Here is a 72,089-nt window from a genome sequence, read left to right on the forward strand (position 1 = left end):
TTGTTTTTTGACAGGTTCTTTCCAGTAGTTCGGGCAGTCGAATTAAGAAGAGATATTGTCGGGATACGACAAAAGGAGACCGAATCACTCTATGACTATTGGGAACGATACAAGAAGTTGCGTACAATTTGTCCACAATATGACCTAACTAAATAATCACCTATGGAAATAAAGATGATTGACACCGCCAGTGGAGGAACACTTGTTAACATGACTCCTCAAAGAGTAAGGGAATTGATTTCAACCATGGTTACGAATTCCCAACAATTTCGACCAACTACAGAACCTACGAGACGGGTTCATAGGCTAAGTACTCCATCCTTAGAAGTTAAAATTGACAAGCTCACTAATGTAGTTCAAAATTTACTTGTAGGAAAAATGAACCAGCTTTGATTTGTGCCATGCCTGATCATCCAACAGACTTGTGTCAAATTTTACATGAGGATACAACAACACAAGTAGATGTCGATGGGAACTTTCCAAGGCCACCTCAAGGGCGTTATGATTGACATTCAAATACTTACAATACAGGGTGGAGGGATCACCCTAATTTGAGCTATGGATCGAATCATCAGTACAACCAATCGTATCAGCCAAGACAACCTCTAGCTCAACAGTATCAACCCCCAAATTCGCCTATTGAAACCATAGTGGAAAGGTTAGTTGTTAGTACAGAAAAGTTCCAACAGAAGATAGAAACACACTTACAAAAACTAGATAAGCAAATGAGTAATCTTCCGTTTTACGGTAAGCCGATTGGAATCCCAAAGGAAGTTTCCATCTCTAATATAATCGAATCCATGACAAAATGCAAGTGGTATAACCTTAAAAGGTGGAACAATTTTAGAGCTACACCTGGCATGATTCGGGACACGACAGTGAATGGGAAGTACAAAAACCATTCGTAGTACCACTGCTATTCCTTGGAAGGCTCGCCTAATGTAAAAATGAGCAAGAAGAGAAAGAAATCCTAGAGACGTTTTGAAAGGTAGAAATTAACATCCCCTTACTTGATGCGATCAAACAGGTTTCATGTTGTGCTAAATTTTTAAAAGAATTATGCACTAACAAGAAAAATCTCCTGGGTAACAAGAGGGTAAATGTAGGAGAAAGCATCTTTGCAATTTTACAAAAGAAAATCTCGCCTAAGTGTAAGAAGCAAGGTATGTTTTCTATATTATGCAAAATAGGTAATGTTGGTATTAAAAAGGCCATGTGTGATTTAGGTGCATCTATTAATGTTATGCCTCTATCTATTTATAAATCGCTAAACATGGATCCTTTGAAAGAAACAAAAGTAATCATTCAATTAGCAGATAGGTCAGTTGTGTATCCAAAAAGGGTGTTGGAAGATGTCATTGTCAAGATAAATGAACTAATTTTTCCTACAAATTTTTATATCATCGACATGGAGGATGACAACTCAAAAAATTCCTCTGATATTTTACTCAGGAGATCATTTTTAAGTATCGTGCATACGAAAATTGATATTCGAAGTGGAACACTCACTATGGAATTCGACAATGAAGTGGTCAAGTTTAATGTTTATAAGATGATGTGTCATTAAAGGTGTCTATAGGCCGGGCGGCCTGGCCCGGACCGATGGCCCGCCCAAAATATGAGAGGGTTCGAGTAAAAATATAGGCTCGAAATATGGGTTTGGACAAAAAAATAAGGTCAGTTTAGAAAACGGGTCGGCCACGAGTACCACTTTTTTGGCCCGGGTCCGGCCCAAATTTAATAAATAAATATTTTTTATTTTTTATTTTTAAAATATTTTTAAAATACTTTTTTATTTTTTTATTTTAAAAATAATTTTTTGGTGTTTATTAAAAAATCGGTCGGGCCAGGCCGGGCCGGGCTTAGGCTTAAGATTTTATTCTCGGGTCAGGCTTGGACAAAATTCTAGGCCCATATTTTGGGCCGGGCAGGGCCCGGGCCTAGGAGTCGGGCCAAATTTTTTTCTGGGCCCGGCCCGAACCCGGCCCCGACCCATGGACACCTCTATGTGTCACCCTAGTATAATGACAAACGTCTCTAATATCGATATTATCGAACCATTGACAATGTTACATTTTGAATATAATGAGGATGATGAATTACAAACTGTACGTTGTAGGAGTTTAGATCTCGACGCTATGGAAAAACTAGAGGAATCGATGATGGTGGAAGAACCAATTCATGAAGTTGTTATTTTCATAGAGGCACTATAGTTTTCAAAAGTCTAGGTAAAAATTTTGAATTGTTTCCTTCACAAGCTAAAATTTTACCTTCCGTTTTGCAAGCCTCGGAATTAGAGCTCAAACCATTACCGAAAAATTTACAGTATGCTTTTTTTGGGCAATGGAAACATTGTACCAATAATAGGTTCAAGTAAACTTTCAAAGCTGGAAGAAGAGAAATTGGTTCGGATCTTGATAGACTACAAAGGGGGAAACGGATTGATGATTACCGATATCAAAGGTTTAAGCCCCTCAACCTATATGCATAAGATTCCGATTGAAGAGAATGTAAACTTGACAAGAGAAAATCAAATAAGCCTCAATCCATCAATGATGGAGCTTATGAAGAAGGAAACTCTAAATTATGAAAAATGTCATTTTATGGTTGATAAGAGATTAATTTTAGGACATATTGTCCCCGCTGAAGGGATTGCGGTTGATAAGGACAAAAATGACGTTTTTAACTCACTTTTATACCCCAAAATAGTGAGGGAAATTTATTCTTTTCTTAGCCATGCAAGTTTTTACAGACGTTTTATTAAGTATTTTTCGAGGATTTCACGACCACTCTGTAACCTATTGTAAAAAGGCAAAGAGTTTAAATTCAACCAAGCATGCAAGGACACATTCGATACTCTCAAGCATAAGCTTATTTCAGTTCCCATAATGCACCCACCAAATTAGGATTATCCCTTCGAGATTATGTATGATGCAAGTGATCATAGTGTAGGAGTCGTCCTTCGGCAAATAATCGAAAAAGAACCCTAGGTTATCTCTTACGCCTCTAAAACATCAGATGTCGCCCAAAGCAACTATTTGACCACTGAAAAAGAATTATTAGCTTCTTCTTTTTTTTGCTTTGGAAAAAATTAGATCATATTTTTTAAGCACTAAAATCATTTTTCTTTCTAACCATGCAAGCTTTAAAATACTTGATCAGGAAGAAGGAGGCAAAACTGAGGCTGATTAGATGGATTCTGCTTTTACAAGAGTTTGACCTCGAGATAAAAGACAAGAAAAAGTGTAAAAACTTAGTAGAGGACCACTTGAGTTGATTGTCGCTCTTAAAAGCCTGTGAAGGATAATTTTCCAGACAAGAATTTATTTACGACACAAGCAGTTTACCCATGGTACGCATATATGGTAAATTATCTCACTACAGTTATTATCTCTTTCAACTTATCACACTTTAAAAAGGAAAAAAATTAAAAGAGATTCACGGTACTATATTTGGGATGATCCCTACCTATGAAAACACTGTTTCGATCAGGTAATCTGACGTTGTGTCACAGAAGTCGAGTTACAATTTATTCTAACCTTTCGTTATTCTTATGCTTGTGGAGAGCATTTCGATCCTAAAAGTACTACACATAAGGTAACTGAATGTGGATTATTTTGACCACACATTTTTCGTGATACTTACTTATTTTGTAAGACTTGTGAAAGATGTCAAAAGGTAGGTAATTTAAGCCGAATGAATGAAATGCCCCTCACACTTATACATGTGTGAGAAATTTTTTATGTGCGGGGCATCAATTTCATGGGTCTATTCATTTCATCATTTGGTAATATTTATATTGTACTTGCTATTGATTATGTATCTAAGTAGGTAGAAGTTAAAGCACCTGTCGTGATGATGCTAAAACTATAGTGGAATTTCTAAAAAAACTCTATCTTTTCCAGGTTTGGCACATTAAGAACGTTGATCAACTATCGAGGAACACATTTTTGTAACAAAATAATGGATGCACTGTTGAAAATTATGGTGTAAAACAAAGAGTGGCCATGACTTATCACCTATAAACAAATGGTCAAGCAGATGCCTTGAACCATGAAATTAAGTCAATTTTGGAAAAGACCGTGAAACTGGATAGGAATGGGTAACACTCTTAATTCATTTCCATTTTCGGAATAGAATTACAAGATGTTATAATACAACAGAACTTAACATTAAACCTAAACGAATAATTCCACTTAAATTAATTATTAATAATTAAGTTCTATTCATAACAAACATACTTATTTTGGGCTATAATCAAACCTTCGGGGCCCTAAGAATACATTAGAAACAATCAGGGATCAAATTGAGACAAATCAAAAATTATAGGAAAAACATAAAAAATTTGAGAATGATGAGTCATATGACCGTGTGTCCAGGCCATGTGACATAGCCCAAACTGTGTGGGTATTCAAAGTTGAGACAAACGACTGTGTCTCAGCTCGTGTCTCTAACAGTGTAACTCACTGACTTGAGTCACACGGCCGTATGATAGACCGTGTGCCTTTCAAAATAATCTCACACGACCGTGGGTCAGCTCGTGTGGAAACAACATCTATATTATTTTACAACACGTTTAGGGCACATGCCTGTGTGTGACACACAGCCATGTGACAAAACGTGTCTCGGGCCATGTGTACCTACATGTACTTTAAAACTCAAATTTATCAAATCATGCTTACTTGGACACCAATCAACTCAATAACCAACCATTTAACATATTCAAAACACAATTAAACATGCTCAAAACATGCCAAAACAACCAACTTAAGTGCCTAATCAGTGTACCCTCATTAGTACTACAATTTATGTTTTAAATTGTACTAACAAAGCATCAATCATTCAAAATTCTCATTCATACCTAATTGCCATACTTAAATTAACATTTAGCTATATAAACTACCAAGTTTTTAAACTAAAGCACATATCAAGACATTTAGTTAAACTAACATAACAAAATATAGCCACAAACTCAACCATTTGTACAAATAACTAGCACCACAACTCTAAACTATACCATTCAACAATTATACATCAAGTTATTCATTAAACACACTTGTTCCAACATTACAATATATACTCTAAAAAAAACTAATCTCACTCAAGAACATGTCTATCATCATTCACAAACTCATATATTAACCTATATATATACATGCCACTACCCAAATAAATAAAATGCAAAAACTACGAACTTAGATGGATAGTGTATGCTTGATGATTGATCATTCCAAAAAGTCAGCAACAATTGTATACAAAACTACCCAAGAAAAGAAAATCGTAAGCTTACTTAGCTTAGTAAGAACATAGTATAACTTTACTCTAAATTTAATTGAACTCAATTTTTCATAATGAGTAAATACTCGATTTTCAGAAGCATAAATGGTGAACTTTTGAGACATTAAAACACATTTAGGGGTACCGTAGTACAAACAAGGGCACGTATGCATGTTCAAGAGTACCGAAGTACAATCAAGGGCACGTATGTGCGTTCAGGAGTACTGAAGTACAATTAAGGGCATGTATGTGCATTCATGGGTACCGAAGTACAAACAGGGGCATGTATGTGTGTTCAGGGGTATCGAAGTACAATCAGTGGCACGTATGTGCATTCAGGGGTACCAAAATACAATCAGAGGCATGTATGTGCATTCAGGGGTACCGAAGTACAATCAGGGGCATGCATGTATATTCAGGTTCATACCATTCATTTCAAGTTTAAGAAACTCTACTCATAATCAATTCTCAATTTCATGTGCATATTAAGAGATCAAGTTAACAAGATAACAATATTTTTAATTTAAACCCATTAAATAGAAAATAACTATGAAATAACTTACGATTCACTTCCGGTTAAGACGTAGGGACTACTCCGTAATTTTTTATTTTCTTCGGTTAATGAACTTTCCACTAGTTTCTTAATCTATATCATAAATCAATTACACTCATGAATTTTTACAATCACATAAAATTCAATTCAACATGTAAAAACCTTAACTTTTCTTTAATTACACATTTTCCCACACTTTTTCATTTATTACAATTTGGTTCTTATAGATACAATTTCCAAAATAACAAAGTTTTACAATTTCTCCAAGCTAACCAAATTTTGTTCTATTCTAGGACAATCCATACTTATTCATTAATTAAATAATTTCCATGAATTTTTTTTAGTATTTAATCAATTTACTCCATTTATTAAAACTATCAAAAATTAACTAATAACCTAACCAAAGTCAAGAACTAACACTTTAATTCTATCATTTAACATTCAAATTAACAAAAATTCATTAACGGCAACATCTCAAATCTTTAACAAATCCTAAAATAAAGGTTTGGGCTAGCTAAACCTAGTTGCAATAATCACAAAAACACAAAAATTACAAGAAATATAATCAAAATAAGCTTACATGCAATGATCATAAGCTAACTGAACTTTAAACTCCCAAAGCTAAATTTTCTTTCTTCTATTTCGGTGAGAAAGCATGAGAAAATGATACCATTTCTTTTGTCTTTTATTTTTCTTTAATTTAATTATATAATTACTATATTGCCTTTATTTACAATCTTAAAATTTTACAATAAAAATGAACTTAATGGACAATTTGCTACATAAGTCCCCACTATTTCATTAATTACACAATTAAATCAATTTAATTCATTAACTACCAAATTTTACACCTTTCACGATTTAATCCTTTTTATTCAATTAGTTAATAAAACCTTAAAATTAATTACTTCACCAAAATTTAATACTATACTTGTATAATTCTATAAACCTTATTAAAAATAAAAATATGACTCTACGTATCAAAACTATGGTCCCGAAACCACCATTTCCATCACCACTGAAAAGCAGGATATTACAGAAGGATTGTAGCCTACGACTAAATGATACATTGTGGGCATATCACACTGCTTACAAAGGACCCATAGGCATATCACCTTCCGACTCATATTCGGTAAGCCATGTCATCTTACAGTGGAGTTGGAACACATGACATATTAGGCTGTTAAATAATGCAACATGGAGTTGGATGCTGCAGGTGAATATAAAAAATTACTCATTCAAGAGCTCGAAGAAATCTGACTTGATGCATATGAAAATTCCCAAGTTTATAAAGACAAAACCAAGGCGTTTCATGACCAGAAGATATCTCGTAAATAATTTTTAGTTAGATAGAAGGTGTTGCTTTACGATCCCACACTAAGCTTTTTGCAGGTAAACTTCGAACCAAATGGCTAGGTCCTTTCATTATTACTCAATTGTTTCCTTATGGGGTAGTGGAAATTATGAGCTAGGAGTTCGGAAAATGCTTCAAGGTCAATGGGAAAAGGTTGAAACATTTTTATGAGAACTTCCAAGTGTACGTAGTAAAAGAGTTAATTCTCGATGAATCAAACAAATAAATTTTCAAGTCATCGAGCTAACGATGTTAAACAAAAGCGTTTTTTAGGAAGGCAACCCATATTTATTTTAATTTTTTAAATTTTGAATTCAGTTTAATTTAGGTTGGAAATAAAAATCAATAAGATTGTTATTTAATCCATTTTAACGTGTTGTTTCCCAGGAACATAGGTGGAAGCTACAATTTTTCGTCCAAAAATCAGATTTCTACTATGGCGTAGGCACGCCATGCTTAGTGCTACCATTCTTTGCCACATATCTTACCCAAAATCCAAGACCAACCTAAAATGAAAAAAAAAATCCAAACCCAAAACCAAAAAAAAAAAAAAACCCAACCAGCTAAATCTAGCCCAAAGAGAAAAAGAAACCAAACCAAAATAAAAACCCAAACCAGTTTTAAAAAGAAGAAGAAGCTCACGAACCCCCCTTTTCTTCTTCCCCATTTTTCTTCTTCTCCATTCTTATCTAATAAAATCCTAAATTCTATTAAAACTTTTTTTCATGCCATCGCCACCAAATGCCGTTGTTCACCTTACCTTCTCCTCCCTAACTGTCGTCGCACCTTCTCCCATAAGAACCGCCACTTTTTCAAACCTAAACACCACCATCCCTCATCTTCAAAACACCCAACCACCACACCTATTACCATAAACGACGCTGCCCTTCAATCCGCACCACCACACTTTAAATGCCGCTACATCGTTCCAAAACCCAAATGCTGTAAAAAACCGCAGCTCCCTAAAATCCTAAATCGTTGTCATGAACCACCATAACAAAAATTACCGTTTGTTTCTCAACCCAAATACCGACCATGGTTTGTACTAAAAATCAAGTGGCTGATGGTTTCTCAGTTTCTCGTAATCAAGGTTATAACTAATTTTTAGTGCCACCCATTATCGACATTGATGATAAAGATTTAGAATCGTCTCCACCACCACCGATACAAGCTGTTGAACCAAGTTGACACCATTGTTGAATGAGATCAACACTGGATGAGGTAGAAAATCCACAAATTAGTTCAGACGCTTTCGACGGAGTAAGGACGTCCAGACGGAACCAACACCTCCAATTATCATGGCGTAGAACCTTCGAATCAACACGAGCAACCTCCTATGCACCGAACGAGGGCAACCACCATACGTGCTCGACAAAAACCATCACACCTGACAAGTGAAGAGCCAGTATCAACTCTAGACAACAGTACTAAAGCTGCTAGTATGCCGAGTCCACCAAATAGGCCAGCTGAAAATAAGCACGACCAACGAGGGTGTACCTACACAATGCTGCCAAAGGCAAGACTTGGGGATTTCTAAATTTTACATCCCCAGAACACTAGATGAGATACGACAAAATTTGACAACGTCCAATCTCGATCTTTAAGAGTATCTCTCTTTTTACTTTCGATATAATTGATTTACAAGATGATGTATTTAATTATTTCAATACTATTGGTTGGACATCTTATGTGAATATTAAATGTGTTGCATTCTATGAATTCGTATATAAATTTTATGTAACATTTAGTTTTGATATAAATTCCATGATGATTGTTAAAACTCAGAACATTGTCTGCTTCTGATTGCTTGGTAATACATTTAGAACTTTAGTTTCAGATTTCAACATAGCCATGGGTTTTACTGACCTTGACGATGTTCAATCCAATTCATACCACATTGTTTTACTTGACATGCCTAGCGATTTCAATGCTGGTGCTGCTTATTCGGCTCTTACTAACTTTATATTTCGCACTTACAATTTTAAAACTTCTAAAACCTTACCAATGCATAAACTGGCCCTAAGATACATTCACAAGTTTCTTGCTTTTAGTTATTCGGGTCGTAATGAAACTTCATCTACCCTAAAAAAGATGGAATTATTCTTCTTATGTTGTATGCACTTCGATTATAGGGTCAATTTAGGATATTGGTTTGCACGTGGATTCCATGTTGTTTTACGAGCTCATCGGCCACTCATTCTCGACCTATATATCACGCATTTAACCATACAAAATTTTCAATCAGAAATTGATTTCTCATTTCTTACATGTGCATATGTTATGGATTGTTTAGATTCAATGGGTTACTTGCCAGCACCCTTACTATGTTTTATTTTGTTCCCCCAAGTACTCAAATTGCTCGCAACAATAGAGTTTTTCATCAACAACACAATCTAGCTCCTAGGGAGCAAGAGAAGCAGCCCCCATATGTTGTGGAAAAACGACTAAGCCGTATTGAGGCTTGCCTAGACACAATGGGGGCTAAAATCTCAATCCACCCACCACCCTACGTCAAATTAAGACGGGGAGTACACTTAATCCTTGATGGGTTGTCGAATCCACCAATATAAACCTACGCCTTAGTTTGCAAATTATGCAGTATAGGGAGTAGGGTCGATCCCTCAGAGACTGGTTTACTGTAAATTGTTGCTCGCTTGACCAGATTTATGTCGGGGCAGTTGTCGTGCCCAAGACGTTCGGGAGATAAAAATTTGAAAACCTGAAATTAACAGAAAAATAACGTCAAAAGTAAAAGTTGAAAACATAATAATAAAAACTGTGAAATAAATATTAAGAAAAATTAATTAGAATGAGCTTAGCTTTAGGCGCGAATTTTCCTCGTCTTTGAATCGATCCTCGAAATTGGATAAACTCCTCTTTTCCAATAAGCTAGTTATAGCTACCAAGGACGCCTCGGACACCAACTCTTTCTTGTGTAAATTAGTTATGGAACGTCCAATAACTAATTCTTACCGATCGAATAACCACGAAACGTTCGTGATTTAGAACTTCGGCAGCTTTGCGTTCTAGAAGAGCCTAGCTCGAACCAATGCCCTCAACCGTGTGGGACATTTAAATCCGGTTACTACTTCCCTTGACGAAACCAAACATCAATCTCTACTTGGCACGCCAATGTGTTCACAGAAAACCGATTAGAAATGTTCCTTTCGGAATTCCAACTGTACGTCTAATCACACTAAATCAAACGACGTCTTTTTTTGGCTTAGTGTTGATTTGACTTTATGAGCTGACAAAATCATACTCTTAATCCGGAGAAGTAATAAGTACTGGAATTTTAGGAGTTAAATGGCTCGGGTTCGTAACTCACGGGTTTTGACGAGGCTAATTTCGGCCTAAAGCTGAAAATGAGTTTAGTTGGCTAAGGTTTGGGACATGTTGGTATTTGATAAATCAATTAAGGTAAATGGGTGAAAAGGTGGGTGATGTGATTGAGTATGGGGGTTGGAATATATTAAAGTGGGGTGGTTGAAAAGGGGAATTTGAAAAAAGAGTTGTAAATGGTAAGTAGTAACTAGCTAGAAGTTTTAGGAATTGAAAGTTAAAGAAACTAAAGACAATAAATAAATTTGTGAAAAGTTGAAAATAAAGGTGAAATGGATGGTTGGCTACTGGAACTAATAAATTGAAGGAAAACAAACTAAGAAACAAACAAAGACTACGTGAGAAAGGAGAGAATTGAAAGATAAAAGCTTCTGATTTTTTGATTGATGAATAAATGAACAATACAAGCTCTATTTATACTAGTGGATTTACTAAATTAGGAGCCAACTAGTCATAGGAAATTAAGGAAAAAAATATCCCATAATAAAATAAATCCCAAAATAATCTCCCCCACTAAGTCAACAAAATTTTCAGCTAATTAATATTGGAAAAATTCTACTTTGGCCCTCCTTCTTTGCTTCTTTCTTTAATTTGGCCCAATTGTTTCCTTTTTCTTCTATTTAGCCCCAAATTACATTCCTGCACAAAATTCAATAAATATGGCAAAATTAGTGGTGCATTCTCATAAATTAACCAATTTAGTTACATAAAATATGTAACTTTAGCATTTAATCAATCCTTCTCTTTATTATTCTTTTAAATTTGCATATTGAGGGCAATGTGGGCTAAGTAGGGTGATTCGTAGGATATGCCATACTATTACTTGTTCTTCTTTTCATGTGTTAATTCTTATGCTGAGATTATTCCTTAATTTGTTTCGAAATTGAACCTTCAATTCTTATGCTTAGTTAATTCAAATAATTGGGTAATTCATGAATAATTGCTCATTGCTTAATTTGATCGACAAGTGTTTTGTAGAATTGAAAATATTATGGCCAAGTCAACATTTCATAGAAATTGTTAGCTTTTTAAACTTGTTTAATAAAAGTACTTGAGTCTCATTTAAGTAATTTTATCTTTTGAAAAAAAATTAAAATAATAAAATATATACATACTCCACTAATGGCTTAGTTATGAGTGAAGATTTCAGAAATGGATCAAATTGAGAAACCGGGATGAGGTGTTTGGGTTGTCATCTCATTTCGTGTCAAAAGATTTGAGTGACGAATCAAAATTGCAACACTCCGCTAACCGAGCTACCATGAGTAATGAAACATAAACTATTTGGAAATGTGTCAAATTGAGTAACCGGAGTGAGGTGCTTGGGTTGTCATCTCATTTCACGTAAAAAGATTCGACTATGTCCCAAACTTGTGAAAAAAATTGATTGAGTATGATCGCCTCACAAGTTTGATTAAACTTTAATTTAGTGAAATAGTTGATTTTTGCATAATGTTAGAATTTTATAAAACGCTTGTTGGTTAAACCTAGCAACTGCTTATTCATGCTTCATTTAAATTGTTTGCATTAAGCTTGATTGTGGAAGGAGACTTGATTTTGGAAAAATTATCGAATATTTTCTAGTATGGAAATACACAACATGCTTGAGGACAAGCATCGACTAAGTAGGGGAATTTGATTGCAAACTAATTTTGTGTATTTAATATACTTATTTTTATTTTTCAAATTTTGAATAGAATGCTACTAAGCTTGTGATTTCTTGTTTAAATTTTTTCAGGAACACAATTGGAATGCCAAAGTTCAAAAGAACAAGCAAATTTAACTAAATTGGAATGTAAAGCAATAAAATGGGCCAAACTGAAAAGTTGTAGAATTGGGGGCTGATAAAAAATCATATTTTAATTTAGTCAAACTCTATGATTTTTGTTGGTTGTTAGGCATAATTTTAGAGGGAATCATGCTAGCATATGAGAAGTGTATAAAAGCCTGGAAAAAGTAGCATAGAATGACACACTTGAAATTGAATTAAAAATATTTTTTTCTTTCCCTTTTCACGCGTTTGTAACTTATCAAGCTTACTGCCATTTTTTTGTTCCCTTATTTTGGTGCAATTTTTCTTTAAGTCCCCTCTCCTTTTCACCTATCACCATTATATTTAAATTTATTCTCATAATCCAATGAAGCATGATTAATCTCATGCTCAACTAATCCCCATTTAGCTTTAGTCCGATCATTGTTCTGATCAAGAATTGTGAGAAATGAATTTGCACTAAAATCTTACAACACGATATTCATTATCTCTCTGGAATATGGGATAATCACAGTCCTCCATCAAAGTTAATCCAATTTCAACTCAAAGTGCACATTGAGAGGAAATTGTTTTCGTGTACAGTTGGAAAAGCGAGTCATTCGTTTGCCGTATTTGAGTTGCCACGAACAAATGGCGTGTCTAGTTGGAAAATTCTAGTTAGATTTTGGCAAGGGAAATAATGATCGAATTTAAACAACTCACACAGTTGAAGTTGTTAATTTAAGTTAGGCTCTTCTAGATCGCAAGGCTGCCGAGATCTTAAATTACGGACGCATGTTACGTGATCAGATAATCGGTAAAATTTGGTTTGTTGGTTGTACCGAAACCAACTACACAAGGAAGAGTTGACGGTTGAGGAGTCCTTGATCGCTATAACTAGTTTATCATTTGGAAAGAAAAATCCACTTTCAAGGATCGATTCGACTTCGGAGTGTACTGAGGCTAAGGCTCAATATTCACATATTTGATTTACCAATTTAATTTAAATTACTTAATTTAATTTTGCAACTATCATTTTGTTATTATTTCATTTTATTTTATACTTGTTTTTCCTTTATCAACTAAAATTCCCATTTATTTAATTTTTAGTTCTACATGTACAAGTTGTGGGCACGACAACTACCTAGACTTAGGAATCTGATAACGTAAATAGGAAAATTAGGAGTCTCAGTCCCTGTGGGATTGACCCTACTTCTCTATGCTACAGTTTAATTTAGTTAAAGCGTAGAAAATTATATTTGGTAGTTTCAACACCCATCAACTATTAGGAAATATATATTTTAGTCATTCAACTTTAAAAAATTACAAAATAATCATTGAATTATTTGAAAGTTATAAGTTGGTGATTGGCCCGTTAAGTTCCTAATAAACATTAGATGTGGGGTCGAGCAAGTTTACAATTTGGTCACTCAATTATTAGTAAATTTATAATTTAGTCACTCAACTATTAGTAAATTTACAATTTAGTCACTCTTTGCATAATTTAATATTTTTTCATTGATACAAGTAAATAAAATGTGCTATAAAGTTATTTTATATTTTCTCAACCAAATTAATATCCTAGAGATTTTTTTTTCTTTTAATTTTCTCCTCGTTAAGTGCCAATTAATCAAATAAAAAAATTGAAAAGAAGATTTGATGAATTAAATAATAAAATAATAAATATTTTTTTTGGTACATTAGAATCTCAAACTCGAACACTCATTTAAATTACCATATAGGCACAATCTATAGATCATTTCTTGATTTTGAAGATATGATAAACACTCTTAATCCATAAGTCAAATGCTAGGATTCAAAATAATAAATTTTTAAATATAAGACAACTAATAGCATGTCTCTTTAGTTATTAATAGTGATGATAAAACTAAAAGTGATCTGTAGATAAATAAGAAGGAAAGCAATACTGATGAAGAAGCTTTTTTTTTTTCATATATTTAATAGTTAGAACCAAATCAAAGATAAAACCTATATTGTTAGACAAATTTGTTAATTTCCTTCAAATATTTTTATATTTTATTAGTTAACACGCTATTGGGAATGATGATTTTTTTTTTTATAGTTGATAAAATTTAAAGATTCGTTTATTTGGTTGAGAGTATTAAAAAAAATACTTAATTCCACTTTTATTTAATCGTGTCAATTAAAAATATTAAATTATATTTAAAGTGATGGAATTGTAAATTTATACATTCCACATTTAATGTCTTTTAACAAATTAACGGATAAATGATCTTTTTGTAACTTTCGAATAATTTATATACCCTTATTAAAAGTTTATATGTAACAAGAAATAGAAAAGAAAAAATCAGTCATTAATGAAGTAATAATAATAAATAAATGTCATAATTACTTATTTGGTCTTTTTAAGTTTACAAAATAAAATTATTTTAGCTCTTCATTTAAATTTTTATTTTTTTAGTTATTAAATTTATATTTTTTGTCAAATCTCTCCAAAATAAATAAATTGGATACATGTGAAAACAATACAGCAAATAGGAAGGTATTAGAGAGTTCCCCATTCCAGGTTTTTGGCTGGATTTTCATTGGTTTTTGAGGGAACGTTTTATTTCCCCAAGCATTTTTTTTTACTTTCTTGGTTTTACTATCATTTATTATATTTACGTGCTAAATTGTTTATTTATTTAATAAATGAAATCTATTTATTTTCCATAAAAAATATCTTTTGTATTTGATGTGTTGTTAACTCATTAATTAACCCATTATTTTCTAAAAGAAAAAAATTAGGTTCATAAATGCTAATTAATCTAACTATTTAACCGTTTTCTTTATTATTTCAATTTTTTTTTCAATCTCCCCATAATTTTTTACTTTTCTCAAAAGTTTTCCGGTTTTCTTTCTTACTATTGAATTTTCAATTTTAGCCAGGTACAAATCAATTTTTTTGTTCTTTGTCCTAATGTTTCTTCGCCCGATAACGAAGGTACCATTTTGTTTTTTTTGCCACACCAAATCCAGGTCTTCGTTTTAGAGAATGGATGACAATTTTTTTTAAAATTTCTCCGATGATGTCATAGAGGCCAACAACACCCATTAAAAAAATCTTTTTTAAAAAACATACTAATGCCGACAATATCAAGGCCGATAACAAAATATTAGTGTCACCAATGGCAACGGCAGCACCAAAAATATGCCTGACATGCTTTTTTAAAATAAAAATGTAGATGCCGCCAATGACAACGACAATACTTATTAAAATATATATTTTCTATTTTTCCTAAAAATATAGGTATTTTGGCATGTCATGTACGCGTATTTTTGTTGGTGCCGCCAAAGGCAACGACAACACTAAGGTTTATTGTAGCAAACGAGTTATTTTTGTATAAAAATTTTCAAGTGAGTCATTTTTGTAATTAATAACAAATTTTAGGTCTATTTAAAAAAAAGTCACATACCCCTATCAATAACATTATCATTACCTTTCTCATTGGGGCTTCACCCACTTTGCCGTAGGCAAATTTTATATTTTCATAGATTCATTTATATTTGCTTTTTCAAGATCTATTATTTGATTTATTTTCTTTAAAAAAATGGGGTTTTTTCTAAAGATTATTTTCTAGATTTTTTTGCCCATGCTACAAGATTATAATCATACTAAGAAACCTTATCAATAAAGGGGTTGACCTTAAATTGCTTCCCTTTTCCTTAAAACTATAGGACTTGTCACTCTTGCAAGTACACTTTGTATATCTTCTCTATAATTCCTATTTTTAGACTCAATTTTTAATTTAAGATATCCATAAGTAATATGCTTGATCACATGCTCACTCAAGTTCTTTGAGATTGATGTTTGGCATTGGTTAAAGGAGTTTCTCTTGTAAGTTTTATGGTTTGCTTAAAATGTTTTTTAAGATTTCATTGTGGAGTTTGATAATCTTTTAAGTATTGCTACTAAAATATTTTGACTGCTAAATTCATGGAGAGCAGTTTAAAATAAATGACACTTCCAAAGTCCCATTATCTGAATTAGTAAATTCAATGGTCGAATTAATTAGTGCTCAATTAAACATAGATGTTGGGAAGGTGGCAACAACTTCAGTTGGGAATTCTCAACAGTAAAGGTTGGTTCATGTTTTTATCTTTTATAATCATGAATTTATCAATCTTTTCTTGGGGCTATCAGGGCTTGCTAATGTCAAGTTTCCAAGGATTTTTCATGAAAATAATTTAGAATATAATCTGGACACCATCAATTTACTAGAGACAAAGGTCAGTGATGGCAAGGCAGATAAAGTCATTGCAAAATTGGGGTTCTAATTTTCTCATCCTGTGGAGGCTATTGGATTTTCTGGTAATATTTGGGTTGGTTGGAAAAAATCGGTTCGTGTAGAGATTATTTCTAATCATCCTCAATTTATTTTAATTCGTACTATTGGTGCTAATGTTAATCAGTTGATTCTTATATCTTTTGTCTATGGCAGCCCAAATAGACTTAAAAGGAAGAATCTATGGGAAGGTTTGAGAAATGTCATTCCATCTAGTAATATTCTCTAGCTAGCAATCGGGGATTTCAATGCAATTCTATCTCCTAATATAAGAAGGGGTCGTATGGAAGGAAACAAGCTTGGACTTGAGATTTTTTTTAAATCAAAAGGTTTGACTCGATCCATTAGGATAATTTTTTAAAATTAGTTTCGGGACAAGTACGATCAGACCTGTTCAAGGGTTGGAGAAGCTTGCCTGGTCAGATAGACTCGACTCGACATGGGCCAGGTTTGGACAAAGATTTTTGCACTTCAAACCGGCTTGACTTGAATTCAATTTAAATGATAGAAAAATACTTTTAAAATTTAAATTTAATTATAAAATATATAAAACATCAATAAAAATATTTTTTTTAATTTTTAAACAGTGAAACAAGCTTTTCGAGTAGGGTAGGCCAACTTGAAAACGAGCTTGGACTTGAAATTTTTTTGGATTGAACCTCAACTTGGCCATGGAACCTTTAAGTTGGATGAACTTTGAAAAATAGTCGAATCAGATCGAGGTCGAATTTGAGATAAATTGACTCACTTGTTTCAAGGTCTTTACAAAAAATATCATAATATATATTTAGTTTTTACTTTCAATAAATAAATATTTTAAGGTTTAAGTTTAAACTCAAAATAAAAATTATACTTGGCTCAAAATAAAAATAAATAAATTTTATTTGATTCAAATTAAAAAATAAAATAATTAATTAAATTCGTGTGGAGTGGAATCTCTATGGCATTTGAGACAATTTTTTTGTTTTTAAGAGTCAAGGTGGGATGGGACTTCATTCCAACTCGAAATTTCCTACGAAATTGTCTTTAGGTATCAACACTATCGCTATCACTATCACAGAGCTTTAAATTTCCGGTGAAATTGTCTTTAGATACAGGACTTGATCAGAAACAAGTTACTTGTATAATGTTACACCACTCACTTCCCCCTATCAATCAAAACTTTGAAAATAACAATTCGACAGGGTTTTCTCTGCAACTTCAATTACTGCTCCTATAACAACTATTGGATCTCTTAACGGATCAAATCCAATAAATTACTTTGTTTTGATGCAAAAAACTCATCATCATCATCATGACCACCTTTATTTTCCTACTGTTTATTTCTTCCAAACTACTTGTTATAAATGCTTCTTGTCATGAACAAGAAAGAGAAGCATTGATGAGCTTCAAATCAAACATGGCAGACCCTTCAAATCGTTTATCTTCATGGAAAGGCCAAAACTGCTGCAGCTGGTATGGAATCAACTGTTCGGACTCGTTTCATGTGACAGCCATTGACCTTCGAAATCCCAAACTAGACAACCTTATTCTGGACATGAATTCCCAACTTGTTTCAACGTCTGATGTCCCATCTACTGCTCTTACTGGAACCATCCCCCCTTCTTTGTTCTCCCTTACTCATCTCAGATACCTTGACCTCAGTTTCAACAACTTCAGTTTCTCAAAGGTTCCTTTGGGATTCTCAAAACTCACCGGACTCACGTATCTCAATCTATCGAATGTTATGTTCAATGGTTCCATTACAACCCAGTTTTCCAACCTTACTCTCCTGATGGAACTTGATCTTTCGTGTTCTTCAAGCATTGACGACTACTCATCAATTTACACTACCTTGTCATCTACCCCGACAATTCATGAAGGTTCTACATACACATACATGAAAAGAGGCAACTTGTATGCACCGAATTTGAGTTGGTTGCAAAGGTTGAATAATCTCAGAAAACTAAAACTGAGTGGTGTGGATTTATCCAAAGCATCTCGATCAAACCTGTGGGCAAAATCGGTATCGACTCTTTCCAAGCTGAAGTTGCTTGAGCTGTCTAATTGTAGGATTTCTGGGGAGGTTCCAGTTGAACAACTTCTCAACCTCACTAAATTATCTGAATTGTACATGGACTACAACTTCTTGGCATCGAAAATCCCGAGTAAGTTGGCCAATCTCACCTCTCTCTCAGTCCTAGACCTCACCAGATCGTACCTACAAGGTCATATCCCTTACCTTCCTCAAGTAAAGACACTTCATGTGGGAAACAACGTCGATGTTATGGTTGATCTCCATTCAATGTTTTCCGTCCCCTGGCCTCGATTAGAATCAATCGACATATCATCTACTCATGTCATTGGATCCATCCCATCCTCCATCGCCAATATCACCTCATTAGTTGATTTCATAGCATACAACAGTTTGATTCAAGGACGGATACCTGCCTCCATGATGAACCTTTCAAGGTTGGAAATGTTGCGTCTAGATATGAACAACATAAGTGGTGAGATTTCACCATCAATATCCAATCTAAAAAGCCTGCAAGTTCTATCTTTGCTTCAGAACTCTTTTCATGGATTGATCCCGGACACAATTTGTAGTATCTCCTCTCTCTGGTGTCTTAGCAGGCAACTCTTTCACCGGAAACATTCCAAATTGCATAGGCCAGCTCAATGATCTCAGCCACCTTGAGGTTAGTTCCAACAAGATGAATGGATCAATCCCTTCATTGTCATCTTTTTTCAGAAACTCAACTCCATATCTGTTAGTTCTGGGATTTAGTGGGCTAACTGTGAAAGTAGACCAACAACCATTTCCACCAAGGTTTCAACCACAAATCTTGTCCCTTGATTCATGTAATATAGGAGGCAAAATCCCAGATTTTATATCAAACCTGACCAAACTAGTATATTTAAGTTTGTCCAATAACAGCCTATCAGGGACAATTCCTTCTTGGCTGTTCAATCTTCCCAATTTAGGCTACTTAGATCTCTCTGTCAACAGGCTCCAAGGTGTCATCCCACCTAGTATTAAGCTAAAGTCATTTTTCATGCAGACAACACTTAAATTAAGAACAATCTGCTTCAAGGATTGATCCCTCAGCAGCTCGAGAATATTCGAGCTTTGGATTTATCAGCGAATAATTTCACAGGCAACGTTCCTGCAGAGGTTGGACTAGGCAACATTAGGTACTTGGCACTCTCTGATAATAAACTTTCTGGTCGGATCCCATTCTCTTTATGTCAAGAAAACTGTGAGCTTATGCTGCTAGATCTTTCCAACAACAACTTGTTCGGAACCATTCCGACCAGCTTCGGGAATTGCAGTCCTTTAGTGTATCTAAACCTTGGCTCGAACAATCTTACCGATGGTATTCCAGAGGAACTGCAAGGTGCCAAAAGATTGAGATTTTTAAATGTTAGTGGCAATCATTTTGATGGTCCATTCCCTTCTGTTGTTCGTAGACTTGAGAGAACATCGGTTATCGATATGGGAAACAACAAATTCAGTGGAAAGATCCCTGAATTCATTGGAGACCTCAAGGACCTCCGAATTCTTTTGTTGGAATTCAACTCCTTCAATGGTTCAATCCCGGAAGAGATAAATGCATTAGAAAATATGCAATTCATTGGCTTATCTAATAATCAACTGTCTGGTCCAATCCCTGAAAAGCTATCTGGTTTAAAGACAATCATAAACAGGCCAAAGGATGGAAATCTTCTTGGGTTTATCATCTCACAACTGTACATTGGTGTTCAAGTGAACCTGGTCGCCAAGGGACTGTCAATGCAATTTGATGTGGTTCGAACGTATAATAATGGACTGGATCTTTCATGCAACAATCTTACTGGAAATCTTCCATCGGAATTAGGCCATCTGCAAGGGCTTTATGCACTCAATCTCTCCCATAATCGTCTCTCTGGTAACATCCCAACCGCCATTGGAAACATGAGTCTTTTGGAATCTCTCGACCTCAGTTACAACAATCTAAGCGGAGAGATCCCCGTATCATTGGCTTTGTTGGATCCACTCTCAACTTTAAACTTGGCACACAACAATCTGAGTGGCGAAATCCCGACGAGCCCACACTTTGATACGTTGAGCAGAGATGGGTTAGCATACATTGGCAACAAATTCTTGTGTGGAGCTCCTGATGGTATCCACTGCGACAGCGAAGATTTCCCAACGCCAGAATCATCTGAGTCTGAGCATAGCGAAGAACAATGTGGGGAGTGGAAAATGGTGCTCGCACTGGCATTTGCAGGCTATGTAGTTGGTTTCTGGGGACTTTTCGGGGTTGTTTATTTGGTGAATGAGAAATGGAGGAAGGCTTATTGGGCAAGCGTTGACCGAATCGTAGATGGAATCATCAGATGCAGAAAAATCAGAGTATCATCTGTTAAACCAGTGAGTTTCTCTTCGTTTTATCTCTTTGTATGCTAAATTAATGAACGGTGGATCCTTTTTCCAAAGATTGTTTTAGTTCTTTTAGCTCTTTGATGATTAGTAGGTACATTAATTGCTTGTACATAAATATTCGTAAAATAAAATTGTTTGTTTGTTTGAACTAAAATGTTTTTAGAACAATTTTTTCTAAAGTTTCTTGTTGAATGCAAAATTGCTTCCCTAAAAAAAAAATGAAAGCCAATTGCTATGAAAATAATTACTTTTTCTTCTCCTCGGTCCTTCGGGGCTTTTTTTTTAATTGACTCAAAATCTTTTATTAATTATGAAAATGATTTACTTTAAAAAAAATTATGTACGTAACTTATATGTTTGCCATAGTAAATCTCGGTACTGTCGTTGTCATTGGCAATACTACCCTTAATGAGTACTCAATCATTGATCAGTTTAAAAAATAATAATTTCCTTTTGTATCATCGTTATCATTGGCGGCACATGTCATGTCAAAATACTTTATATTCTAAGAAGAAAAAAAGAGAAAAGAATTATATTTTAATTGGTGTCGTTGTGTCATTGGTGGCACCAATATTTTTATTAAAAAAAGCATGTCAAGTTTTTTTTTTTTGTGTCATCGTTACCATTAGCGGCACTAGTGTTTTGTTATCGACCTTGACAGTGGCGGCACCGATGTGCTTTTTTAAAAATAATTTCTGTTATCCACTCTCTAAAACAAAAAAATATTTGATATATACTTGGCCAAAAATAAAAGCTCCAATAGTGAGAAATTTGAATGTAGAATTAGAGAAATATAGAAGAGCCTTTGACAGTGGAGAGTCCACGTTGGTGGCGAAGATTTTTTTGGTGGTAATGAATTACTTCCATTAAAAGATAAAATGAATTTAAAAATACAAAAGTTCCAATGGTGAGAAAAGTAAATTGAGAATGAGGGAAAGATGGAAGGAGAAAGAAATATTGTTTTGGTGGTTAAGCCTTTCATGATAGAAAGTTCACAGCGGCGACAAATTTATCTTCAATTTTTTTTTCTAAACGGTAATGAATGACTTTCATTAGAAAATTACAAAAAGTAATGATAAATTAAAAACTGAAAATTAAAATAAGAAGAAAACTTATCAAAACCTTTCTTCTCCCCTGACATATGAAAACAATACAGCAAATAGGAAGGTATTAGAGAGTTCCCCATTCCCGGTTTTTGGCTGGATTTTCATTGGTTTTTGAGGGAACGTTTTATTTCCCCAAGCATTTTTTTCCATAAATTGTTTATTTTCCATAAAAAAAAATATCTTTTGTATTTGATGTGTTGTTAACTCATTAATTAATTCATTATTTCCTAAAAGAAAAAAAAATTAGGTTGATAAATGCTAATTAATCTAGCTTTTTTAACCGTTTTCTTTATTTTTTCAATTTTTTTCAATCTCCCCCATAATTTTTTACTTTTCTCAAAAGTTTTCTAGTTTTCTTTCTCACCATTGATTTTTCAATTTTAGCCAGGTACAAATCAAATTTTTCCTTCTTTGTCCTAATGTTTCTTTGCCCAATGATGAAGGTACCAGTTTGTTTTTTTTTCTGCACCAAATCTAGGTCTTCGTTTTAGAGAATGGGTGACAATTTTTTTAAAATTTCTTCGATGCCGCCATAGAGGCCGGCAACACCCATCAAAAAAAACCTTTTTAAAAAAACACACTAATGCCAATAATATCAAGGCCAACAACAAAACACTAGTGTTGCCAATGACAACGGCAGCACCAAAAATATGTCTGACATGCTTTTTTAAATAAAAATGTAGGTGCCGCCAATAACAACAATAGCACCTATTAAAATATATATTTTTTATTTTTCCTAAAAATACAGGTATTTTGGCATGACATATATGTATATTTTTATTGGCGCAGCCAATGGCAACGACAACACTAAAGTTTACTTTAGCAAATGAGTTATTTTTGTGCACAAATTTTTAAATGGGTCATTTTTGTAATTAATAACAAATTTTAGGTCAATTTTAAACAAAAGTTGTCCTTTGGCATAGCCCTATCATCGACATTCTCATTAGCTTTCTCATGAGGGCTTCACCCACTCTACCATAGGCAAATTTTATATTTTTATAGATTCATTTATATTTACTTTTTCAGGATCTATTATTTGATTTTTTTTTCTTTAAAAAATTGGGGTTTTTTTCTAAAGATAATTTTTCTAGATTTTTTTGCCCATGTTACAAGATTATAATCATACTAAGAAACCTTGTCAATAAAGGGGTTGACCTTAAATTGCTTCCCTTTTCCCTAAAATTATAGGACTTGTCACTCTTGCAAGTACACTTTGTATATCTTCTCTATAATTCCTATTTTTAGACTCAATTTTTAATCTAAGATGTCCGTCGGTAATATGCTTGATCATATGCTTACTTAAGTTCTTTGAGATTGATGTTTGGCATTGGTTAAAGGAGTTTCTCTTGTAAATTTTATGTTTTGCTTAATTTTTTTTTTGAGATTTCATTGGGGAGTTTGGTAATCTTTAAGTATTGCTACTAAAACATTTTGAATGCTAAATTCATGGAGAGCAGTTTAAAATAAACGACACTTCCAAAGTCCCATTATCTGAATCAGTGAATTCAATGGTATTAATATCAATTAAACACAGATGTTGGGAAGGTGGCAACAACTTCAGTTGGGAATTCGTTGGTTAAAACTGGAAATTCTCAGTAGTAAAGGTTAGTTCATGTTTTTATCTTTTACAGTCATGAATATATCAATATTTTCTTGGAACTGTCAGGGCTATGCTAATGTAACAGCCGATTTTGAATCTAGTCGGAATAGTGGTTTTGGGACCACAAATCCGACGAGGAAAAATGTAATGGCCTGAATTTTCAGAGGTGTCGGAACGGTGATTTGAGATCACTAAATTCAAAAAATGGGTAGAAAATATTATTAATTTAGTGAGTATAAGTTAAATGTGAAGTTAGGAAAATTTTTTAAATAGTGAATAGTGCACTAGAAATAAATATTAAAATAATTAGAATCGAAAATAAGGTATCGAGACCTCAGGGATTTTAAACCGAGCCATAAATATTTTTATAAATATTTATGGAGTGTTAAAAAGTTAGTATTAAAGTTTCGTTAAGAAATTTTAAAGTTCCGATAATTAATTGAACAAAAAGAACTAAATTGTAACAAATGCAAAATTTTAGGAAATGATTACATAGCTTAAATGATAAAACGAAGAGGGCTTAAAAGGGAAATAGACCCAAGGTCTATTTGGGCTGGACGGCAAAGGCATGAAATCAGCAACAAAGTCAGGAGAATTAAGGGCAAAATTGAAATATTGCAAAATTTACTTAATAAAGTTAGGACCAAAGTGGAATTATCTAGATTTCTCTTCATTTTTCTACATTCTCATAAGCTAAAACACCATAGAAGGGTTTCCTTAAGCTGGTTCTTCCTATTTTTACTGAAGGTAAGTTCAATTCTTGATTATTTCTTGAAAATTTTGTGTTTTTGTGACTTTTACAACTAGGCCCACTTATGGTATTCATTAGTTTTTGATTCTATGAAAGAAGTTGAAAGTTGCTATGAATACATTCTGGAAGTATATGATGATTTAGCATGGAATTAGAGCTTTTAATTGTTCATATGCTGATTTATTGAAAGAATTGAATAGAAAGTGAATGTTTGGGACCTAATAGTAAAAGAGTTTGAAGTTAGAGTTTTATGTGGAAATTCTGAATTTCAATAGTTGTGAAATAATTTATAATGTCTAGGTAAAGTACTAATTGAGAAAATATAACTTAATTGAGGGGTTAATTGATCAAGGACTGAATTGTATGAACTGTAAAATTTGGGGCAAAAATGAAATCAACATTTTACACTAAAACAGATTTGGACAGCAGCAGTGGTATAACTTTGAAAAATCACCAAAAATTGTGAGAATTGAATTAGAGGGTGAATAAAATATGAAATTAAATTTTATTGAGTCTAGTTTCTCATAGAAGAAGCGGTGCAAGTAATGGAATTGTAAATTATGAGATATAATAAATTTTGTGAGACCATGTCAGAATGATTTCGGGTTCCCCTGTTCTGATTTTGGAAAATCATCAAAAACTGAAGAAAAATAATTATGGGTTATAATTTATATTCTTAGAATCCATAATAAGTCTACTTTCAAATGTAATAAACAAAAACATCATCGGAATTCTGTACAATTAGATAATTCATTTTTAGTGAAGAGTGGTCGGAACTATCAGACAACAAAACAGGGGAAAATTTAAAGAATAAACTGTACTATTTGGCTGAACTAAAAATTCTGAAAATTTTATGGTAAAAATATATGTGAGTCTAGTTTCAGGGAAAACTTACAGATCTTAATTTGGAGCTCTGTAGCTCCAGATAAAAATAATTTAGTGACTATAACTCGACTAGACAGCTTTGAATTTAAATATAAGTGAATAGTAAAATTATGTATAATGCTATTTAAGTGTGTTATATGCATCAGGGATGTGGGATGGAGAGGAGGAGGAGGACAATAAAGTATATGAATGAATTGTGTATAATTGGTTATTTTTTTTATTATAATTGATAAACGATGAAATAGAAATGATGCTTATATTTGTGCATTATTGGTCATGGTCTAAGCTCATGTATGAAAATAAAGTTTCATAGTATGTGTGTATGGTATATTTGGTATATGATTTGGCATGAAAAAAATATCATGAATGGTTTATGAATTAACACATGTTGGTAAGCGTGATACATGAATAAATGTTGTGCTCATCCATGCTTATAATGCTTATGCTATATGTGTATTTGGCTAACATATTTAGTGTACATGCTTAGACTTTGGCCAAGTAGTGGCTAGATTATGCCACGTTAAATTTATAAGTTATGCATTGAAATAGTAAATCCATATGACTAAAATCTAACGATTAAATGTTAATTTCATGAGTTATATAATGTATGTTGAGATATATTTATTGTTGAAATGAGAATAAAATAAAAATGCGAAAACTGAATAAATGATCAAATGAGTGGAACGCCGGATTTAAGTACTTCTGATCAGTGACAAGTGACAAAGTGATAAGTGGTAGCTTTAGCTACACTTATCTGATCAAGTGACAAAGTGATAAGTGGTAGCCTCAGCTACACTTATCTGATCAAGTGAAAAAGTGATAAGTGGTAGCCTTAGCTACACTTATCTGATCAAGTGACAAAGTGATAAGTGGTAGCCTAGCTACACTTATCTGATCAGGGACAAGTGATAAATGGTCATACGTAAGACCATAGTTATACTATGGCAAAGTGAAAGTGAAGTACTCAATTTTTCGTAACCGTTCCCTAATTTGATTAAGGACGATAAGTGACAAATGGGCCCAAAAGAATTAAAGTAAATGGATAAGTGGTAGTGTATTTATACCAGGATGATGTTGTTATTTAAGCTAAAGTGATAATTTCATTGCAAAATTGAGAATTTCATAAATGTGTTATTGAATGGTATAATCGATAAACGTTTAGTTAAATGGTAAATACGTATTAGTGTTGAACTTAATTTCATTGAATTGTATGTGAATTAAATGGAAATTGTTAGTGATATGATTTAAATTGTGAGCCTGAGAAATTGCGAATTGGATGAAATGGAAATGAAGCATTAAATTGCATGAGTATGTATCGGGTCTCGTATGCCTTAATTATTATGATTATAATATTTTGATGATATATTGTGAAAAGTTATAGAAACATGTTAATTATTTTGAAAGTTTTAATTTAGATGAAATTTTATAACTCGGTTAAATATGTTTATAAGTGTATGTGTTTTGGTAATGCCTCGTACCCTATTCCGGTGTTGGATACGAGTAAGGGGTGTTACAGCTAATGTCAAGTTTCCAAGGATTTTTCATGAATATAATTCAGAATATAATCTGGACATCATCAATTTACTAAAGACAAAGGTCAGTGATGGCAAGGCAGACCGAGTTATTACAAAATTGGGGTTCTAATTTTCTCATCCTGTGCAGGCGATTGGATTTTCTAGTGATATTTGGGTTGGTTGGAAAAAATCGGTTCATGTAGAGATTATTTCTAATCATCCTCAGTTTATTTTAATTCGTGCTATTGGTGTTAATGTTAATCAGTTGATTCTTATATCTTTAGTCTATGGCAGCCCAAATAGACTTAAAAAGAAGAATCTATGGGAAGGTTTGAGAAACGTCATTCCATCTAGTAATATTCCCTGGTTAGCGATCAGGGATTTCAATGCAATTCTATCTCCTAATGATAAGAAGGTGGTTGTATGGAAGGAATGAGATGTTCCACCAATTGGGTAATTTTCTTGGGAAAGTAAAGCTGCAAAATTTGGGATTTAGAAGCCCCTTTTTCACTTGGCATAAGGGTGGTGTCTTTGAGCATATCTATTAGGAATGATGCTTGGGTCAAGGCTTTCCCGCACTGTTCTGTTACTCATCTTTCTAGATTAAAGTTAGACCATAGGCCTTTGTTATTATCTCTTACGTTAGTTATTAATTTTCCTAGAAGGAGTCCATTCAGGTTTTTGGCAGGTTGGGTGGAACACCCTAATTTATCTAATTTTGTCAAAGATAATTGGCATTTTAATGGTAATATGTTTGAGGCTTTAGCTAGCTTCACTTCGAATATTAAAGTGTGTAATAAATATGTTTATAGACATATCAATATTCGTAAAAGAAAGTTGATGCAAAAGCTTTTTGGGATTTAGAGGACACTTGAAAGTTTAGAGTCAAATTACTTAATTCAACTAGAAATTTTGGTTCACGAGGAACTTGAAAATGCTCTTCATCATGAGGAGTTATTGTGGATATAGAAAGCTAGATGTGATTGGCTACTATTAGATGATCGTAATGCCAAATATTATCATTCTCAGATGATAGAAAAAAGAAAAAATAATAGGATTATAACCCTTAAGAATAATAATGGTGATTGGGTTTTTTATATTGATGAGCTTTAAGTAAAGGCATTTAAGTTTTTCAGAAAACTATATGGTGAAATGCCGAGTCTTATACCTAATATACCGCCTAGTAATTTTCTCATACTTGAGCATTGTGATGTTATTTTTTTTGGTAAGGAGGTTTCTAACGAATAGATCAAGTTAACCATGTTTGATATGAATCTCTTAAAAGTGTCAAAAAATGATGGTTTTCACGCACTATTATTCCAGAATCAGTAGGATTCGATTGCTGAAGTTGTTTGCAAATGGATTCAGAAAGTCTTTGATTGGCATCTTATTGATCTAGAGCTTGACGATAAGTTGATTATACTATTACTGAAGGTTATGAACCCTGAGGGTTTTGGGCAATTTAGACCAATAAGTTTATGCTCAATTCTATACAAGTTGGTAATAAAGATCATATATAATCGATTTAATGTGGTTTTCCCCAAAATTATTGCTCCTGAGCAAGCGAAGTTTATCACAGGAAAGAACATAACATATAATTTTATCGTGGCCTAAGCAGTTATTCACTCTATGAAGAGCAAACAGAAGAATAGAATATGAATGGCCATAAAAGATAGATTTAGAGAAGACATACGACAGGGTGAGATAGGAGTTCATAAAAGCTTATCTACAAGTTGTAGGTATTCCTAATTTCATTATCAATGTTATTGTGTCTGCCATTTCAAGTTCTTCTATGCAAATTTTGTGGGATGGTGTTCCATCTAAAAAATTTTGTCCTGCAAGAGGTGCTTGGCAGGGGTGCCCTTTATCTCATTACCTTTTTGTTTTATGTATGGAATGGCTAAGACATAGTATCTACTCTAGTATTAGTTTTGGCTAGTGGTATCCTGTTCATTTATCGAGGATTGGACTGAAACTCTCACATTTGTTCTTAGCAGATGATCTGGTCATTTTTGGACAAGTAGATTTTAAACGGGCCAAGTTTATTAGAGATATTTTGGATAAATTTTGTACTTAATCTGGGTATCAAGTTAATGCTTACATAACTAATTTTTTTCTCTAAAAAGATGAATGAAAGGTTGTAGATAGGTTGTGTGATATCATTGGTTTTCCTAAAGTTTAAAACCTTGGGAAGTATCTGGGAATCCCACTGTTCCATGAAAGAGTTACAACTAGTTCTTTGAGGAAGGTTGTAGACAAGGTCCAAAGCAAATTATAAAGATGGGATGTGAGACAATTATCCTTAGTAGATAGAGTTACTCTAGCCCAATCTGTGCTTTTGTAAATTCCTAATTTTTTCATGCAGTCTTTGAGTGTTCCATAAAATATTTGTGAGGAGATAGAATGTTTGGCGCAATAATTTGTTTGGGGCACGAACGGGGGGAATAAGAAGATTTCCTTAATGAGCTGGTAGACGATGTGCTAACAAAAGCTTTTGGTGAACTCGAATTGCGTTAGTTGAGAGGTAAAAATAATTCTTTCATGTTGAAATTAGGGTTCAATATTGTGGCTGACACTAATTCTCTGTGGGTTTGTATTCTTAAATCAAAATATGGGGTTAAAGAAGGTATTCCCGATTCCTTAGCTCGCAGTAGGGAGTCCTACCTTTGGAAATCTCTTTCTAAGATTGGGCCCTTACTCCAAGATAATATTTTCTGGTCAGTGGGTGACGGTCTTAGAGTTAAATGTTGGAAAGATAACTGGATTCTTGAGATTAGACCCTGATTAATCTAATTCTTGCACATGCAAACCTTGATTTGGATTGTCTACTTAAGGACATGATTACAGAGGAAAGTGTATAGAATTTAGATCGTTTCAGGGTTAGATTGTTAGAATATATCATAAGACGCATCGTGAGTATTCCCCCGCCTCATTCTTCAGCAAGATTTGATAGAATTGCTTGGGCCAGGAGTGGATCTGGGTCATTCTCCATAAAGAGTGCTTATAAAATGCTTACAGAGAGTTCTTGGTATCAAAGAGGGGAAGTTTAGAATTTGGCATGGAAATTTTTAGGACCTTAGAGGGTTAGGATGTTTATTTGGCTAACCTTCAAACAAAGGTTACTAACACAGGTGGAAAGAGTTAGACACAACATTAGGGTTGAGGAGCGTTGTACGATTTGTGGGCTTTGAGCAGAGGATGTATTACAAGCTATCAGGGACTGTTCTGTGCCTAAAGGTGTTTGGTCACAAATTATTCCAATTGACAAGCAGGAACAATTCTTTTTAAAAGCTTTGCATGAATGGCTTCCGTCTAATTTGGGTAATCGTCAAAGTCTTTCTATGAGGGATATTTACTAGCCGTGTTGTTTTGGGTTAGTAGCTTGGCGAATCTGGAAAAACAAAAATATTTTCACTTTTTAGGGATTGTCGTAGAATGTAGATGAAATTATTAAATGTTTGTATAGTTGGTGCAACACCCCTTACCCGTATCCAATACCGGAATAGGGTACAAGGCATTACCAGAACACATTACACTTGTAAACATATTTAACCGAGTTATAAAATTTCATCTAAATTAAAACTTTGAAAATTATTAACATGCTTTTATAACTCTTCATAATATATCCTCGAAATGTTATTATAATTTTAATAATTAGGGCCTACGAGAACCGATACATACTCATGCAATTCAATGCTTCATTTCCATTTCACTCAATTCACGATTTTTCATGCTCACGATTTAGATCATATCACTAGCAATTTCCATTTAATTCACATACAATTCAATCTCATTAAGTTTAACACTAATACGTATTTACCATTTAATTCAACGTTTGTCCATTATACCATTCGTTAACACATTTATGAAATTCTAAATTTTGCAATGAAAATATCATTTTAGCTTAAATAACAACATCATCTTGGTATAAATACACTACCACTTATCCATTTTCTTTAATTCTTTTGGGTCAATTTGTCACTTACCATCCTTAATCAAATTAGGGACCAGTTACGGAAAATTGAGTACTTCACTTTCACTTTGCCATAGTATAACTATGGTCTTACGTATGACCACTTATCACTTGTCCCTGATCAGATAAGTGTAACTAGGCTACCACTTATCACTTTGTCACTTGATCAGATAAGTGTAGCTAAAGCTACCACTTATCACTTTTTCACTTGATCAGATAAGTGTAGCTAAGGTTACCACTTATCACTTTGTCACTTGATCAGATAAGTGTAGCTAAGGCTACCACTTATCACTTTTTCACTTGATCAGATAAGTGTAGCTAAGGCTACCACTTATCACTTTGTCACTTGATCAGATAAGTACTCAAATCTGGTGTTCCGCTCAATTTGATCATTTATTTAGTTTTCGCATTTTTATTTTATTCTCATTTCAACACTAAATATGTTAGCCAAATACACATATAGCATAAGCATTATAAGCATGGATGAGCACAACATTTATTCATGTATCACGCTTATCAACATGTGTTAATTCATAAACCATTCATGATATTTTTTTATGCCAAATCATATATCGAATATACCATACACACATACTATGAAACTTTATTTTCATACATGAGCTTAGACCATGACCAATAATGCACAAATATAAGCATCATTTCTATTTCATCGTTTACCAATTATAATAAAAAAATAACCCATAATTATTTTTCTTCAATTTTTTATAATTTTCCAAAATCAGAACAGGGGAACCCGAAATCATTCTGACATGGTCTCACAAAATTTATTATATCTCATAATTTACAATTCCATTACTTGCACAACTTCTTCTATGAGAAACTAGACTCAATAAGCTTTAATTTCATATTTTATTCACCCTCTAATTCAATTCCCACAATTGTTGGTGATTTTTCAAAGTTATACCACTGCTGCTGTCCAAATCTGTTTTAGTGTAAAATGTTGATTTCATTTTTGCCCCAAATTTTACAGTTCATACAATTCAGTCCTTGATCAATTAACCCCTCAATTAAGTTATATTTTCTCAATTAGTACTTTACCTAGACATTATAAATTATTTCACAACTATTGAAATTCAGAATTTCCACATAAAACTCTAACTTCAAACTCTTTTACTATTAGGTCCCAAACATTCACTTTCTATTCAATTCTTTCAATAAAATCAGCATATGAACAATTTAAAGCTCTAATTCCATCCTAAATCATCATATACTTCCAGCATGTATTCATAGCAACTTTCAACTTCTTTCATAGAATCAAAAACTAATGAATACCATAAGTGGGCCTAGTTGTAAAAGTCACAAAAACACAAAATTTTCAAGAAATAATCAAGAATTGAACTTACCTTCAGTAAAAATAGGAAGAACCAGCTTAAGGAAACCCTTCTATGATGTTTTAGCTGATGAGAATGCAGAAAAATGAAGAGAAATCTAGATAATTCCACTTTGGTCCTAACTTTATTAAGTAAATTTTGCAATATTTCAATTTTGCCCTTAATTCTCCTGACTTTGTTGCTGATTTCATGCCTTTGCCGTCCAGCCCAAATAGACCTTGGGTCTATTTCCCTTTTAAGCCCTCTTCGTTTTATCATTTAAGCTATGTAATCATTTCCCAAAATTTTGCATTTGTTACAATTTAGTCCTTTTTGTTCAATTAATTATCGGAGCTTTAAAATTTCTTAACGAAACTTTAATACTAACTTTTTAACACTCCATAAATATTTATAAAAATATTTATGGCTCTGTTTAAAATCCCCGAGGTCTCGATACCTCATTTTCGATTCTAATTATTTTAATATTTATTTCTAGTGCACTATTCACTATTTCAAAAATTTTCCTAACTTTACATTTAAATTATACTCACTAAATTAATAATATTTTCTACCCATTTGTCAAATTTAGTGATCTCAAATCACCATTCCGACACCTCTGAAAATTCAGGCCATTACATTTTTCCTAGTCAAATTTGTGGTCCCAAAACCACTGTTTCGACTAGACCCAAAATCGGGCTGTTACAGTTGGGCTTTAAAATGCAACTTTATACACAAGAAAAATCATTTCAGAGAGTCGATGACATGCTCAATACCAACCAGGACTGATAATTGGATTCGTTTATATTCGATTGGAGTTGTTAATGTCAGGTCAAGGGATGCTGCTGTTGGGGGTATTCTCAGGGATCAACATGAGAATTTTATTCTTGGATTTAATAGACGGTTGAGACAATGTTATGTTTTTAACATTGAACTATAAGGTATTTTAGATGGCCTGACTTTTCTTCAGAGCAGACGATACGATAGAGTTTTGATTCAGACAAACAACTTGGAGGTTATTTAGGAAATTCAGGAAGCATTTTCAAAGACATCTCATTCAACACTAATCAGACGTATTCAGCAACTTCTGTTGGAAACAAATCTTTGAGAATTTGAACATATTCCTAAAGAAGAGAATGTAGAAGCAGATGGTATCACTAAACAGGCTTTTGACATGAATGAAGGGCTATAGCGGTTTGTAGAGAGTCCGCTGAATATTTCTAGATAATAGTGTTTAATTTATTTATTTTTTTACATAAAAAAATATTTGTTCCCTCCGATTTAGGATTTAAGGATTATAAGTAAAAGTAGGGTTTATATAAAAAAATTAAAAAAATAACATATTCCTTTCATATCTAAATTCATTAAATATTTAAGTTCAATAAACCATTTTTAGTTCACCCGGGTTCAACTTTGGTTCGGTCTCGCATGATCAGTCAAAGTTCGATTTAGCCATTGCCAATTGTCAAACAATTGCAAAGTGAATTTCAACATGTTTCGTTTACTTGAGTTCGATGAGTAGCTAATCGGGTCACTCACCAGTTGGCACAGATAGCCCATATCTATGTTGTCTCGTTTATACATACTATTGCTTCTTCTTGTTTATGTAGTTTTCTTTGAGCAGATGCACATTTTGTATCCAGTGACTTAAGGCATTAGTTATTGGGTGTCTAGGGCTTAAGCTATTGACTAGGTGTTAATTTATATAAAAATTATTATTAAAAACTATAAAAAATTAGAAAAAATAACTTATTAAAATTATTAGAAATTAATTTAAAACTATAATTTTTTATATATTTTTTCATTTCGATTAAAATTTTTCACTAATATAACTTGTGCAAATTGAAAAATGAGAAGAAAAATATAACAAAAAAAAATGTTAATCTTCATTTTATGATAAGTTGTTTGATGTTCCTTTTTTTTACTTAAAAGTATAAAGTTAATAAATTATTTTTATAAATTTTATGATTTTAATTAATTTCTAGTAATTTTTATATATTTTATAATTTTAATTATTTTTTATAATTTTATGCTTTTTATAATTTCAAAATGTAACTACACAAATGGGTGTCCAGATTCAAATGAACTGTGACAATCAGTTGTTTAAATTTATTGTGTAATTGTTTTAAATTTATATATATATTTTTATTTTTTGCTGATATGATATCTGATAACACTAACGGTCAATATTAATCAAAGAATTTATTTAGCCAATTTTGTTAGTTCAATGCTTAATTTGGTATAAAAAAGTTCATAAAGACTTAATTGATCTTTTTTAAAAAATTTCAAGGGCTTATAATACCCTTAATTCATCATTTAACACATACAAAGAATTTAACCCAACTTGACAGAGCTACTTCTAACATCTTTAAAAGAAAAATTAAATTCTGTTATTAGTTTCAATACTTTGCAAAAATCATGAATTTAGTTTTTGTACTTTAATTTGGTAATTTTTAATTTCAATACTTTTTAAATTTTAAAATTTCAATCCTCTCCAAAAAGAAAACTATTAAATTCAATAATAAGTTTTGCTATTTCCAAAATCTAATACGACAAATATATTATCACGTGTGAAATGCCATGTCAACTTACTATTTTCACATATTACTCCCTAAAAATTAGTTAATGGATTAAAAAGAGTCATTTACATCAAGCTAAAAATTTCAAAATTCAAACAATATAGGGACTTGAAATGATCCAATTGAAGAATATGGATTAAATCCACAATTGTATGCATAGTACATGACTAGTAATTGAATTTAACCAAATATTTAAATGGTATTGTTAGGATCAGGACTAAGAGTTCAAAATTTGAAAAGTATAGGGACTAAAATTGACCAATTTGAAAAGTAAAAAAATTAAAATTGATCAAATTAAAATATAAGGACTAAATCCATAACTTTTGCAAAGTGCAGAAACTAATAGTAGAATTTGACCTAAAAATGGCTTTGGGTCCATTATCAGTTATCCAGTTAACCTTATCCAAAACGACAACATGAAAGCAGAAAATCCCCGTCGTTCACGTTGATAATATTGCGCGCAATCAGTCCATAAAAACCGCACATCAAAACCCGACCTAACCCCAAGGCTACTTCCACTTCCAGCTTCGAAAATGTCGACGATGACCACCATCATGCTAATGCCACCCAAAGCCACTTCGCTTCAACACTTCAACTTCAAACCTTCCACATTACGCTCAAGGTCGTCGCCTACCAAGTCTTCCTATCCGACGGTCAGAATGCAGACGCGGTTTCACCGTCTGATTGAGGACCAAGGCATCGTTCTAATGCCTGGCTGCTATGACGCTCTTTCGGCTGCCATTGTTCAGCAGTCTGGTTTCACAGCTGGCTTCATCTCTGGATATGCTCTCTCTGCTTCTCTCCTTGGGAAACCTGACTTCGGCTTGCTCACGTGAGAACTCCGGATCCATCTTTTCTTTTTTTTGGGGCTATAAAACATTAAACAATGTGATAATTTTATTAGGTTTTTGATGTTTTTTAAAGGCCAACGGAGATGGCGGCGACGGCTAGAACGGTTTGTGCGGCGGCTCCGATGATACCCATTATTGCAGATGCTGGTATTTATTTATCCTATTGCATTTCTATTTTACTTTTCTTTATTGGTTTCATAGGTTAAAGCTCAACTCTCCAGGAAATGGAGCTTAACTGGTCGTTAATCATTTCAATACTACATGGTTATGAAATGCATTGATTCAATATTTCAGTAATAACAATGCTATTAGTCTGCTTGTTTCAGATACTGGTGGTGGCAATGCTCTTAATGTTCAAAGGACTGTCAGGGATTTGATTGCAGCTGGTGCTGCTGGTTGCTTTCTTGAGGTACAAAAGATCAGTTCTGCAAGTAAAAGGCTCATCTTTTTATATATATTTCACCATGTCGGATTCTTGTTTCCCTATATGCAAAGTAGAGATGGAAATACGATTTTAGATGAACTTGCTTTTATAGATTATAAGTTTGCTTTATCTTGCTATAAAATTATGTAAAAGCCCATTGGATTTATTTGTTTGTGAAGAACCTGTTGCTTCCTCTTGTTAATTTGGCTTACTTTCCTTCCAGGATCAAGCATGGCCAAAGAAGTGTGGTATGAACTATGAACTTCCACTTCATGTTTTCGAATTAGACCGGGAAAAGATTCTACCAATGATATCATAGTCGTCATTCTTTATGTTTTCATATATTCTCTTGTTACTTAGTGTACTGATTGTTCCTTTGCCTTTGTATTCAACAGGGCATATGTGTGGCAAGCAGGTACTTTTTTCGTATTCCCGTTTATTTCAATTAAGAGTTTCTTGATCGAAATTTCAGGTTCTGTTATTGATTATTGCATCTGGTGGTACTGATTGGATTTTATCATATGGAGAAGAGGTGTTTTTTGTTCATCTCTAATGCCTTTCCCTCCTCCTGTTCCCCCTTACTCAACTTGTCCTTTTAGGTTATACCTGCAGAGGAGCATGCTGCAAAAATTGCATCCGCAAGAGACGCCATTGGAGATTCAGACTTTTTCTTAGTGGCTAGAACTGATGCAGGTGCTACATCAGCAAAAACCGGCCTTTCTGATGCCATCGCGAGAGCTAATCTTTACATGGAGGTACTCCTCTTGCATTGACCTTGAATCATATTTATCTTTCATACAATCTGCTAAAACCGCATTCAATCTAATCTGCTTTATCATTGTCTCCTTTTCCATCTGCCCCTTGTAGTAACCAAATCTTCTAAAACTAGATATAATTTTATCCGTGGGAATCACTACACTCTCCCCCATGTGAAAATTCTCACTTCTGTTGTAAATCCTGCAAGAGTGTGTTATTGATCAAGCATGAAAAGAGGCAATTATCCGTTGGCTACATTTACCTTTTCTTGCATTGTTAAGCAAATTTGAACTTTGTGCAATGATGTGGTATGGCATATAGTTCTCTTCTAGATGATGTTGCTAAACTTTTGATCCTGGGATCAATGTACAGGCAGGAGCAGATGCTTGCTTTGTGGAGGCACCGAGGAACGATGACGAGCTTAAGGAGATTGGACGCCATACAAAAGGTTACAGAGTTTGTAATATGATTGAAGGTGGGGTCACACCCTTGCACACGCCTGAGGAGCTTAGAGCAATGGGGTTTCATTTGATTGTGCATCCACTCACCGCCCTCTATGCTTCAGCTCGTGCATTGGTGGACGTCCTCAGGACCCTGAAAGAAAACGGAACTACCAGAGATCACCTTCACAAGATGGCTACATTCGAAGAATTTAACCAACTAGTCAAGTTGGACTCGTGGTTTGAACTCGAAGCACGCTATTCAAATCAGAAGAGTCCCATGAGAGTAAAATCATAAGGAAGGGAGAAATCTGTAGGATTTTTTTTTTCCTTTTTACCAATAAAAGGGAGGAATTAGTCTTTACCAAGAAAAGGGACAATGCAAGTTTTGGGAACTAGATTTCATCATTCTCTGAAGAACTTGTATGAAAATACATGTGCTTCGTTTAGTATCCGAGCTACCGGCATGTGTTCAACAGTGCTGAAAATAATTATGCATCTTGATCATGATTTGGAGACAAATGTCGCTCCATTATTAGTAAAATTATAGGCTAGCTAATTAAAGCTGGTAATGTTGCTTATATCATTAAGACTTAAAGTGTCTTATTCAGGTACCTTGCCTTTAGTTTCCAGGGCATCATAGGAAAAAGTTCTAAACATGTGTAGTGGCATCTATTTAAATATTTCATTATAGGGAAGTTTTGTGGGATTTTCGATGGTGATCATGTCAGGTAAAATTGAGTTTACAAAGAAGAGAAAAACTGATTTTCAAAGGAAGGAAAGAACTTTATTTTCAAAGAAAGCAAATATTCAATAATCGATTTAGATTCCTAGGTACCATGATTTTCCAATTTTTTTATGTGGATTTAATCAAACAATTACAGTCTCTATTTTCTAATTAGCTTGTTGATTTGAATATACGGACATATGTAATAGCCTTTTCCAACTATCCTTCAGCCCAAACCGTCAACCAACTCCAATCTTTTAATTCACAGGCGGTGATTGCAGTTACTCTTCCATGTGAGTACCATAGTCAAGCACTTTCTATATAAGACCCGTCACTGTCCTTTTGATGACACTCAAGCTAAACAAACAGTAGTTGGTAATGCAGTTGTTGGCTTCGACTAGTTCAATCGGCTTATAATTATTAAAACAAATATTCAACGTCACTGCTCTAAACGGCTTATAAAAGCATGAAACTTTAGCTTTCCCCACCTCAGCCAAACGCAGCCGAAAATAAATCTCCAATTTTTCCAGTTACAGTTTAAGCTTTTTCTCAGAGATGGCGCAGGGAAGTGGCAGTGCAAGTCAAGCTAAGTTCTGGGTTGCATTGCTATTTTGCTTTCTTGTTTTCTGGGAAAATGTCGATGCAGCAACTTATACTGTTGGTGGCTCCAATGGTTGGACCTTTAACATGGCCACTTGGCCTCGAGGGAAGCGTTTCAGGGCCGGTGACACACTCTGTAAGCATATACATATACGATCTAAGATGGGTTTTGAAGTTACATAATTGTGAATCGGGAAACCTGGAATGTTATATGATTGTGTTTTTTTTTTCTGCAGTCTTCAAATACGATGCAACAATCCACAATGTGGTGGCGGTGAACCGGGGAGGTTACAGAAGCTGCATAACGCCGGCGGGAGCAAAAGTGTATAAGTCAGGGAAAGATGAGGTAAAACTAGGGAAAGGAATGAACTACTTCATATGCAACATTGCTGGTCACTGTGAATCTGGTATGAAGATAGCCATAAATGCAGTGTAAATCACCGGCGCCGGCGTACTATCTTTTTCTTAAGGAGTATGAAACTATGGTTTGTTGTTAAATCAGTTATATTGGGCAAATCTGAGCAGATCTAATGTCATATGATTATGGCCTTTGTCTTATTTTTGTGTTCACTTTCAGAGTTCAGTAGAACATGTAAATTTGTCGGTGATGTTTGTTTTACTTATCATTGTCCCTGCAGGGTTGTGTACTTGCATCGGATCCAGTTCGATTTAATTTTTTTGAAGATCTAATCAAATTAGAATATTATTTTCAAAAATATTAAATATATATTAATAATTATATATTTTAGATTAAATTTAAATTTAAATTAAATATTGAATATTATTTTTATTTAAAAAATTCATTTTCTAAAGGAGGCAAGCAGTATTTGTTTAAGTATAATTAAAAAAAATTCCCCACAAGCATGATCTAAATAATGTTAAATGTCTTTTTAAATTATATTTTATTATTTTATTATTAAAAAATATTTATACATTTTTAAATTCAGCAAGTAGAATTATAGTAATGACAAGTGTGGTATAAGATATAATAAAATATTTTAAAAATAAAGATACAAAAATCGAGAAAGGGAATTTTTTTTAATTTATATAAAATATTAATATTTTTATACTTTAAAAATAAATAAAATTATTCTAAAAGCTTGTGAAATTTTTTTATTCCACTGACACTGAGGGCATATAAGATAACAATTTTTTTTAATATAGAAATATCATTATTAATATAATAGATTTCAATATTTCAATTTACTAAATTCAAACTCGTGCAACCAACGAAAATATGTTTGTATTAATGAATTCTAATTAGAATATATATTTTAATTTAATTTTTTTTAAATGTAGAGTTAACAGGCTCTCTCTTTGTCCTCAATAGTTAGGTGCTTCTCACTTAAACTTCAACGAGGTTGAGGAGCTAGTAAACAAAAGAAGCAAAGAAAACCAAAAAAAAGAAAATGTAGAATTAAAAATAAAGTATAATTTATTTTATTTATAATAAATTTATTATAATTGAATATAGCTGCTAACTTGCTATAATTTTTTTTGCTTGATCAAATTAATGCAGGTTTAATTTTTCTTGAATTATGAATTTGAATTTTAATAGGTTAAAATGGTTGAAGTCTAGAATTTTTCGTATATTTGAAATTTAATTTTTCTTTTTATTTTCAAATATCTCAAAGAATTTTGTGTTTCATTCAAAGATAAAACACATTGACTAGCGACGGAGCTTGAAATTTTTTTTTGGGCGGTGGAATAAAATTGTATATTTATACTATAGTAAAAATGCAATTTCATCATTTTAATAGCTTATATCTTTATAATTTTTAAAGGTTAAATTAAAATTTTATCATTTTTGTGGGGGTCAAAGTGCAACTTTATCATTACTAATTTAAAATTTTATAAATTATAAAGGGCCTTAATTAAAATTTTACCTTTTCAAGGGGTATAGCCCCCCTTGGTCTCCACTACGTTTCTTCACTGACATTGACATCGGGCATCACTTCATCAAATAGCTAGTTGAGAATGGCACAATTGAGATATTCAACTAGAAGTCGATTGGTTGATCTATTTATCAAAACATTGAAAGTTGCCAAGTTTAAAAAATTGAGGAACAAAGTGGGAATGTGGCAAATTTAACTCAACATATAAGGCACAACACCAAAACTCATTAATTCAATGTTGTATTGACTCAATTTGACATATGCTACTTTTTTAGTTTCTTAATTTTATTTCTAGTAGGGTGAAAATTGCCAAAATGTTTGTAAGAAAAGATTAAGGTTAGTTTAACTTTTCTAAACCTCTCAAGAACCCTAAAATTATTGCCACAATAACTCAAGAAGCTTTTCTTTCAAGCAAAACTGCTTCTAGAATATCATTCAATGGCTCGTTTGAAGAAAACCAAAACCCCCAACCCCGCAATTTTTGAAAAATCATCTTTGAGATTTCCTTCTCTTAAACCATTAATTTAAAGAAAAAGATCAAGTGAAAAAAGCGAGGGAGCTTCTTCCTCGGTACCTCAAGAAACTTTACAAGTCGATCCTATGCAAGAAGATTGTTTTAACGCATAGGTAGAAGATCGTTTTAAAAGTACCGTTTGGAGTTGACAGTTAGAATCACATCTTCTTTAAGAGTGTGAACTTTACATTTTGGTTCTTAGAATGGCATGTACATAGGTCTAGAGCTATGTGAATGTAAGTAGTAAATTAGTTTGGTAGTACAAACCTATGCCTTGCATACTTATTGGTATTTTGAACTTTGTGATGTTTAATGTAATGACCTGAAAGTCAGTGATGTTGGAAAGTGTGGTTTCGGGACCCCGTTTCCGTAAACTGGACTCATGAAGTTATATTAGAAGCGAATTGAATTTCGGTTAGGTAATTTCGTTGAATTAGTTTTTAATTTAGGTATAGGAAGTAAATTGCATAAGTGATAAAAGTATGAATTGATATTAAATTATAATGTGGAACTTGATTAAGGGACTTATTAATTAAATAAACCATTATCTATGATTATAATGGTGGCCAGTTATGACTTATACTATATGTTAACTATATTATAAAAATTTAGTTAAAATAAAAATAAGATAAAACAAAATGAAAGTAAATAAAAAAGTGGGGAGAAAGAGAAACAAACCTCTCATCTTCATTTTTGTATGCTAAAATTGGGGAGGAAGAAGAAAGCTTTGAAGCTCAAATTGGTTAGTGTAATTTCCAGTTTCTTGTTATTTTTATGTTTTTGGAATCCTCGTAGTTCAATTTAGCTAATCCATGTTATAATTTTTTGTACTGGTAAAGATTTAGGCTGTTACAATTATTGAATATTTAGAGTTTGAGGTGTTATTTTAATATATTTTAAGTTTAGAATTGATAAAGGATTAAATTGTAAAGTCAACTGTTGATTTTGTGCAATAGGGGCCAAATTGCAAAAATGTCAAAATTTTGGGGTAGAAATGAGAAATAGAGAGTTAAATTTGGCTTAGAGTGAAATTGATATAAAAATTTGAGGTTAAATGTGGAAGTTATGTTAGTCCTACTTTTAAGGACAAAATTGAATAAAATGCAAAAGTTGTATATAATAGCAATTGAATATGACATTGTTTGTGTATTGATGAAATGTGTTGCTTGTTTTATTCTGTAGCTAACGTCGACTTGGATTCCTCGAAAAAGAAAAGATAAAGTCGTCAACAAATAGCTCAGAGTTTACAGTTTGTGTTTCTATAATCCAAAATATTTATAAATTGATGCATATTGATTTGCTCATTCATGGTAAGAATATGATGTCAGAATTCTTATTCACTTGAGATGATTTGAATCGAATAATGATTATGAGGATTGAAATGAATATGTTTGATAAAATATATGTATTTTTATTAATTATGAAAATTGAGTATGAATTAGGATAATTATGACTACTATATATGTTGAATAAATGTTTACTTGATTGAAATAATTTTTAAATTGAGACATTGGTTGGTGTTGGATTATGAAATGAAAACCCTATTAATTTTTCAGGCAAAGTCAGATATAGTTGGCATGCCATAGGATAGGAAGAGTTCAGGGATTTCTTCGACTATGAGTCGATAAAGCATTGGGTGCCAATTTGCTTCAGTTTAACCGATGAGACATTAGGTGCCAACCTATTTGATAACACTGAGCACAACTATTTGCTTCGAATTTATCCAATGAGGCACTGGGTGTCAAACTGGTGTGTTGGTTGGATCCATATATCCGTACGAGTCCAAGTTGTGTTAATAAGGATATAAAGAACAAAATGATTTATATGTGATTTTGATATGGAAAAAAGAACAAGAAATGAAATTAGAAATGGAAATGAAAATGAAAATGAAATGTGAATTTTGAATTAAATTGGGAACATTAATATGTTATGTTCCATGAAATCATGAAATTGAATTTTGAGATGAAACCTATCTCACATGAGTTATAGGATTATTCTCTTGCAAAACGTGACAGGCTTAAGTTGATAATGTGATATAGCATATTTGACTTGATGATTTGCATGTTATTTTCATTTTAAGTTTGTGCTCATTTATGTTTCATATTATACTTATTTTTCGAATTATAAAAATACCACTGAGTTACTCAGCGTACGTTTTTATTTGTCCGTGCGCAGATTAGGTACTATTCAGTCAATACGTCGATTCAGCATCCAGCGGCAATCTCGAACTCAAGTGTTGGTGATGCTCTTATTTTGGTTTTAGCATGTACCTAGGAAGTTTTGTGTTTGAAATGTTGATTTTTTAGTTGATGGTACTTTGAATCTTTTTGGCTTTGTAGGTTATGTAAATATGTATAGCATGATGGCAATGGTCACTTTGTTGATAGCTTGATGGTTGCTTTGGTTATTTGTTAAATGTTTTCATGGATGAAATGGTTATATGTTAGGCATTGGGCTTGATATGTTTTGATATCTAAAATGATTTTGAAACATGAAATTGTTTTAAAGGTTAGTTGTGCTTAAGTAAGTGATTGACAAAATGTCATACAACGTTAATGATTTGGTATGTTTGAGCATTTTCATTTTGGTTGTTTTGAATTACAAATTGAGGTGCCTTTGTGGGCATATTGGTTAGGCACTTAGGTTGAATGGTATATGACATGTTTTGATATGATTTGGTGTGTTTTAAGATGGGTATTTATAGGTTCAAATGGTATGGCATGGTAACCAAGTAATTGTAGGTGAAATGACTTGATTTTGAAGTTACTTTAGGTGTACATGGCCTGCAACATGGTCTACCGCACGGTCGTGTCTCCCGCACGGTCGTGTGTCCCACACGGTCACCTTACACGACCATGTGGCCTATTTAATTTTAGTTTAGGTTTGTCCACACAATCTTAAGGAGTTACATGGTCTGTTGACATGGATGTGTGACCTTATATTCGAATAGTACATGGCCTAACGACATGGCCGTGTGACTCTATATTTGAATTGTAAACGGTTTGCCCACACGACCATGTTATTGAGCCACATGGGCTAAGCTTTGTCACCCGGCTGTGTGACCAAGTTTCACACAGCATCGAGTTGTTACACGGTTTACTCACACGGCAATGTGACCTATCCACACGGCCTCGAGACACGATCGTGTGTCCCTTTTTTTCATATTTTCGAAACCATTTTTTTGAAATTTGAAAAATGGGTATCGATTTCGAAAATGGAAATGGAGTCGCCACCGATCTTTTATTGTGGTGTGATCGAATAACCTTGAAAATAAATTTAGGTCTGCGAATTTTTGAGAAAATAGGTTAGGGAGTCGATTACGCACGACGAAGGGTTAGCACCCTCGTGACGCCCAAAATTGGTACCAATTTGATTGTTTAATGTCTTAATGTCGAAATTTTGAAAAGATTTTAAAATACGATCCTTTTATTTTGAATGAATTGGAAGATAAGGCTCATTTATTTTAAAGAAATAAATTGTTACACTCAGTAAGTTAGAGTGCAACATTTCGAATCCTCAAAATTAAGCTTATCCCTTGATTTTTAAAACCTATGCGTTTTGAGAAGGATATCTGATTATTTGGGTTCGATGAGAAAATCAAAACCCAATAAGTTAGGGTTCGATTTCACAAAATTCCTAAATATCGAACATTGCCTTTATTTTATTTTATTTTTAAAATCCTCGTCTTGAGAAAATAACATGTCATATCCAATGCGTTAGGACACAACGTATCGAATTCCCGAGAATGAGTTTTTATTTGAAACTTGTATGTTTAAAAAAATATTCAATTTTTTAGATTCGACGAGGAAAATTGGAACCCAATACGTTAGGGCTCAATTCTCTCGAGGATTCCAAACTTCGAGTATTTTTGAAAGTTTTTTTGAATGAAATAACTTTGTAATTTGTAATCTTTTGAATGAATAAAAATGATTGTATAATAATGTACCATGCGAATTGATTAGTCGTAAATTAAAACGTATACTAATGAATATAAAAGAAGCGAGATGCACGAGCAAACAATACAATTTACGTAAGAGCAATTATCTCACATCACGTATTACAAATATTAACATTAAAAGCAAATGAATTATAAGGAATATCAAGCAAATAAATACAAACAAAGTATAATAAGTCTTAAAGTAAAATAATAAAAAAACATGCAAGGGAGAAGATTCAAAATTTATCAATGTACAATAAATTATATGCATAAAATTTCATCATAATAATGTATATACATACGAGTTTGCAATAGATTTAAAGGAAAAATATAAGAAATACTATATAAAGAATATAATAACGAAACGAATTTAAAGCAAATACATAAGGAAAATATATAATATACCAAATAATATACATACATAATAATAAATAAAAAGGTTGAAACAAGTGACATATGAAGTAGGCTTTTTTTTTTTAAGAAAATAATTATATATGTATGTAAAAGAAAATGTTGGTTTAAAAATATATTAACATATTTACAAGACAACTTTAAGGTAAATAATTATAATTAAAGGAAATCTATCATATGTATGTGAGGTAAAAATAATTTTAATGAAAGTTATATGTATAATATATATATAGTTTAAAATAAACAATATATATTACGTATGTACATATGCAATATGAAACAGTTTAAAAAAATAATAGTATAATAAAATAACATATAAATAGGTACATAGCAGTATAATACTAAATAGTAATAAAAAATAATAATAGTAAAAACAACAGAATGACTAATTTGAAATCAAGGTTGAAATTTAAGAGCCAATCCAAAATAAATATAAGGGCGCGAACCACATTGAACACGCGAGCAACAAAGAGGGGTCAAAAGGAAATTAATCCCTACCCCTTAAAACGCTGCGTTTCAATAAGGGTCGAAGTGAAATCAGCAGAAAACTACACGGCCAAGATTAAAATAGCAAAAAACCAGATTGAACTGCTGCATGAAATAAAAGGGACTTAGTATGCAAATATCCCCTCCCCAACCAAGATGCGCGGATCAAGTCGCATTCGGGTCTGGTCACCGGGTCAAAGCACCAAATGGTGCCGTTTTTGAAAACATTTAAACGAAAAAAACCCAAATCTAAAGGTTTTCATCCGAAATGACAGAAGAAAGGCAGAGCGCCGCTTGGTTTTTCATCCTCTGTCCCAGCTCCGCCCTTCAGATCCCCATCTGCTCCCATTGCAACGAGAGAAACAGGGATCCGACTGTCGCACTATAGAGGTAAACTCTCATCCTTAAGCCTCTCTTTTTCTTTGTTCTATGTGTTCGCAAACAAAGAAGCAAAAAGGAAAAGAAAACAGTAAAAAACGAAGGAAAAAAATAGAATATACCTCTAAAATTTTTCTGTTTTTTTTCAATCTTTTTCGTATTCAATCTGTGGATGCCAGAAAGAAAAATCCTTTTACAGTGTTTTTTAATCGGCCTTATATCCGAATCGAATAGAAGAGAAAAAATAAAATGCCAAAATAAAAGAATAAAAATCCCTCTTTTCTCTTATTTTCTTCTATTTTTGCTGTCGTTTTCTGCCTTTTCTGCTTTGTTGCGTTGTTTTTTGTTCGTTTCTGCAGGTACGGATGTGCGCGGACGTGCGTACAGAGTGGCTCGTGCAGCGCTGGAGCTGGGCAGAGGCAGGAGCGTGTGGAGGCTCGTGGGGCCGAGGGGAGGCTGCGGCGCTCATGCTGAGTACCTAGGGTTTCTGCAATTAGGTTGGGCTTTGGGTTGAGTGATTTGGGTTAGGTCTTCTGATTTAGCGGGCTAGGCTAGTTGGGCTTAATGGGCTGGGGACATGTATTTGGGTTAGGTTTTCTGATTTAGCGGGCTAGGCTAAATTTTTTGTTGTAATTTTGGGTTATTTGGGCTCGGTGGGTCTGTAAATGGACATTTGGACTGTTATTAATTTTGTTTGGTTTATTTTTGTTTTTGATTTGATTTTATATTACGGGCCGGGCAAATTGGCCTATTACAGCTACCCCTCTTTGCTCATTGTCGTGTAACGGGAATGAAGTAATGACTAAAAAAGGGCCAATTTTGCCCGGTCGTGCTAGACCTCGGCGCTCTTCTTCTTATAGTTGCCTCATTCCATCCTACTGCATCTTCAGAGGTGTAGGAAATAGTGGTTCGGTCCACTCCACTACAACTTTAGGGAGATAGGATTATTGAATTCAATCTGCTCCACTGCAACCTCAAGGAGTTAAGATTTGCTTCTTCAATCTGCTCCACTGTGACTTCAGGGGGATAAGACTTGTTTTCTCAGTTTGCTCCGCTGCAACTTCAGGGAGATAAGACCCGATGCGGTCTGCTCCACTACTGCTTAGGGAGATAAGATCTATTGTTTTAATCCACTCCACTGTAACTTCAAGAAGATAGGATTGATTTCTTCTATCTGCTCCACTACTGCTTAGGGAGATAAGACTTGTAATTTCCAACCTATTCCACTGCTGGTCAGGGATATAGGACTTGTGGCTTAAATTTGTTTCCCTACTCCTGGGGAAGATAAGATTCGCCGTCTTCGATCTGCTCCACTAGTGCTTAGGAAGGCAAGATCTGCTATCTTTAACTAGCTCCACTACAACCGATTGAGGCAAGGCTTTGTTTTCGATCTGCTTCGCTGTTAATGCAGGAAGGAAAAATCTGCTATCTTTAACCAGCTCCACTACAACCGATGGAGGCAATGCTTCATTTTCGATCTGCTTCGCTGTTAACGCAGGAAGGCAAGATCTGCTATCTTTAACCAGCTCCACTGCAACCGATGGAGGCAAGGCTTTGTTTTCGATCTGCTTCGCTGTTAATACAGGAAGGCAAGATCTGCTATCTTTAACCAGCTCCACTACAACCGATGGAGGCAAGGCTTCGTTTTCGATCTGCTTCGCTGTTAACGCAGGAAGGCAAGATCTGCTATATTTAACCAGCTCCACTGCAACCGATGGAAGCAAGGCTTTGTTTTCGATCTTCACTGATCTGTTCTCTGGGGAACATGACCTGTATAATAACCCTAATTATGCCTAATGATTAGGATGGCATGATCAAAATGAATCAAATGCTCCTAACTAGACATGTGTAAATGGTGTTTGCATGAATGTCGAATTTATTTGTTTTGAGAATGATCCCTCTTAGGTTGTCATTACTTGAAGTTTATTAAGGCTTTGTGACTGACGTGCTACGACGCCTTCTCACTTGACTGGCTTTTCTGAAGAATCACTTAGTCGGACTGTCCCCACTGTAAACCTCAAAGTTTAATCCATTGGGGCACAAAATTTGTACCATCATTCTCCCATCGTAATCCAAGGGTAGAAATATGGCTTTTCCTCAATCCTCTCTTATCCAATTCAAGGATACAAGGTCTACATCGTTCTGGCTCATTACACCATTCTCAATGTGTCGTACCAAAGACTCATGCGCAAATGAGGGCTCTCTTCCCCGAGGTAACCTCTTCCTATTGCCTGATGATCATCGCTTTCTTGTTTATGACATCTTGTCATTTTGTTCAATCAATGCATTTGACCATAAAATCCAAAGAGATAGTCCAAACCTAGACTCTTCCTTCTCAAATTTCCAACCTTTAAATTTGGTGTGTTCTAAACAATAGTCCTGTTTTAGGTTCCTATATTATTTAGAAACTTTTCAAAGTAATATGCAAAACTTCCTTTGTGAAAGTTTTATTTGTCCATTAATCATTATTCCAATGCAACATGTTTGCAAAAAAGGGTCATAACAATAGATAAGAATAAAGTTGGTCCTAAGCATAGCTCGAAAGAACAAATTATCGAAAATAGTAAAGAAGGATGACAAAGAAATTAATTGGGAATGTATATCTTGGAAAGGAAAAAAAGTATTCCAAGAATAACAAATAATATGAGAATTGGGTGCCCCAGATATCGCAGCTTGAACTTTTCTGTACAAACTTTCTGATGACCATTTTGAGTTGGACATGTGTTTAGGAGATCTATAGTGCTCTGTCGATGCCCCAAGATGTCGCCTATCTTTTCCTGTTGATTCAGGTATTGCTAGATCACCACATGCCTAGTCTGATCCAGATTCGAGTTGCTTTGATTACCTCATGCCCCACTTTAATCAATATTTGAGCCGCTCTTTCGGGTTTTCAACTCAAATCCCCTTTGGCCTAAGGTGCCCTTTGCGGGTTTTCCCCTTAGCCTCTCCATTTTACTCTTTCATTTTTCATTTTTCATCTTCTTATTTTTTTAAATCCATTGTCTTACAGTACGGTGACAAACCGTGGTGTCTGATTTTAAACTGATTACAGCCCTCAGCTATCGTGCTGTCATTCAAGTTCAATGCAATTTCCAATACCATCCTCTCTGGAATTCTATATCGGCATATGATGACATTGACGCATGCAGTAGCCTCTATCCGTTTGATGAAGTAATTAATGATCTCAATAGTGAAGCAATGCCCATTAGAAGTCTTCGATAATGGTGATGTACATGCCCCATCTTACTCAAAATTTGAGTCGCCCTTTCCGGGTTTTCAACTCAAATCCATATTTGGTCAAAGCGCCCCTTTGCGGGTTTTCGCCTTGACTTCTCCTTTTTCCTTTTTCTTTTTTTCTTCTCTTTTTTTCATTTTCATTTTGACTTTGATTTTGATTTTTGATTTTGATTTTTGATTTTTTTGTTTTTGTTTTTGTTTTTTTTTTAATCTTAACCCTTTTGATCAGAATCAATGTTTTTAGAGATAAGATTTCTCACTTTCATCTTGTATGCGAAAAACCCTCTTTGGTATTAGGTTCCTTTCATAGAGCCTTCTAGGGTGAAACTATGATAGAAAACTTTGGATCTTCCTCTTCAATCAGGATAAAATCCAACAAAACTTGAAGAGATAGAAACTCAACTTCAAACGGGCAAAGCTATATTGAGTTAACAAGAAAGGCATTGCCCCGACATTTCATTATCAGTGCTTAACCCGGCATATCCTGGTATGATTCTACAAAGACATCTTTGAACAAGGTCTTGCTTCATCTTTGAGGTCAGGTCAATTCTAATCTTTACCGAACTCAGAATTCCTAATGATTCCTTGTGAGGTAGGATCTGTCTATCCTCCTGCTCAACCATCCTCAATAAGTTCGGAGGTAAGCTACAATCTTTGTCATTTCAAAGTCCTGAGATCCCTCTGAACACATGCATTGCTCAAAAGGAAAATCTGGGTCTGTAGCAGAGTCATTCACGTAATTGATATCCAAGGACCCATAATAAGTACCGAAGAATGTACAAAAAAATGTATAAATTCATGAATAATTATTTGTACAATATGATTATGAATGAATGAATGATAGTTTGGAAGAAAATCTATAAGAATGAAAGAATATAGAATTATTCGTAAAGAATGGAAACATTGGCTCAAAAATAATCGCAAAGATGTATTTCATTAAAATAATAACGTTCAGACATAAGCCTATTTCACAAAGGAATTTCTATCATTTCTAGGCTAAAAACAACAAAAATGTTCTGAACATTACTTTAAAAAGCTTTAGAGACTATAGGGTTTTTTCCGCAATCGAATTGTTTAGAACACACCAGATTTATAAGGCAGATATTTAACAAGGTCCCTTCTTCAGTTGCTTGTGCATTGCATTCACTCCATTTATCAATTATGATTGGGTAATGGATTCGCCGCACTGGAGGAATCATCAAATTTAACGACGCCCATACTGATAAGCCTTTCAATCAGTTTTTTAAAGGCAATGTAGTTTTCTATGAAATGCCCTGTATTTCCCGCATGATATTTGCATTGTGCATTTGTGTCATGCCATCTGGGGTACAGAGGTTGTGGAGGCTTTGTGTAGAGAGAGGCAACAATGCACACGTTGAATAAACTTTGATACAACTCCTTATACGACATTAGAATTGGCGTAAACTGAAGGTTCTCAGTGCCTTGTTTCACATAAGGTTCTTGTTTTGATGAATCTTGTTAGCTAGCGACCCCTTTACCTAGATGACTTACTGACCTTGAGTAACTTGTGTTGTTCACCTCATTTTCTCTTCTCCTTGGGGTTGACCTCTTATCACACTCTTCCACCTCATTTTTTCCGGCTCTTATAGCATTCTCAATCATTTCGCCATTCATAACTATATCTGAGAAATGTTTGGTTGCACTTCCCAGCATGTGCGTAACGAACGAGGGCTTCAGTGTATTGATGAAGAGCATTGTCGTCACTTTCTCCAAGAGGGGTGGCAAACCTGGACTGCAACTTCCCTCCACCTCTGTGCATGCTGCCTAAAACTTTCGCTCGATTTCTTTTCCATGTTTTGCAAGGTGATTCTATCAGGAACCACATCCGTTACATGACCGTATTGTTTTATGAATGTCTGTGTTAAGTCCCTCCATGAACCAATCTCAGTACGGCTCAGCTGATTGTACCATTTCGACCCTGCCCCAATGAGGCTATCCTAAAAACAATGTATTAATAGCTGATCATTGTTAATATACCCAGTCATTCTCCTACAGAACATGGTGATATGGGCTTCTGGGCAACTGGTCCTACTATATTTCTCAAATTCAGGCATCTTAAACTTGTGAGGGAGTACTAAGTCTGGAACCAAGCTCAGATCTTTCGCATCGATTCCCTGGTGACTATCGACGCTTTCTAGGGCTTTAAATTTTTCCTCCAACCATTTACACCTATCCTCCCATTATTTCGACAGTTTGACGTTTGCCTTCTCTTTTTCGGCCATTTCATCAAAATCAGGAATAACAAGATTCACTGGGTTATCTCTAGGATTAGAACCTGATCCAGCCTGAAAGTTCATCGACATTGAAACATCAATTTGAAACCGCTGAGGCCCAATGGAAATAGAGGACCTACACGGAGGTACCTCGGTCTGAGTCTGCGTGTAGAGGCGTAAAGTCTAGAGGATAGATAGGTCTATCCTTGTCTTCTCCTTCATCTTTAACCATAGGACCCTTCCCCTTATTTACACCTTTAGTCAATAGGTGGGCCAATTCAGCCATCGCATCTTTTCGAGCCTTGATCAATTTTTCCGTAATGTCTTCTTGAATTTTATCTAGCCGCTCTTGCATTTGTCCTTGTAACCGTTCCTGCATATCCTTTTGCATTTGCTCCAATTTATCTAATCTTTGATCCATTTCCTTAGTTTTTTGACGAGTACTGTATTGGTGCTTAATGGGTGAGCTTTTGTCGGTTTCCAGATTAGCTAAAACAAATTTACTTGTTTAGACTCTTTCAATGGATTTTAATGCATACGATGCAGATGTATGAAATGCATGCCTACAGAGACATTGATTCTGCTTCAGTTACATTTAGGAAACTTTTCTAGAAAGCAAATTCCTTTACATAAAACGGATACATGTACGGCCTCACCCTCATATTCCAAGAAACAACATCTATCTTCTTCTTCATGCGCATAATCTCGCCAATTTCCAATATATGCCATTACTAGCTCCTTTTCTTGATCTTGGTCATGATCCATCATCTGTCCATTTTCATAAGGTTCGTCAGGTTCTTTAAGGGGGTTGGGACGTCGAAGGCTCTTAGACAGTTGCCTTGAATCCTCAGGCCACGAAGTAGGGTCACGAACTCTTCCATCGCCATTCTTGTCTTTCTCAGAATATATTCGGGAAGTCGTATTGTTTTCCACTTTATCAAGGAATTCGTATTCCATGACAAGCTTTCTAATTTAGTAATCGAACTTGAATCAATATCTCTTTCCTAAGATGCAAATGCAATGTAATGCAATCATAATCAAAACACAACAAGAGGGGTTAGAACAAAACATAAGCAAGCACGGAAAACAAAAAGTACCTAATCAGGTAAATACTAGGGATTTGTAGTGGCTCTACCTAGGTTAAGTTCCTAAGTTCACTATATGAGGGTTGGTTCTAAAGTCAAGGTACCCGAACCAGCAGATTCCTCGATCTTCACCCATTATAGGATCATACAGACCAAGTTCGGTTCAGGGGAATACATTTCCCTATGGCTGCATGGAGATGAAAATCTCACGAAGACATAGGTTTGGATGTATCCCGGAAGTGATCCATTATCCTGCACGGAGGTGAAAACCTCACGAAGGACTAGTTTCTCACTCCCACTTAAAAGGACAAGACTAAACAATCTTATGCAAAATGATGCCAAAATATACAAATCAATTTACAATAATCATGCAAACAAGCGCAAAGAAAAGATCGTAATTTTTTTAAAATCAAATTTCAGTTTTCGACAATAAGACAGAAACAATCAATTTTACGGCCTAACTCTCTAAAGGCGTCCCCAGCGGAGAAATGGTCGATTTGAATGGAAATGGTCGCCACGATCTTTATTGTGGTGTGATCGGATCACCTTGAAAATAAATTTAGGTCTACGAATTTTGAAAAAACAGGTTCGGGAGTCGATTACGCACAAGGAAGGGTTAGCACCCTCGTGACACCCAAAATTGGTACCGATTTGATTGTTTAATATCTTAATGTCAAAATTTTGAAAAGATTTTAAAATACGATCCTTTTATTTTGAATGAATTGGAAGATAAGGCTCATTTATTTTAAAGAAATAAATTGTTACACTCAGTAAGTTAGAGTGCAACATTTCGAATCCTCAAAATTAAGCTTATCCTTTGATTTTTAAAACCTATGCATTTTGAGAAAGATATCCAATTATTTGGGTCCGATGAGACAATCAAAACCCAGTAAGTTAGGGTTCGATTTCACAAAATTCCTAAATATCGAACATTGCCTTTATTTTATTTTATTTTTAAAATCCTCATCTCGAGAAAATAACATGTCATATCCAATGCGTTAGGACACAACGTATCGAATTCCTGAGAATGGGTTTTTATTTGAAACTTGTATGTTTAAAAAAATATTCGATTTTTTAGATTCGACGAGGAAAATTGGAACCCAATACGTTAGGGCTCAATTCTCTCGAGGATTCCAAACTTCGAGTATTTTTGAAAGTTTTTTTGAATGAAATAACTTTGTAATTTGTAATCTTTTGAATGAATAAAAACGATTATATAATAATGTACCATGCGAATTGATTATTCGTAAATTAAAACGTCTACTAATGAATATCAAAGAAGCGAGATGCACGAGCAAACAATACAATTTACGTAAGAGCAATTATCTCACATCATGTATTACAAATATTAACATTAAAAGCAAATGAATTATAAGGAATATCAAGCAAATAAATACAAACAGAGTATAATAAGTTTTAAAGTAAAATAAAAAAAACATGCAAGGGAGAAGATTCAAAATTTATCAATGTACAATAAATTATATGCATAAAATTTCGTCATAATAATGTATATACTACGAGTTTGCAATAGATTTAAAGGAAAATAAAAGAAATACTATATAAAAAATATAATAACGAAACGAATTTAAAGCAAATACACAAGGAAAATATATAATATACCAAATAATATACATACTTAATAATATATAAAAAGGTTGAAACAAGTGACATATGACGTAGGTTTTTTTTTAAGAAAATAATTATATATGTATGTAAAAGAAAATGTTGGTTTAAAAATATATTAACATATTTACAAGACAACTTTAAGGTAAATAATTATAATTAAAGGAAATCTATCATATGTATGTAAGGTAAAAATAATTTTAATGAAAGTTATATGTATAAAATATATATATAGTTTAAAATAAACAATATATATTACGTATGTACATATGTATTATGAAATAGTTTAAAAAAATAATAGTATAATAAAATAACATATAAATAGGTACATAGCAGTATAATAATAAATAGTAATAAAAAAAATAATAATAGTAAAAACAATAGAATGACTAATTTGAAATCAAGGTTGAAATTTAAGAGCCAATCCAAAATAAATATAAGGGCGCGAACCACATTGAACACGCGAGCAACAAAGAGGGGTCAAAAGGAAATTAATCCCTACCCCTTAAAACGCTGCGTTTCAATAAGGGTCGAAGTGAAATCAGAAGAAAATTACACGGCCAAGATTAAAATAGCAAAAAACCAGATTGAACTACTGCATGAAATAAAAGGGACTTAGTATGCAAATATCCCCTCCCCAACCAAGACGTGGGGATCAAGCCGCATTCGGGTCTGGTCACCGGGTCAAAGCACCAAACGGTGCCGTTTTTGAAAACATTTAAACGAAAAAAACCTAAATCTAAAGGTTTTCATCCGAAATGACAGAAGAAAGACAGAGCGCCGCTTGGTTTTTCATCCTCTGTCCCAGCTCCGCCCTTCAGATCCCCATCTGTTCCCATTGCAACGAGAGAAACAGAGATCCGACTGTCGCACTATGGAGGTAAACTCCCCTCCTTAAGCCTCTCTTTTTCTTTGTTCTATGTGTTCGCAAGCAAAGTAGCAAAAAGGAAAAGAAAACAGTAAAAAACGAAGGAAAAAAATGGAATATACCTCTGAAATTTTTCTGTTTTTTTTCAATCTTTTTCGTATTCAATCTGTGGATGCCAAAAAGAAAAATTCTTTTACAGTGTTTTTTAATCGGCCTTATATCCGAATCGAATAGAAGAGAAAAAATAAAATACCAAAATAAAAGAATAAAAATCCCTCTTTTCTCTTATTTTCTGCTATTTTTGTTGTCGTTTTCTGCCTTTTCTGCTTTGTTGCGTTGTTTTCTGTTCATTTCTGCAGGTACGGATGTGCGCGGGGGTGCGTACGGAGTGGCTCGTGCGGCGCTGGAGCTGGGCAGAAGCAGGAACGTGTGGAGGCTCGTGGGGCCGAGGGGAAGCTGCGGCGCTCATGCTGAGTACCTAGGGTTTCTGCAATTAGGTTGGGCTTTGGGTTGAGTGATTTGGGTTAGGTCTTCTGATTTAGCGGGCTAGGCTAGTTGGGCTTAATGGGCTGGGGACATGTATTTGGGTTAGATCTTCTGATTTAGCGGGCTAGGCTAAATTTTGGTTCAAATTTTGGGTTATTTGGGCTCGGTGGGTCTGTAAATGGACATTTGGACTGTTATTAATTTTGTTTGGTTTATTTTTGTTTTTGATTTGATTTTATATTACGGGCCGGGCAAATTGGCCTATTATACATATTTTTCTCATATTTTTAAATTTGTTTCAAACTGATCCAAATTGATTGCCTGCTTAGTTTTAACTTTCTGTAAGTTCGATATTAACCCGTAATTTATTGAAACACATGTTAATTTATTTAATTATGATTTTTTATAGTTAATTTAGATTTTCAAAATTATAATTTGCTTGTAATTGTTTAATATTTAGTTGTAACATCCTATTGTCCAGGTTCGACGACCAGACAGGGTGAGGGGTGTTATATTTAAATTCTATGATGGAGCATACTTGCATTATATGATGTTTGGGTGATAATTATATGTATTTTATGGTTTAGAAATGTTGGAAACAGTTTGGAAGTGAATGGTGAACAATATGGCATGCTTTGGAGGTGTTTCATGTTTTGACTTTCAAGCATCTTAGGATTGACACAAGTGGGAGTTGTATTGGTACTTCCTTAGTAGAATGCAAAAAAATTAATAGTTCCAGTGCCAAAGTACCGATAAATTGGGTCAAAGTATCGATGCCTTTACCCTAACTCCCCTTATTTGTTTTGTTTAGCCTTGAACAAGCCCCAAACAATGATTGAATGCAACCAAAGCATAAGGGAAGCTTAGAAGTGGTTCAAATTACCTTAAATTACCTTAATACAGTCAATATTAAGTAGGAAATATGAACCTCAAATTTAGTAAACCTAGTGTTCAAATGTGACATCCTTTGCTTGAATTATCGACTAATCTTGAGTTAAGGGGTGCTACATTTGTTTTGGTATCAAAGCCTAAATTTAATTGATTCTAGAGTTGTAAATGAGACTAGAAGACATGCAATATATGATATTTTTAACACCTCTTGCTCGACCGATCGTCAGATCCAAACTACAAGATGCCACATTTATTGCCAGAGCAATTACAGTCAAATTCACAATAAAATGATCATTTTCACATGCATTCACATATCAATCATGATTTAAATACAATAATATCTTATTTCAAAGTCTTAATCGAGCTTAAAAAAGCTCTTAGTCATCCCTTGCACAAAATAGGACCAAATTATAAAGTTTTAAAAATGTATGGATCGATGTCGCGACTTCATCTAGCACTCGTCACGACATGGCCATCTCAGCATGTCACGTTGCGATGACAAGCCATAGCTCGTCACAACGTCACTCACTATAATGGCAATGTTGTGACGTCCAAAATCCGAAGTCGTGACATGGTACATGTTTTTGGTAAAAATTAATCATTTGGTACCTATTTTATACTCTCCAACCAACCTAACAATTTAAGCAGCAAATACCAATTTCATTTGGATCAAACATACCAAAACAAGTCAATTAATCATTTCAAATAAGCTGTATTTCCCGATGAACTCTAGTAAATGGACACGGATACACAGGTATCTCTGATACACCAATTACTCGCCCGAGCTTAACATATAATCGTGTTAGGTTATCGGTCCAAGCTAAACCTTTATAATGATACATCAAGTTACCAGTCTAGGCTAAACTTGTGTCACATGTATCTTTGATTCCCAACAAATACTAGATCTCGATAACATTTGTAACCAATCTTGTACAAGCACGCACAAAACCCTATTAGCGTGTTAATCGTATTATAACATTTACTACGTTCAAACAGGCATCTATTATACACATTAACATTTCTTTACAATTTAGTCCAAATCTCACCTTTTATACCAATTTACCACCAATTAATTCACAATCGGTTATACATATACAAATCAAACACACAATTATTTAAACACATAAATACCATATAAAGTTACCTGGTTAAGACAACAAGCGAATTAGATCCTTAAGGACTATTCGACAATTTTGGCTTTTCCCTGACTATAGTTTGATTCAATTCTTAATTTAAACAATTATTTTAGACAATTCATCAATACAAAATATTTTTATAACATTCCATGATATGCATGAACCTATTTAATAACATTTTTTGAATGCACTTTAAGTTTTGCCTTTTATTCAATTTAGTCTCTAAAATCGAAATAACATCTTTCAATTTTGAGCTTCGGTTTGAAAATAGATATCAACCACATCCCTTAGGGACTCCCTAACTATCTATTATTACTAAAATTTCACATAAATTTTGAAATTTATTCACTTTATTCCTTATGTACAAAACTATCAAATAGAATTTACAATCTAGTCCTTTTTCATATCTAAGCTTAAAATCTATCAATTTAACACCAATTTCTTCAAGAAATCAACAATGGAAACTTTTAAAAACTTTAATAGTTTTACAAATTGGTACATGGTCTAGCTAAATCAAGCTCTCATGACTTCAAAAACATAAAAATTAAATGAAAATAACTTAATTGAACTTAAAAATTAGGGGCCAAATGTTTGAAGCTTCCTTAAGGGTTTTATTTCTTTCTTTGTATGGTGGAGAAGAAGATGAATAGAAAAATGACCTTTTCTTTCTTTAATTTATCTTATATAGTAAAATTAGTGGTTAATTAACTAGGTTTAATTAAATTAATTATAATTAGTTTAACTTAATCTATCACTAACATTCATAAGTGGAATTTTACATCATATGCCATTAACACATATTATACTATGGTTTAATTGTCATTTTGGTTCTTTGGCTAATTAAAAATCTATAGCGATAAGACTTTTACAATTGAGTCCTTGTACCTTAATTAAGTAATTAATAGGAAAAATTGAAGTACTATGTAACACCCCAAACCCGACCCAATCGTTATGGCTGAATTTGGAAAGCTACATTGGCCACCAAATGTCCTAGAAATACTTTTGTAATTTCAAACGTACTTTTTAAACCATTTGCGCAGTCCGTTCAAAATTAGTAAAATCGAATGTTCAACTCACATTTCAAATCCATTTGTCCACAAAAATGGTCGAAATAATCTTTCGGAGTTTTGAAATAAATATTTTAAAACTATTGGCTTATCAATTCAAAACAAAGAAGTAAAGTGAATAGTTTCACAATAGTGTAGATAAACTACCACATAATCAAAATCGTGGATAAGCCACCAAAATCGCAGATAAACTGCCAATAACTTCCACCTTTCACATATCCCACCCCATGCATGTGATATGGCCAAAATCACTTGAAATCATATAAACATGTTTAACATGCAAATCACATATGTACACATGTTACCAAAATTTCATATTTTATAAATCATGCGAAAATCACATATGGCATAAGATCACAGAACATGAAAATGAAATTTACATACTTTTCAATCAATAATAATCATCAATACCATACAACATGCTTTTCACAACATATACGGTTTGGAATCACTTACTTGACATAGCCCATAACAATGAGTTTTATCACTCTTTATGGATACATAAAGTATCCTCATAAAACAAACATAATTTAAATAATGACGATTTTATCAGTATAAAACATAAACTTAATTAACACACACTTGATCATAGATCCCATGTGAAACAACTCTCTAAGAACGCCCACACTTGGATCTAACAAATAGATTACCTAATCAATCAACAAATTGCGATCTTATGTTAAGACTACCATTTTGAAGGTAGATACGATAAGTTAGTTATCGATTTCTATGAACACTTACCCTTAAAAAATAATTACTCAGATTAGTGATTTCGATCCCAACGTTAATGGTCTCTCGGATTGGTGTCGGTCGACCCTTCAATAAATATGACATACAAGACTTTGATACATGAGAAAAATATTTCATTATGGCCTTTTGAAAAATATTCGGTTAAGAGAAAAGTAGGGAGATTTCTACTCAACCCTTATGCTTATACTAACTTGGTTGAAACGGGAAGATCAATGGATCATCTTGATCACAAATTAGAGGGGAAAGAATGATCTAAAAAAGAGGATTATTTGAAAGTAAGTTCAAGAAAATAAAGTTTAGGATTAAAAATTAAACACGATAAATAGTGCATAGTTTTTTATTACTAAAAAGAATAACGAAGGTGGAAAAATGAAAGAACAGGAGGAAAAATCTCAACCGTCAGCGGTGGTGCTGCGGCGGCGGCGATAGCTTGCTAAGGGTTTGAGACAAATTTGCACCAAAAAGAAATTAATGAGAGGAAAGGTATTCAAACTCAGATCATCAAGGGCAGCTCCGCCACTACTCAGTCACTATAGTTGATATTTATTTATTATCAAATGAGCAAAATATTATCTAAATAAAAATTCGGTTGTAACCACTCTTTGTTAATTAACCCAATTTCTACTAACCTGATTTTTGGGATGTGACAGACTAAAATTTAATAAACTTTTATACCAACTTCGTAAATATTTATATTTAATACTTACGAACCCAATTTACGGAAATGGGGTTCTGAAATAGCCTTTTTGTCAGCACCACTAAAAATTGGGCTGTTACAATATTGATGTGATGAGATGTGATTTTGATATTGATAAATTTTTTAATTGTGATTATAGATTAGAGATGTCAACTGAATCAAGAAAATCAGTTGAAGAAGAAGTAGAAAGTCGTGTTTCAAATTTGAATAGAGAAGGGAATGTACCTACGGCTAAAAATGATCCTATTGAGTCGAGAGGGTTAAGAAGGCCTCCAAGGGAAGTAAGACTCACACGAGAATAAGTACCTATCCCAGAAGAAAGGCCCACATAATAGGCTTTCTTCTACACAATGAATTAATTCTTTCAACAGTTCATGAGAGTTGGTCCTCAAGCTCCTCCTCTGCCACCTTCACTTGCTCCTCTCGTGCAACCACTTACACTTGAACCTCAATCGCAACCTCTTGTCCAGAATCAATGATTTATTTTAGGGAGAATTAGAAAGTAATAGGTGAAATAATTTAGAGGGAGAAAAGAAGATGATCCCATTGTTACTGAATATTGGTTAGAAATAGTAAGCAAGTATTTGAAGAATTGCAATGTCCTAATGCAAAAAAGTTGAGATGTGATGTTTCTCTATTAAAAGAATAAGTCTACCAATGGTGGACTACTATGAGAAGTGTAAATTTGGCCAAAAGGATTAATTGGAACTTATTCTTGACAGAGTTTAGGAAGACATATGTTGACCAACTATATCTTGAAAAGAAGAAGAGGGAGTTCATTATTTAAAGCAGAACAATTTGCCATAAGAATAATATGAGAAAGAATTTGTTAGATTGAGTAAGTATGCAAGAGAATTAGTGGCAATAGAAGCTAATAAGTGTGCAATATTTGTGTGGGGACTTAATGAAGATATTTTTGTTCTTGTGACAACTTTGGGGTTAAGAGATTTTTTAACACTTGTTGAGAGAGCTTAGAGAATTGAAAAGGGTATTAATAGACATAAAGAAAAAGGCTAGGTTATGTTGGAAAAATCCCGGTTATGTTTGAAAATAGTTTTTTTGCACAATGGAAAATTAAAATTTCGAAAATCGACATAGTTTGTGATATTTATAGCAATAAACCTTTACTGAATATGCCAATGTGTTTTCTGATAAGCGGATCCTTGATGTTTTTTTACTTTCAACCAAACGATCTTCTCTGCTATTCTCATGCCACGAATTGCTTTGAATGAGGGCTCGAACCAATTGAAAGAAAACATAGAACTTCAAAAGGTTTTTTTTTTGGTGAAAATGGAAATTCTCTTGTTTAATAGAAATAGGTAAAATTGTTTTTTTGAAAAAATATATTTAAAATTTGAAAATAAATTCTCTCTATATTTTAGTAGAATAACAATCTCTCAAAAGTAGTGTAAATAGCTCTATTGGTGCCATCTATTTATAGAAAGGGAATGTAGAATCCTTGTAAAGTTGTAGAAGTTTATTTTCACTAGAAAAACAATATCCTAGTTTATCTAGGATATAGGGGGCGACAACCCTAGTTAATGATTGATAAAGAATGAGGCGGATGAATGCAAAAGCCGATTGTAAATTTTGTCAATGTTGCGGATTTGACTTAGGGATTTAGATGTTCAGAAAGAAACTTGGATTTTGACACAACCTGAAACGAAATCGAATCCAAGTCAAATAAAAAATTAAAATAAATAACTAAAATAAAATAATCAATCAAAGATTAGAATAATAAGGAATCAAGTAAAGAAGATAAATGAAAAAGATAGAACGTGGTGTGTAAAAGTCCTAAGAAGCCTTAGAAACACGAAGAATCCACAACCCCCTTCAAGCGACTCTAATTTCCCCTTCAAGAAAGTCAACTTGGCAAGAAAAATTTTGAAGACGATCCCCACAATTTGAAAAGATCATTAAAACTCTTCTAAAAGAAACTCAAGAGAAATTCTTAGAAATAAAATTCAAAAAGAATTTATTAACTCAAAAGAGAAGTTTAATAATAATGAATTGAATTATTTGTGTACAATACAAAGGCTTATATATAGGCTAGCTAAATAAATCTAAATACAAATATTTTGTATACTAGAACTCTAATTAACCTAAACAAGAATTAGTTTTAAACTAAATTTTCTTCTTGACATATCTTGACATAAAACTCTTAAATAACTTAAACTACTTAATCATTATTAAAAATTTGGAATAATAAAATAATAAAATAATTAGAGCTGATAAATACAATATTGGGCTCATACATAATAAAAATTAAGCCCAAAACTTGAATCCTAAATGATTTAAACTCGAATTAAAATCCCGTAACTTGTAATTCCTATCATAATCACGTCCAGAAATTTTGGTCGCGCAGTCTTTATTAAAACAGTCATAACTTGAGCTCCTGAACTCAAAATTGAGTGATACAAAATGCATTTTGAAGCTAAGAGATAGATATTTGAATGCTATGAAGACATCTCAACCCAAAAATGCCCGAATCCCATCCAAAAAGGCATCACAAGTGTGCTGATTTCCCAAAATTAAAAATTGGTAGCTTTGGTGAATGGAATCTAATAAATTTCACCCCATCCCTGCATGTATCATTCCCCCTTTCCTCAAAATGAATCTTCCTCGAATCTTGTCTTTGATCGAATATTCATTTGATTTTCTAAGCCTTTAACATTATTGTTGGACTTTGAGGTAGTGTGAGCCATTAACATCCACGAGTCTGAAATTGGGCCTTGAGACTCGCATCATTCCCCCTTCCTAAAGAAGATTCGTTCCCGAATCTTCAGTTGCACAAAAAGAAAAGGGATTAAAATAAATAAAAACAAAATAAAAAATACTTACCTAATCTTTCTTTTGCTCCAAAACTATATCCAAGATCAAAGATATGATTTTGATCTCCCAAATCAGCATGGATCATGTATCTCTCCTTTAAAAACAAACCATTAACACTAAAAAAAGAAATATTAGACACATGAGTATTCAAGGAAAAAATAGTCTATAATTTTCTTTGAGTATACATTGTCATCCATAAGAATTTCCAATGATGAGTTAAGAATTTCACATAATTATAAAAATCAATAAGGTTAAGATTATGTAAAAATTTATCGTTAAATGTCAAAATAGAAAATTTTGTTACAAGAGAAAATATATAAAATGTTTTAATAAACCTATCTAGTGCAACATAATTACTATTTTTAACCTTTACAGATCTAGATAAACCCATAAAATCAATTGAACTTTCAGACCAAGGTTTAATGAAATTTGACCAACGAGAAAGCATGTTGTAAGGAAAAACAAAATTAGTAGCATACTTATCAAAACCAATCAAGGTGTGCCTTCTTAAATCAATTTCTAATGTTTCCTTACTTTTCTTACTTTGTAGCATTTGTGGAGAAATATCAATTTTTTCAACTTACCTCTCTCCCATAAGTAAAATTGTCTATCGATGGTAGAGTAATAGAATTGGAAGTCTGTCAATGGATTCTTGAAACCCTGTAATAAAGAAACATCACTAAACAAATTTGAGTTAGGGTTAGTTAAAACATAATCATTCCTCACTTTTGTATGATTATTTCTTTTTCCAGTTGAGAACTCTCCAATTTTACCTCATATGGATTTTTACTCACCAAATTTGGACCATCAAGTAGACTTTTATCACTCAAGGTCTCTTTTCTCTTTGTTTTTTCACATAATTCTTCCTCAATTCCCATATTCCCCTTACAAGTATTATGAATATTCAATTTAGTACAATATATCTCAATAGGAGAACCTAATGTTTGTATATCATCTAACTCTATAGATTCAAGGAAAAAATTTATCATTATCATCTTTTTCCAGTTCACAAAGTTCGTTATCACAAATCATTTTACCACTAGAGTAAGAGCCAATAAAAGGCACGAAGTCATACTTACTTTATTCTTTAGTTGGATATTTAATTGGACATTGCAAACCCTCATGATTTTTTGAACTACACCAATAACATTTCACAATAAGTGAGAGATCAATTGTACTCTTTTCGTTTGGTCATCTATTCTTGAAATACTTATCAACTGATCGATTAACTTGAGCATGGTGCCGACATTTAGTTTTGACCTCTTTGTAGTAATGAGAAGCGTAACTCTTTCGCATCACTTGCTTCAACTCATCCCATGTTTCAATTACCCTTTCATAGTTTTTTTGACAATTAATTTCAAGTTGAATCCACCAACTCAATGCATAATCCGAAAATCCAAGGGCCGCCAATGAGACTTTTTCCTTTTCCGAGCATTTATAGTGACGCAACATAAGTTCAATTTTTTATTCCCACTCACAATATGCTTCAGGATCATACTTCCCTCAAAATGGTGGAATGTTGAACTTTGGTTTAGCCACAGAAGGTTGGCCTTGATTAGGAATACCCAAAGTTTCATCAGTGTGACGATATCTTCGTATACTATTATTAGAACAAATACCAAGTTGTTCATTGTCCCCATCATCATCACTATCATGAGCACGAGACTATCGATTCGAAGAAGTTTCCAAACGAGCAACAACTTGAGTTAGCATTTGAATTTGATTGGCAAGCTGATTAATGTTCTCTTTTTGTTCCGTTCGATACTAAGTCAAATTTGCCTCAATTGTGTCACATAACTCTTTCAATTGTTGATATTGATAATTAACCCTCCCCAAAATATTCTCAAATGTAATATCTTGTTCTTTGTTATCGGATGGTGTCTCATCATGGTTTTTACGATTACGAGTGTCAAAAGTCATTGTAAAAGCTTGAAAAAACACAACACTCAAAAGAAAAATTAAGCAAACCTCACATTTATACACTCAGAAATAAAATAAAATTCTAAATGAGATAAGAATTAATCTTGTGAGTATTTTAAAAGTGTCTATATCAATCAATCATAATGTATTAGAATCAAACTACTAAAGCAAACCTAGTAGCACTAGGATTCCAAAATCGACTAGACCCCAAAGAATTATGTTGCTCGGAGGAAGGAATGTGCAACGTGCTTTAACCTACTAACACAAGAAACAATAAAGTGTTAGAATGTGTAAAAAATAATAAAAATAAAAAAACAAAGGGAAACCTAAGGCTAAGAGTTAATGAAAATTGTTGAAACACGAAAACTCAAAAACTGTGGAGCAACTTGACAAAATTCGTTCGAGGTGTTCCCGATGTCCAAAAATCACGAAATTAAAACTAGAGCATCCTCAAGTAATGCAGATCTAATCTGGAAAGTTTCGACACAAAATTCAACCTACACAATATTTTTTAATTTTTTTGTATTTTTGTATTTTATTCCACTTTTTCAATCACTTTTTTTAAAATATTTTTTATATTCTAAAATAGTGCTAAGAAGTAATATATAAAATTTTAGATTGTTTGAAAAATGTTTACATACTGTTACGAAAATAACTACTCAGTGCCCGTCCAATGACCTTATCATTAGTGTGTTACCCTCATATGATGTCATTGATCTCTTTGGGATAATATCCGTTCTCCCAATATGATCCTATTTTATCTCATGGTAACCATTACATCTTCCTTCATGAAAAGTTAATCACTATCAAATAGTGATCAAGTCATTCATCCCAAAGACAGACAACCCGTGGCCACGTTTACGTTTCATCAACCATGTAATGCCAATGAAAAGATGTCAGTTACCCATTTTTTGGGCTATGAATTCCACTATTGTGAACGACGCTACATACTATAGAAGTCATACACCCAACATCTTTCAATTCCTTATCTATTTGAACCCAAGCTGTTACTTACATCAAAGTTTATGAGTCACACATATATAGTTCGGCATCTACTTAGGATTTAGGTATGTCACACAATGAACATCACAAGTGAATAAATCTAAAAACGGATTTAAGATCTATTCTGCTTGGCTCCTATCTAATATACTGTCAGTCCAGTCAGTTACATCTATGTTTCTATCTTCTGGGAGTCATCCGCTCCAACGTCCAAGGCAAGACATCTCCCTAATTAAACTTGATAGACGACATATTAGTCTTTCAATCGATTTGCTCATTTTCTATTAGACTAAAGACATGTTTAGTTCATCTACTAACACAAGTTATCTTTCTGTACTACGATCTGACCACGTAATAATGCTTAGTATTAGTTAAACATTTAGACAACCAATGAGCAACATTTAGTTTTCTTTTGCTTTGCATGCAAAAATCATGTAAGGAAAATAATACAAAATATATTAATTTAATTCATGAATTATTTTATTAATCAATCAATTTGAAAAAAATTACAAGTTTACAAACAAATATACTATATTTAGAACACCAGATCCAACAGGTTAAGTGAGTAGCAACTAGTTCATTGCCACCACCTTCAGCCAAGAAAGCTAATAACTTTTGAGGATCGAGGTACTTATCTCCTTTTCAAATACAAAGGCAAATAGGACAAGGTAGACAAACTCAACAAGCTACCTCAGTTGCAAGTACTGGGGTTCGGGGAAAAGACCTACACTAACTTGTGAACATTGTGGAAAATTTCACATAGGTGAGTGTAAGAAAATTCCTAGGGCATGTCTTAAATGTAGTTTAAAGGAGCATATGATAAATGATTGTCTGAGAATTACCGAGGAGTCTGTAGAACAACCTGTGAGAACTACTTCAACAAAATAAAAGGGTAGAAGACCTAGTGCTAGTAGTGGGGTTAGTGAAAATCAGAGGTTAATGAGAGAAGCTACAAATAGACCCAAGTCTCAAGCACTAACAAGAGCATATGCAATCAAAACTCGAGAGTAGTATTCAATCAAGTTTGAGTCAAATTTCAAATCAAATACAAGTTCATACTTTTTGTTATGCAAACTCAACTCGATTCGATTACGATATTTTTTTTTTGGTGAAAGAAATGAAAAGCTCTACAAAAGACTAGAGAGACTCAAAAGGAGATGTTTCAAATAATTGTAAACCTGCCCCTCTACCAAATACAAACTGAGCATTGCAATCAACTTCAATATTTTCTTTTCTAGGGGTATATTCAAGAAACAAACTCTCCACTTTCTGCAAGAGCTGAGCAATGAGCTTGGTTGTTGCTAAATTTGAACACTTCAACAAGGATTCTTGATAGCCTCATTAACTTTCATGTTTTTTGTATGTACTAATATTTTATCATAACGTATTTATTACATCAACAACACACCATCAAAAATGCCCCACAATTCGGCTTCAAATATTGAAGAAGTCCCCAAACGGCGATTAAAACCAATTATCCATTTCCCATTGTGATCTCTCACTACCCCTCTTGCAGCAGCGCATCCCATGTTTTCTACTGAACCCACCCTAGATAATTGCCTCGTAGAACCTCCATTGCGAACAACAAATATTGCTTAGCCTAGTTATACGCATTTTTGACAATTTCCACAGTACTCTATGGCACACCCTGAAAGATGCAAATATTTATGTTCTTCCAAATACGCCAAGCAAAAATGCCAAAGAAGCTCGACCAATCGACATTCATCATAACTAAATTATGACGATTTTGAAAATTAGAAGCAAGCCAATCCTTTAAATTATCTGAAAAGAAATAAGCCTGCTTTTGAGGTGGAATGATTTGAGACCATACATTGTTTTTGCAACACAATCTCTAATAGCATGAATTACATCCTCTAATTCATGTCCACAGATTGAATATCTCGCATTGCTACCAATTCCACGCCTTAGTCGCTCTGCCCGAAAGAGCTTTAGATTCCACAATCCTTCTTTTCTAACCATCTCCTTAAGGCAACAATCAAAAGCAAAGTTTGCACCAACTAGAATTAGATTGATCAAGGGACCAATCTGTAGAATCCAATTATCCCTCCAACACTTAATGTTGTTACCGTCCCCAACTGACCAATAAATATTTTCTCGAAGCACATGTCATACCTTAGACAGAGCTCCCCATAAAAAAAGCAATTATTACGGAAGATGCCATGGGGTAAGCTTTCCTTCATTCCAAACTTCAACCGTAGGACACGAACCCATAGAGCCTCTAAATTCGCAAAAATATTGAAACCCAACTTCAACAACAACAATAAAAAAAAAGAAATGCTCTAATCCTTTAGATGCCGAATCCCAAGTCTTCTACAAACTTTTTCCTGGCACAGCAAATTCCAACTAACAAGAGTTATCTTTCTGTTACCTACAACAGAACCCCATATGAATTGTCTAACAATAGTTTCAATTTCATCACATATTCCTTGCAGGATCGTCAATAACTGCATAAAGTAATTAGGAATATTGAGGAGAACCAAATGTGCTAAAGTGATTCTGCCAGCTAAGGACAACTGCCTCGCATCCCACTTTTGCAACCTATATTTAACTTTTTCCTCCACAAACCTCAAGGCAGTGATAGTAACCCTTTCGTGGAAGAGAAGAACTCCCAAGAATGTTTCTAGGTTATGGACTTTATGAAAACCAAACAAATCACAAAGATGCTTTGTCAACTCTTTATTCATCCCTTTAGAAAAGAAAATATTTGTCTTATGAGCATTTACCCAATGTCTAGAATAACTACATAATTCGTCTAACATCTCCTTAATTAAATGAGCCTGGCTTAAATCATCTTTCTCAAATATAACAATAGCGTCAGCGAAAAACAAATGAGAAAGCGTCGACCCTAACCTTGATAGACGAATGGGAGACCACTGACCTGAATTAATGGATGAACAAATGCACTGTCCCAACCAATCCATGCAAAGTACAAACAGGTAAGGTGACGAAGGACACCATTGCCTGAAACCCCTAATTGGACTAAATTTCTAAGTGGGCACACCATTCCACAGGATCTGTATAGTTGAGCTCATGATGGCCGACATAATAACTTTTCGAAGGAAATCTAGAATGCTTGCCACCTGAATGGAAACATCTATAAATTCCCATCCCACCTTGTCATAGGTCTTCTCCAAAATCAATCTTGACGGTCATCCATCTTTTTTGTTTACTTCTCATGGAGTGGATAACTTCTTGGGCCACTATGATATTGTCTATGATATTCCTACCAACAATAAAACTTGTTTATTCTAGACCAATGATCTTAGAAAAAAACCACCTTCAATCTGTTTGCAGTGATCTTCATTATCAGCTTGTAAAGAATTGAACACAAGCTTATTGGGCGAAACTGTATAAAATTTTTAAGATTCTTAACCTTTGGAATAAGTACAAAAAAGATGTTATTAAGTTCCCTATTTATAGGTTTACCATTAAAAATTTTCTTAGTCAATAAAAATTCAATTGAACTAGTAAGGATTATATTTTATTATTTATTATAATTAAATTAAATTAAATTTAAAGCTTGACTTTTTAGTTATATATTAAAGACGATATTAATAAACCATCCCCCAAATGAGATTCTGAACTTTGTCTATCAAGATAATGGAGGAATGGCTTTTCCTAGATTTATCATTATGTAATGTTGTTTTACTCCTTTGCCCCCCACCCAAAAACCACACGATATTATTAAGTTAAATGTAATTTTTTTAATAGGGTTAGAAATTAATTGAGTATCAATAGGAAGAATTTATTTTTTTATTAAATATTTATTATTTTAATGAAATTTTTGTCTTTTATATAATTTTTAAATGAAAAAATCAAAATTACTATACTCAAAAATTAAATATATGTTGGATGGATTTATAAATAAGTTCTTTAGCATTACACTAATAATAATTATTAAATAAATTTTTAAAAAATATTTTCTTCTATAAAATGTTTTCTTTCGCCCACATTGTGTATCCATACTATTTTTTAAACCTTTAATTGGGTTGGTATCACGAGTCAATCGAGCACTAACTTGGTTAGAGAAATTATAAAAATTTCCTTCCATATTTAAAATAAGCCATATTACTCGAGAGTATTTTAGTCTTCCTTTTTTTTTAATAGAAAACCAATAAAAAATTTAGTTTTGAACCCATTCAATTTGGGTTGATAAAATATTAATTTTACCATTAAACCAAAATTTTAATTAAATATAATTTATACATTTAAATTTCATTATATATATTTTATTACCCCGATCAATTTTATATGAATATTATTATTTAAACTCCTGATTGAGTTAGTACCACAAGTCAATCGAACACTAACTAGATTAGGAAAGTTATAAAAATGCCTTTCCATATTGAACCCCATTTGATGGTCTAATGGTCAAAGATATTCATTGCCCCAGATGTGGCTTGGGGATCAAGTCGCGTTAATTGCGTTTGTTGTTTGAGTTTTACCTTGTTATTGTAATTCACCAAAAAATAATTAAAGTTTTAATATTGAATTTTTACCAACATGACAACTTATTGACATATTGCATGTGTTATTATTAGTTTCAAACAATACATTTTATTATTTGTTGTATGTTATTTTAAATGTATACTTATATTCTAAATATGTGGTCCACGCATATACATGTGATAGAAGTTCTAGTCTAAACTATTATTTAAGCACTAATTTACTGAGTTAATGTCACCATTAACCAGATCATTAACTCAATTATAAATTACAAAAATTTATCTTCTTTTAAATTATAATTAAGATTATCATAATGTCACTTTTATCTTTCCATACTTTTATATATCTTTAAATAAAAGAATTAAAAATTATAAAGCTAAAGATCAAACACCTATTTAATAGTATTAAGAGACAAATTTATTACGGGTCCACCTATACATATTTAACATAAAATATTTTATTTTAAACGCATCATAGATGCGATCCTATCTAGTAATTTTAATTTTCTTTGTTCAATGTTTAAACATAAATATATATATATATATATATAGAAATCATCATTCATCAAACTCATCTAAACATTTCGATCCAATTTTTCAACATTTTGCATGATACGTTGTCATTGAGTGATTTCCTTAATATTTCCACAAACTTTTATATCAAATATGGATAATTCCATCAAAGATCTCTCAATTATTGCTTAAATTTTATATTGATTCTCAACATTCTAATTTAACTCTTAAAATATTAATATTATGTTATAAATGTCATTTTGGATTCCATGCGAAGCATTTTAAAATTAAATAGTAAATATGCGTATATTTATTATATAAACGATTTAGATTTGATGTGTTAAAAAATAATATTATTAAAAATTATGTCAGATCCAAATAGTTCATTTAGCATATACATGTATATTTATAATTTAACCTGTACATTTTAAATATTCTTCCTGTAAGATTTGAGCTAGCATTTAACGATCTAGCTAATGGTGAGCTAGAGTTGAGCAAGTGATTATTTGGTCAATTCTGACAATTTTTCCAACTTAAACAACTATCATATACAAAAATCAAACTGACTTATATAGTATAAAGAATAAACCAACACTATATCGACTTAAACATTTGTTAATTAAGTTAATCAACCGATTTATGTAAAATATATTCTAAAATAATGAAAATATAAACATATTTAACATACATAAATCAAATTATATATATTATAGAATATAAATATTTTTAAAATAATTTAAAATATTAAAGATTAAGCTGGTTGGATTCATCGATTTGATTATGAAATTCAATAACTGATAACAGAAGACGTAATCAAATAAACCAATATTACAATACATTCGATTTCCACATTAACCGAATTGGTTGGTTAAGTTAATTTTAATTTCAATTAAGTTGGTTTTAATATATTTATACTCTCTCTAGGTGAGATTGATTGAATGACTTGATTAATATGGTATTAATATTTTGAGTACTCATTTAAAATAGTTTGGTTTAGGGGTGAATTTAAAGCCTATGGTTGTTTGGTGAAATTAACCTAGGGGATAATTCGGTAATTTGAAGAAGGAAGAAAACTTGGTGGCGACCGAGCAAGAGAACAAAACCGTGTTGACTGAGCTCGATTGAAACGAGGACTTTCCCTG

The 72,089-nt window shown here is 33.2% G+C and overlaps 5 protein-coding genes across 5 annotated transcripts in view; all 5 read left to right on the forward strand.

The window, feature by feature from the left end:
• The first annotated feature begins 17,982 nt into the window (after positions 1-17,982).
• LOC107908029 (receptor-like protein 7) lies at positions 17,983-19,245 on the forward strand. Its single transcript, XM_016835308.2, has one exon. The coding sequence runs from the start codon at positions 17,983-17,985 to the stop codon at positions 19,243-19,245; it is 1,263 nt and encodes a 420-aa protein (XP_016690797.2).
• A 391-nt stretch (positions 19,246-19,636) lies between these two features.
• Positions 19,637-23,740, forward strand: LOC107910414 (receptor-like protein EIX2). The gene is made up of 2 exons (XM_016838243.2): positions 19,637-20,976; positions 23,629-23,740. The coding sequence occupies exons 1-2, from the start codon at positions 19,831-19,833 to the stop codon at positions 23,701-23,703; spliced, it is 1,221 nt and encodes a 406-aa protein (XP_016693732.1). The 5' UTR covers positions 19,637-19,830; the 3' UTR covers positions 23,704-23,740.
• An 11,407-nt stretch (positions 23,741-35,147) lies between these two features.
• On the forward strand, positions 35,148-37,776 carry LOC107910412 (carboxyvinyl-carboxyphosphonate phosphorylmutase, chloroplastic). The gene is made up of 7 exons (XM_016838240.2): positions 35,148-35,556; positions 35,649-35,722; positions 35,902-35,984; positions 36,223-36,247; positions 36,395-36,414; positions 36,599-36,754; positions 37,128-37,776. Exons 1-7 carry the CDS (start codon positions 35,258-35,260, stop codon positions 37,491-37,493), a joined length of 1,023 nt encoding a protein of 340 aa, XP_016693729.1. The 5' UTR covers positions 35,148-35,257; the 3' UTR covers positions 37,494-37,776.
• A 444-nt stretch (positions 37,777-38,220) lies between these two features.
• On the forward strand, positions 38,221-39,141 carry LOC107910413 (basic blue protein). The gene is made up of 2 exons (XM_016838242.2): positions 38,221-38,658; positions 38,759-39,141. Exons 1-2 carry the CDS (start codon positions 38,478-38,480, stop codon positions 38,956-38,958), a joined length of 381 nt encoding a protein of 126 aa, XP_016693731.1. The 5' UTR covers positions 38,221-38,477; the 3' UTR covers positions 38,959-39,141.
• A 32,801-nt stretch (positions 39,142-71,942) lies between these two features.
• Positions 71,943-72,089, forward strand: part of LOC107910411 (uncharacterized) — a 1,532-nt gene continuing 1,385 nt past the window's right edge. The window contains exon 1 of the mRNA XM_016838239.2: positions 71,943-72,089. This exon is cut by the window's right edge and continues 1,385 nt beyond it. The gene's annotated coding sequence lies outside the window, so the exon portion shown is untranslated.

This window comes from Gossypium hirsutum, chromosome D02 (genome assembly GCF_007990345.1).
Source record: "Gossypium hirsutum isolate 1008001.06 chromosome D02, Gossypium_hirsutum_v2.1, whole genome shotgun sequence".
In the NCBI taxonomy this organism is placed as follows: domain Eukaryota; kingdom Viridiplantae; phylum Streptophyta; class Magnoliopsida; order Malvales; family Malvaceae; genus Gossypium; species Gossypium hirsutum.

Bases quoted from the DNA above. Each gene is read 5' to 3' on its own strand.
- LOC107908029 (XM_016835308.2), top strand. From the start codon at position 17,983: ATGGCAGACCCTTCAAATCGTTTATCTTCATGGAAAGGCCAAAACTGC.
- LOC107910414 (XM_016838243.2), top strand. From the start codon at position 19,831: ATGCTGCTAGATCTTTCCAACAACAACTTGTTCGGAACCATTCCGACC. The intron at 20,977-23,628 runs GTGAGTTTCTCT...AATTAAACACAG, and splicing joins GAGTATCATCTGTTAAACCA to ATGTTGGGAAGGTGGCAACA.
- LOC107910412 (XM_016838240.2), top strand. From the start codon at position 35,258: ATGTCGACGATGACCACCATCATGCTAATGCCACCCAAAGCCACTTCG. The intron at 35,985-36,222 runs GTACAAAAGATC...CTTTCCTTCCAG, and splicing joins CTGCTGGTTGCTTTCTTGAG to GATCAAGCATGGCCAAAGAA. The intron at 36,248-36,394 runs GTATGAACTATG...TGTATTCAACAG, and splicing joins AGCATGGCCAAAGAAGTGTG to GGCATATGTGTGGCAAGCAG.
- LOC107910413 (XM_016838242.2), top strand. From the start codon at position 38,478: ATGGCGCAGGGAAGTGGCAGTGCAAGTCAAGCTAAGTTCTGGGTTGCA. The intron at 38,659-38,758 runs GTAAGCATATAC...TTTTTTCTGCAG, and splicing joins CAGGGCCGGTGACACACTCT to TCTTCAAATACGATGCAACA.